The sequence below is a fragment of the Cyrtonyx montezumae genome, unplaced genomic scaffold (genome assembly GCF_038088225.1).
Source record: "Cyrtonyx montezumae isolate F1298 unplaced genomic scaffold, pur_monq_1.0 scaffold_72, whole genome shotgun sequence".
Classification (NCBI taxonomy): Eukaryota; Metazoa; Chordata; class Aves; order Galliformes; family Odontophoridae; genus Cyrtonyx; species Cyrtonyx montezumae.
In genome coordinates this window covers 1-66,949 of record NW_027072081.1, presented here as the reverse complement: position 1 = coordinate 66,949, position 66,949 = coordinate 1, and the positions used below count along the sequence as shown (strand labels likewise).

The window sequence follows — 66,949 nt, the reverse complement described above, 5'->3', positions numbered from 1 at the left end:
TTTTTGGTGGGTGTCTATGGAGGGTAATAGAAAGCTCTGAGCAGCATTTGCACAATAAAGATGGAGCATGGGGATATCATCTCTGTCTCGAGGTCCTTACTGATGGACATGGTTCTGCAAGTTAAAACGAGGGGGTCTCCGTCTCCCAAAGATAATCATAGCATCATAGACTCACCAAGGTTGGTGTCCGTCTCCCAAAGATAATCATAGCATCATAGAATCACCAAGACCCACAGGATCACCCAGCCCAACCATCCACCCATCACCAATAGTTGTCACTAAACCATGTCCCTGAAAGCAACGTCCAAGCATTCCTTGAACACCTCCGGGGTCGGTGACTCCACCACCTCCCTGGGCAGCCTATTCCAGTGCCTGACCACTCTTTCAGAGAAGCAGTATTTCCTAACGTCCAGCCTGAACCTCCCCTGGCGCAGCTTGAAGCCATTCCCTCAAGTCCTATCCCTGGTTACACGAGAGAAGCGTCCGATGCCCAGCTCACTACAACCTCCCTTCATGTAGTTAGAGAGTGCAATCAAGGTCTCCCCTGAGCCTCCTCTTCTCCAGACTGAACAATCCCAGCTCCTTCAGCCGCTCCTCGTAAGGCCTGTGCTCCAGACCCCTCGCTATCTTTGTTGCCCTTCTCTGAACACGCTCCAGGGCCTCAATGTCGTTCTTGCAGTGAGGGGCCCAAAAGTGGACACAGTACTCGAGGTGCGGCCTGGCCTCACCGGTGCTGAGTACAGGGGGGACAATGACTTCCCTGTTCCTGCTGGCAAGACTGTTTCTGATGCAAGCCAGGATGCCATTGGCCTTCTTGGCCACCTGGGCGCGCTGCTGGCTCGCGTTCAGCCGAGCGTCAATCAATACCCCCGGGTCCGTTTCCTCGACACGGTCTTCCAGCCGCTCTGCCCCAAGCCTGTAGCGTTGCCTGGGGTTGCTGTGGCCAAAGTGCAGGACTCAGCATTTGGTCTTGTTGAACCTCATCCCGTTGGCTTCAGCCCAGCTATCCGGCCTGTCCAGATCCCTCTGTAGGGCCTCGCTACCCCCAGGCAGATCGACACTTCCAGCCAACTTGGTGTCATCTGCAAACTTACTGAGGGTGCACTCAATGCCCTCGTCCGGGTCATCAGTAAAGATATGGAAGAGGACAGGTCCCAGCACCGACCCCTGGGGACCACCGCTTGTGACCGGTTGCCAGCCGGATTTAAGTCCATTCGCCACCACTCTCTGGGCCCAGCCACCCAGCCAGTTCCTTACCCAGCCAAGATTGTACCCGTCCAAGCCACGGGCTGCCAGCTTCTGCAGGAGAATACCGTGGGAGACAGTGTCAAAGGCTTTGCTGAAGTCTAGGTAGACTACATCAACAGCCTTTCCCTCATCCGCCAGACGGGTCACTAGATGATAGAAGGAGATCGGGTTGGTCAAGCAGGACCCGCCCTTCGTCAGGCTAGGCCTGACCCCCCGGTTGTCCCGCACATGCCACGTGATCTCCCTCAAGACAGTCTGCTCCATAGCCTTCCCTGGCACCGAGGTCAGGCTAGCAGTCCCGTAGTTCCCCGCATCCTCCTTAAAAACCCTTCTTGTAGATGGGAGTCACATTGGCAAGCCTCCAGTCTTCTGGGACCTCACCAGTCAACAAGGAGCGCTGATAGATGATGGAAAGCGGCTCGGCTATCACCTCCGCCAGTTCCCTCAGCACTCTCGGGTGAATCTCATCCGGCCCCATGGACTTGTGGCAGTCCGGTTGGAGTAGTAGGTCTCTGACTGTGTCCTCCTCAATCGTGGGGGGGGGTTTGTCTGCTCCGCAGCCGAGACTACCAGGTCAGAGAGTGGAGTCCCCCGAGGGGGTCCTTCAGGGCGGGCTGCTGAGCCAGCAGGGGTGGAGCTGGCACTACCCACTCCTATCTCTTGAGCTTGACCTTGACCCTTGGCTGTGAGGCGAAAAGCAGCCCTCGGGTGAGAAAAGGGTGTTACTGTCCGCTGACAACAGGGAGGGAAGTCCGAGCGTGAGCACAGCCCACGCTGCCCATACATTACTGCAGCAGCAGGTGTGGGAGGTGGGTCTTGTGGCAGGACACCTGAGTGCTTTTGTCTTTGCTCAGGAGACCAGCTCTCCTGCTGACAGAGCCTGAGACCACAGGTTCAAACACGGTCTCTACCGGACAGCGGGCTTCCCCCAAGAAGGCTGTGGCGACCCAGACACAGAGGGCCTGCGCAGAGATGTGGCGCTTCAGGTCTCTGGCTGCAGGGAGTGCCTGAGTGCCGTGGATATCAGGGTCAGAGTCGATTGCTCTCGGGTGGGGAAGCACGACAGGACTCAATAAACGAGTGATCAGGCTTCAGTTTCTTACCCGGACAGCCTTATTCTTATAGTGTTTAAGACAGGGGCGTATATAAAATATCACACAACCATTGGCAGAGAGCCTTGAGAAAAACAACTTTAAAACAACTCCCAACAATTAACAGCAGTGAGAAACACATTCTGGAGGAGGCGACTTTTGATCTCATCCTAATCCTAAGAAACCAGGCAGGAATGCGTCGGCAGCGGATGTGAAAGGCAGCGCTAGCAGGGCGTCCCCTGTTTCAAAGTGCACTTTTCCTCTCCCACTCGCCGCAGACCATCTCCTGCTTGTACTTTTGTCAAGGTTCAAACAGTGTAGTTTCCTTTGAGCACCGTATCAGCGTGGCCAGTGCATAACACAGAGCCCAAAGGGAACACCTGCTAGCTAAACAGAATAGACTATCAAGGACAGCTTACTCTAAAAAATACCTATAGTTACAATTATCAGCAGTCCTGTGAGGCCCTCTTTGCTGAAGGCAGGCTGAACAACATAATCACAGAAGTTTCCCACAGACATCTTGGCAACTTGGGCTGCTCAGCTGAAGCAGTTCATGTCTACCTTGAGTTGTTTGTCGCTTGGTCCAGGGACATCATGACCTCCTATCGACATCTAATACTTTTCCATGAGTATATAGTCTGTGCTGCAGTGCAAACTATGCTCGTACATATCACCGTGACCTCCCTGCTCCTGCAGCCATTTCCCAACACCCGAGCCTGCTGCTGCCGGGGGAGGATGGGAAGGATGCCACCTGCGTGCGGTGCGGTGCGAGCAGGCGGACGAGCTGCTCAGCCTGGTGGTGGAGCTCAGGGAGGAGGTCGAGAGACTGAGGACCATCAGAGAGCGCGAGCGGGAGATCGACTGTTGGAGTGACTCTCTGCGAGAAAGACACAGAGATTGCACCCCCTAAACCGTAGTGGACCCTCTCCCTTGCCGTAGTCGAGCAGAGAGAGCCAACTTGAGAGGCAAGGAGGAACGGCAGCAGGTCCCAGCTCGGCAAGGCGGGCAACCCCCATCCCAACCTATCTCAGTTCCCCAGGTGCCTCTATGTAATAATATAGGATGTGCTGTGTGTTTGAGGCCTTGCCATCTTCCCCCAGCTTCCAAATCGAGGGTTGGCCAGGACTGCTGAGGGATAACTGAGGGAAAGCGGCTTGGCGATCACTTCGGCCAGCTCCCTCAGGACCCTCAGGCAGATCCCATGTGGCCCCACGGCCTTGTGACAGTCTCAGAGGAGTAGCAGGTCGCTAACCGCTTCCTCCTGAACTGTGCGGCGTTTATTCTGCTCCCCGGCCCCGTCTTGCCGCTCAGGGGGCTGCGTACCCTGAGGACAGCTGGTCTGACTGTCAAAGACAGAAGTAAAGGCAGCACTGTGAACTTCGGCCTATTCCTCCTCCTCCTCCTCGGTGGCGATGTTCCCCACCGCATCGAATAAGGAAAGGGGATTCTCCTTGGCCCTCCCCTTGCTGTTAGTATCTTTGTAAAATCGTTGTTTTAATCGTCTCAAACAGTGGCGGCCACATGAAGATCTTGCTGGGCTTTTGCCTTTCCAATTTTCTCTCTGCATATCCTAGCAACGTCCTCGTACTGTTCCCGAGTTGCCTGTCCCTTCTTCCAAAGATGGCAAACTCCTGGCCAGCCCCGCCAATAGGCGGTCGCTTGACTGGAGGGATCGGCAGCAAAAAACAGAAAGCGCCCAGCGCGTTTGCGGAGGAGCCGATAAGGGCGATCCGAAATACTTGGGGGGCCTTTTCTGCGGGCCTCGTTTCCCCGCCGCAGATTTCGGGGCGCAGCACTAGAGGGCCCAGATTCCGTTCGCGGAGACGCCCGCCCCTGCCCGCCCGCCCGCTCCCCTCAGGTCGCCCCCTGCGCGCCCGGAGGCGCGCGCGAATTCCCCGAGCCCCGAAAAGCACCGGGACGACGGGAGCGGAGCCGCCAACAGGGCGGGGACAAGCGTAAAGGGGAGGCGAAGGCACGGCAGGGCGCGGCAGAGCAGGCGAGACAGCCAACCGGGGCGCGGGAACGGTCGGCGGCGGCGCTCCGTCGGCCAATGAGCGCCGCCGAGGGCCGCGCCGAGTGGGGGAGGTTCGGGGCGGAGGGAGTGTTGTAGCGAGCGGGCGCCGTCATGGCCGGCAGGATGGTTAGGTCGCCGGCCGCCTGGCGCGGTGGCGCCGCTCTCTTCGGAAAAGTCGCCCGCCAGGAGTTCTCCGCCAACGTTATCCGTGACGAGGAGCCGTTGCGGACGAGGAGGTAGCCGCGGCTTTGCTCTGCGTTGTGCGATTCTTCCCCTTCCCTTCCTCCCTTCCCACCCCTCCCCCAGCCTAGCTCGCTCAGGCCCTCCGGAACGAGGGCCCGTTACGGCGCCGGCGAGTGCGGCGGGGCGAGCGACGGGGCGGGCCGGGGCGGAGCGGGACGAGTGGACGGACGGAAGTGCCTTTCTGGCTGGTGACGCTCGCTTACTGCAGCGCTTCTGCTAGAACCCCGCGCTCCTTCGGTGCCACGGGGCTGCCGCGGCGCATACTGGCTTGCCTGTGCCGTCTGGCTCGCCTGCCTTCCCAGCGCCACCGTGTGGTGTGTCCGCGTGTATCGAGGCGGGCCCAGAGCCACATCCAGCCTTGCCTTGCCTTGCCTTGCCTTGAATGCCTCCAGGGATGGGGCATCCACAACGTCTCTGGGCAACCTGTTCCAGTGCATCGTCACCCTCTGTGTGAAAAGCTTCCTCCTAATATCTCACCTAAATCTCCCCTGTCTTAGTTTAAAACCGTTCCCCCTTGTCCTATCACAGTCAGCCCGTGTAAGCCATCGTTCCCCCTCCCGTTTATACGTTCCCTTCAAGTACTGGAAGGCCACAATGAGGTCTCCCCGGAGCCTTCTCTTCCCCAAGCTAAACAAGCCCAGTTCCCTCCACCTTTCCTCGCAGCAGAGGTGCTCCAGCCCTCCGATCATTTTAGTGGCCCTCCTCTGGACCCGTTCCAACCCCAGGCTCTTTGAAAATGCCTCGGTCCAAAGTAGGATAGGAAGGTGATATTTGTCCGTAACTGAGGGATGGTGAGCAACTGTTTGCCGCTTGAGTATTTATGCAGGGTCTAAATAAGAGAGTGGCATAAGCACAAATGGAGGTGCTTTTGGTTTGGTTTAAAATCGCTCTGTGCTCGTAGCAGCAGGAGCCTGTGAAAAGGTGTTTTGTGTATACAAGGGAGAGGGATTGGCTAATTCAAAGATCGCTGAGGAAAACTCACCATCTTGTCTTGCGTTTGGGGTACCCGATAATCTGCTTCTGTACGAGTGAGGTGGGGCGTAGCGATCTGCTTAAGCTGTTGCCTTTCTCCGAAGCCAATCCCGTTGTAACCATGTACTCTTCCTCCACTGCCTTGCTTTCCACCAAGCTCCTACGCTTTTTCCTAGCCGCTCTCGAGAAGGCCGTTGTCAGGTCATCCGAAGCGGAAGACTCTGGTGGACCGGTAAGTACCGTGGAGGCTTTCCGTACACTAAACGGTACCTGTAAGCGGTAGGTAATTTAGTAGGCTCTGTCCTGTCGTCCTTTTTCCTCCTGATGCTGCAAAGAGGCACAGTGGGCTACTTGGGGTTTCCCGGCACCGTAATCTTTTGCCTCTAGCTTGTTAACGGAGCTGAGCGTTTTGATTGAGGGTAGCGGTAGAAAGCGATGGCTCGTTTCTGGGTACGTACTTGTAGTGCAAAATGCAGTGCTGTTCTGAAGTATGGCCCGATGCCTGTTTGCACGGTTTCTGGACGGCGGTGCATGCTGTAATACGGAGAAGAGGGCTTGGGGTTTTGAGCAGGTCGGAGGTGAGGAAAGGGAAAGCTGGCTGAGGGGTGCTGGTTGTTTCACTGTCAGCTATAGAAGTCAAGGTGGATGGCTTTTGCGCGGGCACACAAAGCGTACATCGAGTTTTTCTGTTCTGCCAGAAAGACTTAACGTCGCCCGAAGATGTAATGGGGGGGCTGGAACCCTGAGACAAATCTGGCTTCTGTGCCTGATTTGTAGTCTTCCGCTACTGTCTAGCTCAGAGTGGGGAGTGGGGGGCGTGGGAAGTGGGTGATAAAAAAAAAAAAAACAAAGAGAAAAAAGAAAAAGAAAAGAGATGGTAAGTCCCATAGCTGCCCCTCCCCCCATTATGCGTAATCGGCCTTTGCAGCTTGGCTTGGAACGTGTCCGTTGCAGACAGGCGGTAATTTGAAGAGCAGCGTTAGAACTGCAAAGAACTAGCTAACCGCATTCTGTGGACGGTTCTCTGCTCACCTTCCTTTGCGTCCTGCCCTCTCTGCTCTTCTTTGCGTTGCGGCATGCTACTTTCCGTAACGCTATTTCCTTCTCCAGCTTCTTGGGCGTTTGATGATTGCTGACGACAAGTGTGCTGCTAACTTGGGCCTGACCAATGGATTCCGGATGGCTGTGAGATACTCACCCTCAGGCCCTTCAGACTACCGCGCGCGTCTCTGTATTCTGGGCGACCGTCAGTTGGGCCATCCTCCCGGCTAAGATGTTTGCACCGCCGGAGTTGCTGCGAGCGTACGTTTGGCCACCGAATAGATTTCACAGGTTGCCCGTCAGTCTAGCCACCGTTGATGTATAATTGTTTTTGGTGGGTGTCTATGGAGGGTAATAGAAAGCTCTGAGCAGCATTTGCACAATAAAGATGGAGCATGGGGATATCATCTCTGTCTCGAGGTCCTTACTGATGGACATGGTTCTGCAAGTTAAAACGAGGGGGTCTCCGTCTCCCAAAGATAATCATAGCATCATAGACTCACCAAGGTTGGTGTCCGTCTCCCAAAGATAATCATAGCATCATAGAATCACCAAGACCCACAGGATCACCCAGCCCAACCATCCACCCATCACCAATAGTTGTCACTAAACCATGTCCCTGAAAGCAACGTCCAAGCATTCCTTGAACACCTCCGGGGTCGGTGACTCCACCACCTCCCTGGGCAGCCTATTCCAGTGCCTGACCACTCTTTCAGAGAAGCAGTATTTCCTAACGTCCAGCCTGAACCTCCCCTGGCGCAGCTTGAAGCCATTCCCTCAAGTCCTATCCCTGGTTACACGAGAGAAGCGTCCGACGCCCAGCTCACTACAACCTCCCTTCATGTAGTTAGAGAGTGCAATCAAGGTCTCCCCTGAGCCTCCTCTTCTCCAGACTGAACAATCCCAGCTCCTTCAGCCGCTCCTCGTAAGGCCTGTGCTCCAGACCCCTCGCTATCTTTGTTGCCCTTCTCTGAACACGCTCCAGGGCCTCAATGTCGTTCTTGCAGTGAGGGGCCCAAAAGTGGACACAGTACTCGAGGTGCGGCCTGGCCTCACCGGTGCTGAGTACAGGGGGGACAATGACTTCCCTGTTCCTGCTGGCAAGACTGTTTCTGATGCAAGCCAGGATGCCATTGGCCTTCTTGGCCACCTGGGCGCGCTGCTGGCTCGCGTTCAGCCGAGCGTCAATCAATACCCCCGGGTCCGTTTCCTCGACACGGTCTTCCAGCCGCTCTGCCCCAAGCCTGTAGCGTTGCCTGGGGTTGCTGTGGCCAAAGTGCAGGACTCAGCATTTGGTCTTGTTGAACCTCATCCCGTTGGCTTCAGCCCAGCTATCCGGCCTGTCCAGATCCCTCTGTAGGGCCTCGCTACCCCCAGGCAGATCGACACTTCCAGCCAACTTGGTGTCATCTGCAAACTTACTGAGGGTGCACTCAATGCCCTCGTCCGGGTCATCAGTAAAGATATGGAAGAGGACAGGTCCCAGCACCGACCCCTGGGGACCACCGCTTGTGACCGGTTGCCAGCCGGATTTAAGTCCATTCGCCACCACTCTCTGGGCCCAGCCACCCAGCCAGTTCCTTACCCAGCCAAGATTGTACCCGTCCAAGCCACGGGCTGCCAGCTTCTGCAGGAGAATACCGTGGGAGACAGTGTCAAAGGCTTTGCTGAAGTCTAGGTAGACTACATCAACAGCCTTTCCCTCATCCGCCAGACGGGTCACTAGATGATAGAAGGAGATCGGGTTGGTCAAGCAGGACCCGCCCTTCGTCAGGCTAGGCCTGACCCCCCGGTTGTCCCGCACATGCCACGTGATCTCCCTCAAGACAGTCTGCTCCATAGCCTTCCCTGGCACCGAGGTCAGGCTAGCAGTCCCGTAGTTCCCCGCATCCTCCTTAAAAACCCTTCTTGTAGATGGGAGTCACATTGGCAAGCCTCCAGTCTTCTGGGACCTCACCAGTCAACAAGGAGCGCTGATAGATGATGGAAAGCGGCTCGGCTATCACCTCCGCCAGTTCCCTCAGCACTCTCGGGTGAATCTCATCCGGCCCCATGGACTTGTGGCAGTCCGGTTGGAGTAGTAGGTCTCTGACTGTGTCCTCCTCAATCGTGGGGGGGGGTTTGTCTGCTCCGCAGCCGAGACTACCAGGTCAGAGAGTGGAGTCCCCCGAGGGGGTCCTTCAGGGCGGGCTGCTGAGCCAGCAGGGGTGGAGCTGGCACTACCCACTCCTATCTCTTGAGCTTGACCTTGACCCTTGGCTGTGAGGCGAAAAGCAGCCCTCGGGTGAGAAAAGGGTGTTACTGTCCGCTGACAACAGGGAGGGAAGTCCGAGCGTGAGCACAGCCCACGCTGCCCATACATTACTGCAGCAGCAGGTGTGGGAGGTGGGTCTTGTGGCAGGACACCTGAGTGCTTTTGTCTTTGCTCAGGAGACCAGCTCTCCTGCTGACAGAGCCTGAGACCACAGGTTCAAACACGGTCTCTACCGGACAGCGGGCTTCCCCCAAGAAGGCTGTGGCGACCCAGACACAGAGGGCCTGCGCAGAGATGTGGCGCTTCAGGTCTCTGGCTGCAGGGAGTGCCTGAGTGCCGTGGATATCAGGGTCAGAGTCGATTGCTCTCGGGTGGGGAAGCACGACAGGACTCAATAAACGAGTGATCAGGCTTCAGTTTATTACCCGGACAGCCTTATTCTTATAGTGTTTAAGACAGGGGCGTATATAAAATATCACACAACCATTGGCAGAGAGCCTTGAGAAAAACAACTTTAAAACAACTCCCAACAATTAACAGCAGTGAGAAACACATTCTGGAGGAGGCGACTTTTGATCTCATCCTAATCCTAAGAAACCAGGCAGGAATGCGTCGGCAGCGGATGTGAAAGGCAGCGCTAGCAGGGCGTCCCCTGTTTCAAAGTGCACTTTTCCTCTCCCACTCGCCGCAGACCATCTCCTGCTTGTACTTTTGTCAAGGTTCAAACAGTGTAGTTTCCTTTGAGCACCGTATCAGCGTGGCCAGTGCATAACACAGAGCCCAAAGGGAACACCTGCTAGCTAAACAGAATAGACTATCAAGGACAGCTTACTCTAAAAAATACCTATAGTTACAATTATCAGCAGTCCTGTGAGGCCCTCTTTGCTGAAGGCAGGCTGAACAACATAATCACAGAAGTTTCCCACAGACATCTTGGCAACTTGGGCTGCTCAGCTGAAGCAGTTCATGTCTACCTTGAGTTGTTTGTCGCTTGGTCCAGGGACATCATGACCTCCTATCGACATCTAATACTTTTCCATGAGTATATAGTCTGTGCTGCAGTGCAAACTATGCTCGTACATATCACCGTGACCTCCCTGCTCCTGCAGCCATTTCCCAACACCCGAGCCTGCTGCTGCCGGGGGAGGATGGGAAGGATGCCACCTGCGTGCGGTGCGGTGCGAGCAGGCGGACGAGCTGCTCAGCCTGGTGGTGGAGCTCAGGGAGGAGGTCGAGAGACTGAGGACCATCAGAGAGCGCGAGCGGGAGATCGACTGTTGGAGTGACTCTCTGCGAGAAAGACACAGAGATTGCACCCCCTAAACCGTAGTGGACCCTCTCCCTTGCCGTAGTCGAGCAGAGAGAGCCAACTTGAGAGGCAAGGAGGAACGGCAGCAGGTCCCAGCTCGGCAAGGCGGGCAACCCCCATCCCAACCTATCTCAGTTCCCCAGGTGCCTCTATGTAATAATATAGGATGTGCTGTGTGTTTGAGGCCTTGCCATCTTCCCCCAGCTTCCAAATCGAGGGTTGGCCAGGACTGCTGAGGGATAACTGAGGGAAAGCGGCTTGGCGATCACTTCGGCCAGCTCCCTCAGGACCCTCAGGCAGATCCCATGTGGCCCCACGGCCTTGTGACAGTCTCAGAGGAGTAGCAGGTCGCTAACCGCTTCCTCCTGAACTGTGCGGCGTTTATTCTGCTCCCCGGCCCCGTCTTGCCGCTCAGGGGGCTGCGTACCCTGAGGACAGCTGGTCTGACTGTCAAAGACAGAAGTAAAGGCAGCACTGTGAACTTCGGCCTATTCCTCCTCCTCCTCCTCGGTGGCGATGTTCCCCACCGCATCGAATAAGGAAAGGGGATTCTCCTTGGCCCTCCCCTTGCTGTTAGTATCTTTGTAAAATCGTTGTTTTAATCGTCTCAAACAGTGGCGGCCACATGAAGATCTTGATGGGCTTTTGCCTTTCTAATTTTCTCTCTGCATATCCTAGCAACGTCCTCGTACTGTTCCCGAGTTGCCTGTCCCTTCTTCCAAAGATGGCAAACTCCTGGCCAGCCCCGCCAATAGGCGGTCGCTTGACTGGAGGGATCGGCAGCAAAAAACAGAAAGCGCCCAGCGCGTTTGCGGAGGAGCCGATAAGGGCGATCCGAAATACTTGGGGGGCCTTTTCTGCGGGCCTCGTTTCCCCGCCGCAGATTTCGGGGCGCAGCACTAGAGGGCCCAGATTCCGTTCGCGGAGACGCCCGCCCCTGCCCGCCCGCCCGCTCCCCTCAGGTCGCCCCCTGCGCGCCCGGAGGCGCGCGCGAATTCCCCGAGCCCCGAAAAGCACCGGGACGACGGGAGCGGAGCCGCCAACAGGGCGGGGACAAGCGTAAAGGGGAGGCGAAGGCACGGCAGGGCGCGGCAGAGCAGGCGAGACAGCCAACCGGGGCGCGGGAACGGTCGGCGGCGGCGCTCCGTCGGCCAATGAGCGCCGCCGAGGGCCGCGCCGAGTGGGGGAGGTTCGGGGCGGAGGGAGTGTTGTAGCGAGCGGGCGCCGTCATGGCCGGCAGGATGGTTAGGTTGTTGGCCGCCTGGCGCGGTGGCGCCGCTCTCTTCGGAAAAGTCGCCCGCCAGGAGTTCTCCGCCAACGTTATCCGTGACGAGGAGCCGTTGCGGACGAGGAGGTAGCCGCGGCTTTGCTCTGCGTTGTGCGATTCTTCCCCTTCCCTTCCTCCCTTCCCACCCCTCCCCCAGCCTAGCTCACTCAGGCCCTCCGGAACGAGGGCCCGTTGCGGCGCCGGCGAGTGCGGCGGGGCGAGCGACGGGGCGGGCCGGGGCGGAGCGGGACGAGTGGACGGACGGAAGTGCCTTTCTGGCTGGTGACGCTCGCTTACTGCAGCGCTTCTGCTAGAACCCCGCGCTCCTTCGGTGCCACGGGGCTGCCGCGGCGCATACTGGCTTGCCTGTGCCGTCTGGCTCGCCTGCCTTCCCAGCGCCACCGTGTGGTGTGTCCGCGTGTATCGAGGCGGGCCCAGAGCCACATCCAGCCTTGCCTTGCCTTGCCTTGCCTTGAATGCCTCCAGGGATGGGGCATCCACAACGTCTCTGGGCAACCTGTTCCAGTGCATCGTCACCCTCTGTGTGAAAAGCTTCCTCCTGATATCTCACCTAAATCTCCCCTGTCTTAGTTTAAAACCGTTCCCCCTTGTCCTATCACAGTCAGCCCGTGTAAGCCATCGTTCCCCCTCCCGTTTATACGCTCCCTTCAAGTACTGGAAGGCCACAATGAGGTCTCCCCGGAGCCTTCTCTTCCCCAAGCTAAACAAGCCCAGTTCCCTCCACCTTTCCTCGCAGCAGAGGTGCTCCAGCCCTCCGATCATTTTAGTGGCCCTCCTCTGGACCCGTTCCAACCCCAGGCTCTTTGAAAATGCCTCGGTCCAAAGTAGGATAGGAAGGTGATATTTGTCCGTAACTGAGGGATGGTGAGCAACTGTTTGCCGCTTGAGTATTTATGCAGGGTCTAAATAAGAGAGTGGCATAAGCACAAATGGAGGTGCTTTTGGTTTGGTTTAAAATCGCTCTGTGCTCGTAGCAGCAGGAGCCTGTGAAAAGGTGTTTTGTGTATACAAGGGAGAGGGATTGGCTAATTCAAAGATCGCTGAGGAAAACTCACCATCTTGTCTTGCGTTTGGGGTACCCGATAATCTGCTTCTGTACGAGTGAGGTGGGGCGTAGCGATCTGCTTAAGCTGTTGCCTTTCTCCGAAGCCAATCCCGTTGTAACCATGTACTCTTCCTCCACTGCCTTGCTTTCCACCAAGCTCCTACGCTTTTTCCTAGCCGCTCTCGAGAAGGCCGTTGTCAGGTCATCCGAAGCGGAAGACTCTGGTGGACCGGTAAGTACCGTGGAGGCTTTCCGTACACTAAACGGTACCTGTAAGCGGTAGGTAATTTAGTAGGCTCTGTCCTGTCGTCCTTTTTCCTCCTGATGCTGCAAAGAGGCACAGTGGGCTACTTGGGGTTTCCCGGCACCGTAATCTTTTGCCTCTAGCTTGTTAACGGAGCTGAGCGTTTTGATTGAGGGTAGCGGTAGAAAGCGATGGCTCGTTTCTGGGTACGTACTTGTAGTGCAAAATGCAGTGCTGTTCTGAAGTATGGCCCGATGCCTGTTTGCACGGTTTCTGGACGGCGGTGCATGCTGTAATACGGAGAAGAGGGCTTGGGGTTTTGAGCAGGTCGGAGGTGAGGAAAGGGAAAGCTGGCTGAGGGGTGCTGGTTGTTTCACTGTCAGCTATAGAAGTCAAGGTGGATGGCTTTTGCGCGGGCACACAAAGCGTACATCGAGTTTTTCTGTTCTGCCAGAAAGACTTAACGTCGCCCGAAGATGTAATGGGGGGGCTGGAACCCTGAGACAAATCTGGCTTCTGTGCCTGATTTGTAGTCTTCCGCTACTGTCTAGCTCAGAGTGGGGAGTGGGGGGCGTGGGAAGTGGGTGATAAAAAAAAAAAAAACAAAGAGAAAAAAGAAAAAGAAAAGAGATGGTAAGTCCCATAGCTGCCCCTCCCCCCATTATGCGTAATCGGCCTTTGCAGCTTGGCTTGGAACGTGTCCGTTGCAGACAGGCGGTAATTTGAAGAGCAGCGTTAGAACTGCAAAGAACTAGCTAACCGCATTCTGTGGACGGTTCTCTGCTCACCTTCCTTTGCGTCCTGCCCTCTCTGCTCTTCTTTGCGTTGCGGCATGCTACTTTCCGTAACGCTATTTCCTTCTCCAGCTTCTTGGGCGTTTGATGATTGCTGACGACAAGTGTGCTGCTAACTTGGGCCTGACCAATGGATTCCGGATGGCTGTGAGATACTCACCCTCAGGCCCTTCAGACTACCGCGCGCGTCTCTGTATTCTGGGCGACCGTCAGTTGGGCCATCCTCCCGGCTAAGATGTTTGCACCGCCGGAGTTGCTGCGAGCGTACGTTTGGCCACCGAATAGATTTCACAGGTTGCCCGTCAGTCTAGCCACCGTTGATGTATAATTGTTTTTGGTGGGTGTCTATGGAGGGTAATAGAAAGCTCTGAGCAGCATTTGCACAATAAAGATGGAGCATGGGGATATCATCTCTGTCTCGAGGTCCTTACTGATGGACATGGTTCTGCAAGTTAAAACGAGGGGGTCTCCGTCTCCCAAAGATAATCATAGCATCATAGACTCACCAAGGTTGGTGTCCGTCTCCCAAAGATAATCATAGCATCATAGAATCACCAAGACCCACAGGATCACCCAGCCCAACCATCCACCCATCACCAATAGTTGTCACTAAACCATGTCCCTGAAAGCAACGTCCAAGCATTCCTTGAACACCTCCGGGGTCGGTGACTCCACCACCTCCCTGGGCAGCCTATTCCAGTGCCTGACCACTCTTTCAGAGAAGCAGTATTTCCTAACGTCCAGCCTGAACCTCCCCTGGCGCAGCTTGAAGCCATTCCCTCAAGTCCTATCCCTGGTTACACGAGAGAAGCGTCTGACGCCCAGCTCACTACAACCTCCCTTCATGTAGTTAGAGAGTGCAATCAAGGTCTCCCCTGAGCCTCCTCTTCTCCAGACTGAACAATCCCAGCTCCTTCAGCCGCTCCTCGTAAGGCCTGTGCTCCAGACCCCTCGCTATCTTTGTTGCCCTTCTCTGAACACGCTCCAGGGCCTCAATGTCGTTCTTGCAGTGAGGGGCCCAAAAGTGGACACAGTACTCGAGGTGCAGCCTGGCCTCACCGGTGCTGAGTACAGGGGGGACAATGACTTCCCTGTTCCTGCTGGCAAGACTGTTTCTGATGCAAGCCAGGATGCCATTGGCCTTCTTGGCCACCTGGGCGCGCTGCTGGCTCGCGTTCAGCCGAGCGTCAATCAATACCCCCGGGTCCGTTTCCTCGACACGGTCTTCCAGCCGCTCTGCCCCAAGCCTGTAGCGTTGCCTGGGGTTGCTGTGGCCAAAGTGCAGGACTCAGCATTTGGTCTTGTTGAACCTCATCCCGTTGGCTTCAGCCCAGCTATCCGGCCTGTCCAGATCCCTCTGTAGGGCCTCGCTACCCCCAGGCAGATCGACACTTCCAGCCAACTTGGTGTCATCTGCAAACTTACTGAGGGTGCACTCAATGCCCTCGTCCGGGTCATCAGTAAAGATATGGAAGAGGACAGGTCCCAGCACCGACCCCTGGGGACCACCGCTTGTGACCGGTTGCCAGCCGGATTTAAGTCCATTCGCCACCACTCTCTGGGCCCAGCCACCCAGCCAGTTCCTTACCCAGCCAAGATTGTACCCGTCCAAGCCACGGGCTGCCAGCTTCTGCAGGAGAATACCGTGGGAGACAGTGTCAAAGGCTTTGCTGAAGTCTAGGTAGACTACATCAACAGCCTTTCCCTCATCCGCCAGACGGGTCACTAGATGATAGAAGGAGATCGGGTTGGTCAAGCAGGACCCGCCCTTCGTCAGGCTAGGCCTGACCCCCCGGTTGTCCCGCACATGCCACGTGATCTCCCTCAAGACAGTCTGCTCCATAGCCTTCCCTGGCACCGAGGTCAGGCTAGCAGTCCCGTAGTTCCCCGCATCCTCCTTAAAAACCCTTCTTGTAGATGGGAGTCACATTGGCAAGCCTCCAGTCTTCTGGGACCTCACCAGTCAACAAGGAGCGCTGATAGATGATGGAAAGCGGCTCGGCTATCACCTCCGCCAGTTCCCTCAGCACTCTCGGGTGAATCTCATCCGGCCCCATGGACTTGTGGCAGTCCGGTTGGAGTAGTAGGTCTCTGACTGTGTCCTCCTCAATCGTGGGGGGGGGTTTGTCTGCTCCGCAGCCGAGACTACCAGGTCAGAGAGTGGAGTCCCCCGAGGGGGTCCTTCAGGGCGGGCTGCTGAGCCAGCAGGGGTGGAGCTGGCACTACCCACTCCTATCTCTTGAGCTTGACCTTGACCCTTGGCTGTGAGGCGAAAAGCAGCCCTCGGGTGAGAAAAGGGTGTTACTGTCCGCTGACAACAGGGAGGGAAGTCCGAGCGTGAGCACAGCCCACGCTGCACATACATTACTGCAGCAGCAGGTGTGGGAGGTGGGTCTTGTGGCAGGACACCTGAGTGCTTTTGTCTTTGCTCAGGAGACCAGCTCTCCTGCTGACAGAGCCTGAGACCACAGGTTCAAACACGGTCTCTACCGGACAGCGGGCTTCCCCCAAGAAGGCTGTGGCGACCCAGACACAGAGGGCCTGCGCAGAGATGTGGCGCTTCAGGTCTCTGGCTGCAGGGAGTGCCTGAGTGCCGTGGATATCAGGGTCAGAGTCGATTGCTCTCGGGTGGGGAAGCACGACAGGACTCAATAAACGAGTGATCAGGCTTCAGTTTATTACCCGGACAGCCTTATTCTTATAGTGTTTAAGACAGGGGCGTATATAAAATATCACACAACCATTGGCAGAGAGCCTTGAGAAAAACAACTTTAAAACAACTCCCAACAATTAACAGCAGTGAGAAACACATTCTGGAGGAGGCGACTTTTGATCTCATCCTAATCCTAAGAAACCAGGCAGGAATGCGTCGGCAGCGGATGTGAAAGGCAGCGCTAGCAGGGCGTCCCCTGTTTCAAAGTGCACTTTTCCTCTCCCACTCGCCGCAGACCATCTCCTGCTTGTACTTTTGTCAAGGTTCAAACAGTGTAGTTTCCTTTGAGCACCGTATCAGCGTGGCCAGTGCATAACACAGAGCCCAAAGGGAACACCTGCTAGCTAAACAGAATAGACTATCAAGGACAGCTTACTCTAAAAAATACCTATAGTTACAATTATCAGCAGTCCTGTGAGGCCCTCTTTGCTGAAGGCAGGCTGAACAACATAATCACAGAAGTTTCCCACAGACATCTTGGCAACTTGGGCTGCTCAGCTGAAGCAGTTCATGTCTACCTTGAGTTGTTTGTCGCTTGGTCCAGGGACATCATGACCTCCTATCGACATCTAATACTTTTCCATGAGTATATAGTCTGTGCTGCAGTGCAAACTATGCTCGTACATATCACCGTGACCTCCCTGCTCCTGCAGCCATTTCCCAACACCCGAGCCTGCTGCTGCCGGGGGAGGATGGGAAGGATGCCACCTGCATGCGGTGCGGTGCGAGCAGGCGGACGAGCTGCTCAGCCTGGTGGTGGAGCTCAGGGAGGAGGTCGAGAGACTGAGGACCATCAGAGAGCGCGAGCGGGAGATCGACTGTTGGAGTGACTCTCTGCGAGAAAGACACAGAGATTGCACCCCCTAAACCGTAGTGGACCCTCTCCCTTGCCGTAGTCGAGCAGAGAGAGCCAACTTGAGAGGCAAGGAGGAACGGCAGCAGGTCCCAGCTCGGCAAGGCGGGCAACCCCCATCCCAACCTATCTCAGTTCCCCAGGTGCCTCTATGTAATAATATAGGATGTGCTGTGTGTTTGAGGCCTTGCCATCTTCCCCCAGCTTCCAAATCGAGGGTTGGCCAGGACTGCTGAGGGATAACTGAGGGAAAGCGGCTTGGCGATCACTTCGGCCAGCTCCCTCAGGACCCTCAGGCAGATCCCATGTGGCCCCACGGCCTTGTGACAGTCTCAGAGGAGTAGCAGGTCGCTAACCGCTTCCTCCTGAACTGTGCGGCGTTTATTCTGCTCCCCGGCCCCGTCTTGCCGCTCAGGGGGCTGCGTACCCTGAGGACAGCTGGTCTGACTGTCAAAGACAGAAGTAAAGGCAGCACTGTGAACTTCGGCCTATTCCTCCTCCTCCTCCTCGGTGGCGATGTTCCCCACCGCATCGAATAAGGAAAGGGGATTCTCCTTGGCCCTCCCCTTGCTGTTAGTATCTTTGTAAAATCGTTGTTTTAATCGTCTCAAACAGTGGCGGCCACATGAAGATCTTGATGGGCTTTTGCCTTTCTAATTTTCTCTCTGCATATCCTAGCAACGTCCTCGTACTGTTCCCGAGTTGCCTGTCCCTTCTTCCAAAGATGGCAAACTCCTGGCCAGCCCCGCCAATAGGCGGTCGCTTGACTGGAGGGATCGGCAGCAAAAAACAGAAAGCGCCCAGCGCGTTTGCGGAGGAGCCGATAAGGGCGATCCGAAATACTTGGGGGGCCTTTTCTGCGGGCCTCGTTTCCCCGCCGCAGATTTCGGGGCGCAGCACTAGAGGGCCCAGATTCCGTTCGCGGAGACGCCCGCCCCTGCCCGCCCGCCCGCTCCCCTCAGGTCGCCCCCTGCGCGCCCGGAGGCGCGCGCGAATTCCCCGAGCCCCGAAAAGCACCGGGACGACGGGAGCGGAGCCGCCAACAGGGCGGGGACAAGCGTAAAGGGGAGGCGAAGGCACGGCAGGGCGCGGCAGAGCAGGCGAGACAGCCAACCGGGGCGCGGGAACGGTCGGCGGCGGCGCTCCGTCGGCCAATGAGCGCCGCCGAGGGCCGCGCCGAGTGGGGGAGGTTCGGGGCGGAGGGAGTGTTGTAGCGAGCGGGCGCCGTCATGGCCGGCAGGATGGTTAGGTTGTTGGCCGCCTGGCGCGGTGGCGCCGCTCTCTTCGGAAAAGTCGCCCGCCAGGAGTTCTCCGCCAACGTTATCCGTGACGAGGAGCCGTTGCGGACGAGGAGGTAGCCGCGGCTTTGCTCTGCGTTGTGCGATTCTTCCCCTTCCCTTCCTCCCTTCCCACCCCTCCCCCAGCCTAGCTCACTCAGGCCCTCCGGAACGAGGGCCCGTTGCGGCGCCGGCGAGTGCGGCGGGGCGAGCGACGGGGCGGGCCGGGGCGGAGCGGGACGAGTGGACGGACGGAAGTGCCTTTCTGGCTGGTGACGCTCGCTTACTGCAGCGCTTCTGCTAGAACCCCGCGCTCCTTCGGTGCCACGGGGCTGCCGCGGCGCATACTGGCTTGCCTGTGCCGTCTGGCTCGCCTGCCTTCCCAGCGCCACCGTGTGGTGTGTCCGCGTGTATCGAGGCGGGCCCAGAGCCACATCCAGCCTTGCCTTGCCTTGCCTTGCCTTGAATGCCTCCAGGGATGGGGCATCCACAACGTCTCTGGGCAACCTGTTCCAGTGCATCGTCACCCTCTGTGTGAAAAGCTTCCTCCTGATATCTCACCTAAATCTCCCCTGTCTTAGTTTAAAACCGTTCCCCCTTGTCCTATCACAGTCAGCCCGTGTAAGCCATCGTTCCCCCTCCCGTTTATACGCTCCCTTCAAGTACTGGAAGGCCACAATGAGGTCTCCCCGGAGCCTTCTCTTCCCCAAGCTAAACAAGCCCAGTTCCCTCCACCTTTCCTCGCAGCAGAGGTGCTCCAGCCCTCCGATCATTTTAGTGGCCCTCCTCCGGACCCGTTCCAACCCCAGGCTCTTTGAAAATGCCTCGGTCCAAAGTAGGATAGGAAGGTGATATTTGTCCGTAACTGAGGGATGGTGAGCAACTGTTTGCCGCTTGAGTATTTATGCAGGGTCTAAATAAGAGAGTGGCATAAGCACAAATGGAGGTGCTTTTGGTTTGGTTTAAAATCGCTCTGTGCTCGTAGCAGCAGGAGCCTGTGAAAAGGTGTTTTGTGTATACAAGGGAGAGGGATTGGCTAATTCAAAGATCGCTGAGGAAAACTCACCATCTTGTCTTGCGTTTGGGGTACCCGATAATCTGCTTCTGTACGAGTGAGGTGGGGCGTAGCGATCTGCTTAAGCTGTTGCCTTTCTCCGAAGCCAATCCCGTTGTAACCATGTACTCTTCCTCCACTGCCTTGCTTTCCACCAAGCTCCTACGCTTTTTCCTAGCCGCTCTCGAGAAGGCCGTTGTCAGGTCATCCAAAGCGGAAGACTCTGGTGGACCGGTAAGTACCGTGGAGGCTTTCCGTACACTAAACGGTACCTGTAAGCGGTAGGTAATTTAGTAGGCTCTGTCCTGTCGTCCTTTTTCCTCCTGATGCTGCAAAGAGGCACAGTAGGCTACTTGGGGTTTCCCGGCACCGTAATCTTTTGCCTCTAGCTTGTTAACGGAGCTGAGCGTTTTGATTGAGGGTAGCGGTAGAAAGCGATGGCTCGTTTCTGGGTACGTACTTGTAGTGCAAAATGCAGTGCTGTTCTGAAGTACGGCCCGATGCCTGTTTGCACGGTTTCTGGACGGCGGTGCATGCTGTAATACGGAGAAGAGGCCTTGGGGTTTTGAGCAGGTCGGAGGTGAGGAAAGGGAAAGCTGGCTGAGGGGTGCTGGTTGTTTCACTGTCAGCTATAGAAGTCAAGGTGGATGGCTTTTGCGCGGGCTCACAAAGCGTACATCGAGTTTTTCTGTTCTGCCAGAAAGACTTAACGTCGCCCGAAGATGTAATGGGGGGGCTGGAACCCTGAGACAAATCTGGCTTCTGTGCCTGATTTGTAGTCTTCCGCTACTGTCTAGCTCAGAGTGGGGAGTGGGGGGCGTGGGAAGTGGGTGATAAAAAAAAAAAAAAACAAAGAGAAAAAAGAAAAAGAAAAGAGATGGTAAGTCCCATAGCTGCCCCTCCCCCCATTATGCGTAATCGGCCTTTGCAGCTTGGCTTGGAACGTGTCCATTGCAGACAGGCGGTAATTTGAAGAGCAGCGTTAGAACTGCAAAGAACTAGCTAACCGCATTCTGTGGACGGTTCTCTGCTCACCTTCCTTTGCGTCCTGCCCTCTCTGCTCTTCTTTGCGTTGCGGCATGCTACTTTCCGTAACGCTATTTCCTTCTCCAGCTTCTTGGGCGTTTGATGATTGCTGACGACAAGTGTGCTGCTAACTTGGGCCTGACCAATGGATTCCGGATGGCTGTGAGATACTCACCCTCAGGCCCTTCAGACTACCGCGCGCGTCTCTGTATTCTGGGCGACCGTCAGTTGGGCCATCCTCCCGGCTAAGATGTTTGCACCGCCGGAGTTGCTGCGAGCGTACGTTTGGCCACCGAATAGATTTCACAGGTTGCCCGTCAGTCTAGCCACCGTTGATGTATAATTGTTTTTGGTGGGTGTCTATGGAGGGTAATAGAAAGCTCTGAGCAGCATTTGCACAATAAAGATGGAGCATGGGGATATCATCTCTGTCTCGAGGTCCTTACTGATGGACATGGTTCTGCAAGTTAAAACGAGGGGGTCTCCGTCTCCCAAAGATAATCATAGCATCATAGACTCACCAAGGTTGGTGTCCGTCTCCCAAAGATAATCATAGCATCATAGAATCACCAAGACCCACAGGATCACCCAGCCCAACCATCCACCCATCACCAATAGTTGTCACTAAACCATGTCCCTGAAAGCAACGTCCAAGCATTCCTTGAACACCTCCGGGGTCGGTGACTCCACCACCTCCCTGGGCAGCCTATTCCAGTGCCTGACCACTCTTTCAGAGAAGCAGTATTTCCTAACGTCCAGCCTGAACCTCCCCTGGCGCAGCTTGAAGCCATTCCCTCAAGTCCTATCCCTGGTTACACGAGAGAAGCGTCTGACGCCCAGCTCACTACAACCTCCCTTCATGTAGTTAGAGAGTGCAATCAAGGTCTCCCCTGAGCCTCCTCTTCTCCAGACTGAACAATCCCAGCTCCTTCAGCCGCTCCTCGTAAGGCCTGTGCTCCAGACCCCTCGCTATCTTTGTTGCCCTTCTCTGAACACGCTCCAGGGCCTCAATGTCGTTCTTGCAGTGAGGGGCCCAAAAGTGGACACAGTACTCGAGGTGCAGCCTGGCCTCACCGGTGCTGAGTACAGGGGGGACAATGACTTCCCTGTTCCTGCTGGCAAGACTGTTTCTGATGCAAGCCAGGATGCCATTGGCCTTCTTGGCCACCTGGGCGCGCTGCTGGCTCGCGTTCAGCCGAGCGTCAATCAATACCCCCGGCTCCGTTTCCTCGACACGGTCTTCCAGCCGCTCTGCCCCAAGCCTGTAGCGTTGCCTGGGGTTGCTGTGGCCAAAGTGCAGGACTCAGCATTTGGTCTTGTTGAACCTCATCCCGTTGGCTTCAGCCCAGCTATCCGGCCTGTCCAGATCCCTCTGTAGGGCCTCGCTACCCCCAGGCAGATCGACACTTCCAGCCAACTTGGTGTCATCTGCAAACTTACTGAGGGTGCACTCAATGCCCTCGTCCGGGTCATCAGTAAAGATATGGAAGAGGACAGGTCCCAGCACCGACCCCTGGGGACCACCGCTTGTGACCGGTTGCCAGCCGGATTTAAGTCCATTCGCCACCACTCTCTGGGCCCAGCCACCCAGCCAGTTCCTTACCCAGCCAAGATTGTACCCGTCCAAGCCACGGGCTGCCAGCTTCTGCAGGAGAATACCGTGGGAGACAGTGTCAAAGGCTTTGCTGAAGTCTAGGTAGACTACATCAACAGCCTTTCCCTCATCCGCCAGACGGGTCACTAGATGATAGAAGGAGATCGGGTTGGTCAAGCAGGACCCGCCCTTCGTCAGGCTAGGCCTGACCCCCCGGTTGTCCCGCACATGCCACGTGATCTCCCTCAAGACAGTCTGCTCCATAGCCTTCCCTGGCACCGAGGTCAGGCTAGCAGTCCCGTAGTTCCCCGCATCCTCCTTAAAAACCCTTCTTGTAGATGGGAGTCACATTGGCAAGCCTCCAGTCTTCTGGGACCTCACCAGTCAACAAGGAGCGCTGATAGATGATGGAAAGCGGCTCGGCTATCACCTCCGCCAGTTCCCTCAGCACTCTCGGGTGAATCTCATCCGGCCCCATGGACTTGTGGCAGTCCGGTTGGAGTAGTAGGTCTCTGACTGTGTCCTCCTCAATCGTGGGGGGGGGTTTGTCTGCTCCGCAGCCGAGACTACCAGGTCAGAGAGTGGAGTCCCCCGAGGGGGTCCTTCAGGGCGGGCTGCTGAGCCAGCAGGGGTGGAGCTGGCACTACCCACTCCTATCTCTTGAGCTTGACCTTGACCCTTGGCTGTGAGGCGAAAAGCAGCCCTCGGGTGAGAAAAGGGTGTTACTGTCCGCTGACAACAGGGAGGGAAGTCCGAGCGTGAGCACAGCCCACGCTGCCCATACATTACTGCAGCAGCAGGTGTGGGAGGTGGGTCTTGTGGCAGGACACCTGAGTGCTTTTGTCTTTGCTCAGGAGACCAGCTCTCCTGCTGACAGAGCCTGAGACCACAGGTTCAAACACGGTCTCTACCGGACAGCGGGCTTCCCCCAAGAAGGCTGTGGCGACCCAGACACAGAGGGCCTGCGCAGAGATGTGGCGCTTCAGGTCTCTGGCTGCAGGGAGTGCCTGAGTGCCGTGGATATCAGGGTCAGAGTCGATTGCTCTCGGGTGGGGAAGCACGACAGGACTCAATAAACGAGTGATCAGGCTTCAGTTTCTTACCCGGACAGCCTTATTCTTATAGTGTTTAAGACAGGGGCGTATATAAAATATCACACAACCATTGGCAGAGAGCCTTGAGAAAAACAACTTTAAAACAACTCCCAACAATTAACAGCAGTGAGAAACACATTCTGGAGGAGGCGACTTTTGATCTCATCCTAATCCTAAGAAACCAGGCAGGAATGCGTCGGCAGCGGATGTGAAAGGCAGCGCTAGCAGGGCGTCCCCTGTTTCAAAGTGCACTTTTCCTCTCCCACTCGCCGCAGACCATCTCCTGCTTGTACTTTTGTCAAGGTTCAAACAGTGTAGTTTCCTTTGAGCACCGTATCAGCGTGGCCAGTGCATAACACAGAGCCCAAAGGGAACACCTGCTAGCTAAACAGAATAGACTATCAAGGACAGCTTACTCTAAAAAATACCTATAGTTACAATTATCAGCAGTCCTGTGAGGCCCTCTTTGCTGAAGGCAGGCTGAACAACATAATCACAGAAGTTTCCCACAGACATCTTGGCAACTTGGGCTGCTCAGCTGAAGCAGTTCATGTCTACCTTGAGTTGTTTGTCGCTTGGTCCAGGGACATCATGACCTCCTATCGACATCTAATACTTTTCCATGAGTATATAGTCTGTGCTGCAGTGCAAACTATGCTCGTACATATCACCGTGACCTCCCTGCTCCTGCAGCCATTTCCCAACACCCGAGCCTGCTGCTGCCGGGGGAGGATGGGAAGGATGCCACCTGCGTGCGGTGCGGTGCGAGCAGGCGGACGAGCTGCTCAGCCTGGTGGTGGAGCTCAGGGAGGAGGTCGAGAGACTGAGGACCATCAGAGAGCGCGAGCGGGAGATCGACTGTTGGAGTGACTCTCTGCGAGAAAGACACAGAGATTGCACCCCCTAAACCGTAGTGGACCCTCTCCCTTGCCGTAGTCGAGCAGAGAGAGCCAACTTGAGAGGCAAGGAGGAACGGCAGCAGGTCCCAGCTCGGCAAGGCGGGCAACCCCCATCCCAACCTATCTCAGTTCCCCAGGTGCCTCTATGTAATAATATAGGATGTGCTGTGTGTTTGAGGCCTTGCCATCTTCCCCCAGCTTCCAAATCGAGGGTTGGCCAGGACTGCTGAGGGATAACTGAGGGAAAGCGGCTTGGCGATCACTTCGGCCAGCTCCCTCAGGACCCTCAGGCAGATCCCATGTGGCCCCACGGCCTTGTGACAGTCTCAGAGGAGTAGCAGGTCGCTAACCGCTTCCTCCTGAACTGTGCGGCGTTTATTCTGCTCCCCGGCCCCGTCTTGCCGCTCAGGGGGCTGCGTACCCTGAGGACAGCTGGTCTGACTGTCAAAGACAGAAGTAAAGGCAGCACTGTGAACTTCGGCCTATTCCTCCTCCTCCTCCTCGGTGGCGATGTTCCCCACCGCATCGAATAAGGAAAGGGGATTCTCCTTGGCCCTCCCCTTGCTGTTAGTATCTTTGTAAAATCGTTGTTTTAATCGTCTCAAACAGTGGCGGCCACATGAAGATCTTGCTGGGCTTTTGCCTTTCCAATTTTCTCTCTGCATATCCTAGCAACGTCCTCGTACTGTTCCCGAGTTGCCTGTCCCTTCTTCCAAAGATGGCAAACTCCTGGCCAGCCCCGCCAATAGGCGGTCGCTTGACTGGAGGGATCGGCAGCAAAAAACAGAAAGCGCCCAGCGCGTTTGCGGAGGAGCCGATAAGGGCGATCCGAAATACTTGGGGGGCCTTTTCTGCGGGCCTCGTTTCCCCGCCGCAGATTTCGGGGCGCAGCACTAGAGGGCCCAGATTCCGTTCGCGGAGACGCCCGCCCCTGCCCGCCCGCCCGCTCCCCTCAGGTCGCCCCCTGCGCGCCCGGAGGCGCGCGCGAATTCCCCGAGCCCCGAAAAGCACCGGGACGACGGGAGCGGAGCCGCCAACAGGGCGGGGACAAGCGTAAAGGGGAGGCGAAGGCACGGCAGGGCGCGGCAGAGCAGGCGAGACAGCCAACCGGGGCGCGGGAACGGTCGGCGGCGGCGCTCCGTCGGCCAATGAGCGCCGCCGAGGGCCGCGCCGAGTGGGGGAGGTTCGGGGCGGAGGGAGTGTTGTAGCGAGCGGGCGCCGTCATGGCCGGCAGGATGGTTAGGTCGCCGGCCGCCTGGCGCGGTGGCGCCGCTCTCTTCGGAAAAGTCGCCCGCCAGGAGTTCTCCGCCAACGTTATCCGTGACGAGGAGCCGTTGCGGACGAGGAGGTAGCCGCGGCTTTGCTCTGCGTTGTGCGATTCTTCCCCTTCCCTTCCTCCCTTCCCACCCCTCCCCCAGCCTAGCTCGCTCAGGCCCTCCGGAACGAGGGCCCGTTACGGCGCCGGCGAGTGCGGCGGGGCGAGCGACGGGGCGGGCCGGGGCGGAGCGGGACGAGTGGACGGACGGAAGTGCCTTTCTGGCTGGTGACGCTCGCTTACTGCAGCGCTTCTGCTAGAACCCCGCGCTCCTTCGGTGCCACGGGGCTGCCGCGGCGCATACTGGCTTGCCTGTGCCGTCTGGCTCGCCTGCCTTCCCAGCGCCACCGTGTGGTGTGTCCGCGTGTATCGAGGCGGGCCCAGAGCCACATCCAGCCTTGCCTTGCCTTGCCTTGCCTTGAATGCCTCCAGGGATGGGGCATCCACAACGTCTCTGGGCAACCTGTTCCAGTGCATCGTCACCCTCTGTGTGAAAAGCTTCCTCCTAATATCTCACCTAAATCTCCCCTGTCTTAGTTTAAAACCGTTCCCCCTTGTCCTATCACAGTCAGCCCGTGTAAGCCATCGTTCCCCCTCCCGTTTATACGTTCCCTTCAAGTACTGGAAGGCCACAATGAGGTCTCCCCGGAGCCTTCTCTTCCCCAAGCTAAACAAGCCCAGTTCCCTCCACCTTTCCTCGCAGCAGAGGTGCTCCAGCCCTCCGATCATTTTAGTGGCCCTCCTCTGGACCCGTTCCAACCCCAGGCTCTTTGAAAATGCCTCGGTCCAAAGTAGGATAGGAAGGTGATATTTGTCCGTAACTGAGGGATGGTGAGCAACTGTTTGCCGCTTGAGTATTTATGCAGGGTCTAAATAAGAGAGTGGCATAAGCACAAATGGAGGTGCTTTTGGTTTGGTTTAAAATCGCTCTGTGCTCGTAGCAGCAGGAGCCTGTGAAAAGGTGTTTTGTGTATACAAGGGAGAGGGATTGGCTAATTCAAAGATCGCTGAGGAAAACTCACCATCTTGTCTTGCGTTTGGGGTACCCGATAATCTGCTTCTGTACGAGTGAGGTGGGGCGTAGCGATCTGCTTAAGCTGTTGCCTTTCTCCGAAGCCAATCCCGTTGTAACCATGTACTCTTCCTCCACTGCCTTGCTTTCCACCAAGCTCCTACGCTTTTTCCTAGCCGCTCTCGAGAAGGCCGTTGTCAGGTCATCCGAAGCGGAAGACTCTGGTGGACCGGTAAGTACCGTGGAGGCTTTCCGTACACTAAACGGTACCTGTAAGCGGTAGGTAATTTAGTAGGCTCTGTCCTGTCGTCCTTTTTCCTCCTGATGCTGCAAAGAGGCACAGTGGGCTACTTGGGGTTTCCCGGCACCGTAATCTTTTGCCTCTAGCTTGTTAACGGAGCTGAGCGTTTTGATTGAGGGTAGCGGTAGAAAGCGATGGCTCGTTTCTGGGTACGTACTTGTAGTGCAAAATGCAGTGCTGTTCTGAAGTATGGCCCGATGCCTGTTTGCACGGTTTCTGGACGGCGGTGCATGCTGTAATACGGAGAAGAGGGCTTGGGGTTTTGAGCAGGTCGGAGGTGAGGAAAGGGAAAGCTGGCTGAGGGGTGCTGGTTGTTTCACTGTCAGCTATAGAAGTCAAGGTGGATGGCTTTTGCGCGGGCTCACAAAGCGTACATCGAGTTTTTCTGTTCTGCCAGAAAGACTTAACGTCGCCCGAAGATGTAATGGGGGGGCTGGAACCCTGAGACAAATCTGGCTTCTGTGCCTGATTTGTAGTCTTCCGCTACTGTCTAGCTCAGAGTGGGGAGTGGGGGGCGTGGGAAGTGGGTGATAAAAAAAAAAAAAACAAAGAGAAAAAAGAAAAAGAAAAGAGATGGTAAGTCCCATAGCTGCCCCTCCCCCCATTATGCGTAATCGGCCTTTGCAGCTTGGCTTGGAACGTGTCCGTTGCAGACAGGCGGTAATTTGAAGAGCAGCGTTAGAACTGCAAAGAACTAGCTAACCGCATTCTGTGGACGGTTCTCTGCTCACCTTCCTTTGCGTCCTGCCCTCTCTGCTCTTCTTTGCGTTGCGGCATGCTACTTTCCGTAACGCTATTTCCTTCTCCAGCTTCTTGGGCGTTTGATGATTGCTGACGACAAGTGTGCTGCTAACTTGGGCCTGACCAATGGATTCCGGATGGCTGTGAGATACTCACCCTCAGGCCCTTCAGACTACCGCGCGCGTCTCTGTATTCTGGGCGACCGTCAGTTGGGCCATCCTCCCGGCTAAGATGTTTGCACCGCCGGAGTTGCTGCGAGCGTACGTTTGGCCACCGAATAGATTTCACAGGTTGCCCGTCAGTCTAGCCACCGTTGATGTATAATTGTTTTTGGTGGGTGTCTATGGAGGGTAATAGAAAGCTCTGAGCAGCATTTGCACAATAAAGATGGAGCATGGGGATATCATCTCTGTCTCGAGGTCCTTACTGATGGACATGGTTCTGCAAGTTAAAACGAGGGGGTCTCCGTCTCCCAAAGATAATCATAGCATCATAGACTCACCAAGGTTGGTGTCCGTCTCCCAAAGATAATCATAGCATCATAGAATCACCAAGACCCACAGGATCACCCAGCCCAACCATCCACCCATCACCAATAGTTGTCACTAAACCATGTCCCTGAAAGCAACGTCCAAGCATTCCTTGAACACCTCCGGGGTCGGTGACTCCACCACCTCCCTGGGCAGCCTATTCCAGTGCCTGACCACTCTTTCAGAGAAGCAGTATTTCCTAACGTCCAGCCTGAACCTCCCCTGGCGCAGCTTGAAGCCATTCCCTCAAGTCCTATCCCTGGTTACACGAGAGAAGCGTCCGACGCCCAGCTCACTACAACCTCCCTTCATGTAGTTAGAGAGTGCAATCAAGGTCTCCCCTGAGCCTCCTCTTCTCCAGACTGAACAATCCCAGCTCCTTCAGCCGCTCCTCGTAAGGCCTGTGCTCCAGACCCCTCGCTATCTTTGTTGCCCTTCTCTGAACACGCTCCAGGGCCTCAATGTCGTTCTTGCAGTGAGGGGCCCAAAAGTGGACACAGTACTCGAGGTGCGGCCTGGCCTCACCGGTGCTGAGTACAGGGGGGACAATGACTTCCCTGTTCCTGCTGGCAAGACTGTTTCTGATGCAAGCCAGGATGCCATTGGCCTTCTTGGCCACCTGGGCGCGCTGCTGGCTCGCGTTCAGCCGAGCGTCAATCAATACCCCCGGGTCCGTTTCCTCGACACGGTCTTCCAGCCGCTCTGCCCCAAGCCTGTAGCGTTGCCTGGGGTTGCTGTGGCCAAAGTGCAGGACTCAGCATTTGGTCTTGTTGAACCTCATCCCGTTGGCTTCAGCCCAGCTATCCGGCCTGTCCAGATCCCTCTGTAGGGCCTCGCTACCCCCAGGCAGATCGACACTTCCAGCCAACTTGGTGTCATCTGCAAACTTACTGAGGGTGCACTCAATGCCCTCGTCCGGGTCATCAGTAAAGATATGGAAGAGGACAGGTCCCAGCACCGACCCCTGGGGACCACCGCTTGTGACCGGTTGCCAGCCGGATTTAAGTCCATTCGCCACCACTCTCTGGGCCCAGCCACCCAGCCAGTTCCTTACCCAGCCAAGATTGTACCCGTCCAAGCCACGGGCTGCCAGCTTCTGCAGGAGAATACCGTGGGAGACAGTGTCAAAGGCTTTGCTGAAGTCTAGGTAGACTACATCAACAGCCTTTCCCTCATCCGCCAGACGGGTCACTAGATGATAGAAGGAGATCGGGTTGGTCAAGCAGGACCCGCCCTTCGTCAGGCTAGGCCTGACCCCCCGGTTGTCCCGCACATGCCACGTGATCTCCCTCAAGACAGTCTGCTCCATAGCCTTCCCTGGCACCGAGGTCAGGCTAGCAGTCCCGTAGTTCCCCGCATCCTCCTTAAAAACCCTTCTTGTAGATGGGAGTCACATTGGCAAGCCTCCAGTCTTCTGGGACCTCACCAGTCAACAAGGAGCGCTGATAGATGATGGAAAGCGGCTCGGCTATCACCTCCGCCAGTTCCCTCAGCACTCTCGGGTGAATCTCATCCGGCCCCATGGACTTGTGGCAGTCCGGTTGGAGTAGTAGGTCTCTGACTGTGTCCTCCTCAATCGTGGGGGGGGGTTTGTCTGCTCCGCAGCCGAGACTACCAGGTCAGAGAGTGGAGTCCCCCGAGGGGGTCCTTCAGGGCGGGCTGCTGAGCCAGCAGGGGTGGAGCTGGCACTACCCACTCCTATCTCTTGAGCTTGACCTTGACCCTTGGCTGTGAGGCGAAAAGCAGCCCTCGGGTGAGAAAAGGGTGTTACTGTCCGCTGACAACAGGGAGGGAAGTCCGAGCGTGAGCACAGCCCACGCTGCCCATACATTACTGCAGCAGCAGGTGTGGGAGGTGGGTCTTGTGGCAGGACACCTGAGTGCTTTTGTCTTTGCTCAGGAGACCAGCTCTCCTGCTGACAGAGCCTGAGACCACAGGTTCAAACACGGTCTCTACCGGACAGCGGGCTTCCCCCAAGAAGGCTGTGGCGACCCAGACACAGAGGGCCTGCGCAGAGATGTGGCGCTTCAGGTCTCTGGCTGCAGGGAGTGCCTGAGTGCCGTGGATATCAGGGTCAGAGTCGATTGCTCTCGGGTGGGGAAGCACGACAGGACTCAATAAACGAGTGATCAGGCTTCAGTTTATTACCCGGACAGCCTTATTCTTATAGTGTTTAAGACAGGGGCGTATATAAAATATCACACAACCATTGGCAGAGAGCCTTGAGAAAAACAACTTTAAAACAACTCCCAACAATTAACAGCAGTGAGAAACACATTCTGGAGGAGGCGACTTTTGATCTCATCCTAATCCTAAGAAACCAGGCAGGAATGCGTCGGCAGCGGATGTGAAAGGCAGCGCTAGCAGGGCGTCCCCTGTTTCAAAGTGCACTTTTCCTCTCCCACTCGCCGCAGACCATCTCCTGCTTGTACTTTTGTCAAGGTTCAAACAGTGTAGTTTCCTTTGAGCACCGTATCAGCGTGGCCAGTGCATAACACAGAGCCCAAAGGGAACACCTGCTAGCTAAACAGAATAGACTATCAAGGACAGCTTACTCTAAAAAATACCTATAGTTACAATTATCAGCAGTCCTGTGAGGCCCTCTTTGCTGAAGGCAGGCTGAACAACATAATCACAGAAGTTTCCCACAGACATCTTGGCAACTTGGGCTGCTCAGCTGAAGCAGTTCATGTCTACCTTGAGTTGTTTGTCGCTTGGTCCAGGGACATCATGACCTCCTATCGACATCTAATACTTTTCCATGAGTATATAGTCTGTGCTGCAGTGCAAACTATGCTCGTACATATCACCGTGACCTCCCTGCTCCTGCAGCCATTTCCCAACACCCGAGCCTGCTGCTGCCGGGGGAGGATGGGAAGGATGCCACCTGCGTGCGGTGCGGTGCGAGCAGGCGGACGAGCTGCTCAGCCTGGTGGTGGAGCTCAGGGAGGAGGTCGAGAGACTGAGGACCATCAGAGAGCGCGAGCGGGAGATCGACTGTTGGAGTGACTCTCTGCGAGAAAGACACAGAGATTGCACCCCCTAAACCGTAGTGGACCCTCTCCCTTGCCGTAGTCGAGCAGAGAGAGCCAACTTGAGAGGCAAGGAGGAACGGCAGCAGGTCCCAGCTCGGCAAGGCGGGCAACCCCCATCCCAACCTATCTCAGTTCCCCAGGTGCCTCTATGTAATAATATAGGATGTGCTGTGTGTTTGAGGCCTTGCCATCTTCCCCCAGCTTCCAAATCGAGGGTTGGCCAGGACTGCTGAGGGATAACTGAGGGAAAGCGGCTTGGCGATCACTTCGGCCAGCTCCCTCAGGACCCTCAGGCAGATCCCATGTGGCCCCACGGCCTTGTGACAGTCTCAGAGGAGTAGCAGGTCGCTAACCGCTTCCTCCTGAACTGTGCGGCGTTTATTCTGCTCCCCGGCCCCGTCTTGCCGCTCAGGGGGCTGCGTACCCTGAGGACAGCTGGTCTGACTGTCAAAGACAGAAGTAAAGGCAGCACTGTGAACTTCGGCCTATTCCTCCTCCTCCTCCTCGGTGGCGATGTTCCCCACCGCATCGAATAAGGAAAGGGGATTCTCCTTGGCCCTCCCCTTGCTGTTAGTATCTTTGTAAAATCGTTGTTTTAATCGTCTCAAACAGTGGCGGCCACATGAAGATCTTGATGGGCTTTTGCCTTTCTAATTTTCTCTCTGCATATCCTAGCAACGTCCTCGTACTGTTCCCGAGTTGCCTGTCCCTTCTTCCAAAGATGGCAAACTCCTGGCCAGCCCCGCCAATAGGCGGTCGCTTGACTGGAGGGATCGGCAGCAAAAAACAGAAAGCGCCCAGCGCGTTTGCGGAGGAGCCGATAAGGGCGATCCGAAATACTTGGGGGGCCTTTTCTGCGGGCCTCGTTTCCCCGCCGCAGATTTCGGGGCGCAGCACTAGAGGGCCCAGATTCCGTTCGCGGAGACGCCCGCCCCTGCCCGCCCGCCCGCTCCCCTCAGGTCGCCCCCTGCGCGCCCGGAGGCGCGCGCGAATTCCCCGAGCCCCGAAAAGCACCGGGACGACGGGAGCGGAGCCGCCAACAGGGCGGGGACAAGCGTAAAGGGGAGGCGAAGGCACGGCAGGGCGCGGCAGAGCAGGCGAGACAGCCAACCGGGGCGCGGGAACGGTCGGCGGCGGCGCTCCGTCGGCCAATGAGCGCCGCCGAGGGCCGCGCCGAGTGGGGGAGGTTCGGGGCGGAGGGAGTGTTGTAGCGAGCGGGCGCCGTCATGGCCGGCAGGATGGTTAGGTTGTTGGCCGCCTGGCGCGGTGGCGCCGCTCTCTTCGGAAAAGTCGCCCGCCAGGAGTTCTCCGCCAACGTTATCCGTGACGAGGAGCCGTTGCGGACGAGGAGGTAGCCGCGGCTTTGCTCTGCGTTGTGCGATTCTTCCCCTTCCCTTCCTCCCTTCCCACCCCTCCCCCAGCCTAGCTCACTCAGGCCCTCCGGAACGAGGGCCCGTTGCGGCGCCGGCGAGTGCGGCGGGGCGAGCGACGGGGCGGGCCGGGGCGGAGCGGGACGAGTGGACGGACGGAAGTGCCTTTCTGGCTGGTGACGCTCGCTTACTGCAGCGCTTCTGCTAGAACCCCGCGCTCCTTCGGTGCCACGGGGCTGCCGCGGCGCATACTGGCTTGCCTGTGCCGTCTGGCTCGCCTGCCTTCCCAGCGCCACCGTGTGGTGTGTCCGCGTGTATCGAGGCGGGCCCAGAGCCACATCCAGCCTTGCCTTGCCTTGCCTTGCCTTGAATGCCTCCAGGGATGGGGCATCCACAACGTCTCTGGGCAACCTGTTCCAGTGCATCGTCACCCTCTGTGTGAAAAGCTTCCTCCTGATATCTCACCTAAATCTCCCCTGTCTTAGTTTAAAACCGTTCCCCCTTGTCCTATCACAGTCAGCCCGTGTAAGCCATCGTTCCCCCTCCCGTTTATACGCTCCCTTCAAGTACTGGAAGGCCACAATGAGGTCTCCCCGGAGCCTTCTCTTCCCCAAGCTAAACAAGCCCAGTTCCCTCCACCTTTCCTCGCAGCAGAGGTGCTCCAGCCCTCCGATCATTTTAGTGGCCCTCCTCTGGACCCGTTCCAACCCCAGGCTCTTTGAAAATGCCTCGGTCCAAAGTAGGATAGGAAGGTGATATTTGTCCGTAACTGAGGGATGGTGAGCAACTGTTTGCCGCTTGAGTATTTATGCAGGGTCTAAATAAGAGAGTGGCATAAGCACAAATGGAGGTGCTTTTGGTTTGGTTTAAAATCGCTCTGTGCTCGTAGCAGCAGGAGCCTGTGAAAAGGTGTTTTGTGTATACAAGGGAGAGGGATTGGCTAATTCAAAGATCGCTGAGGAAAACTCACCATCTTGTCTTGCGTTTGGGGTACCCGATAATCTGCTTCTGTACGAGTGAGGTGGGGCGTAGCGATCTGCTTAAGCTGTTGCCTTTCTCCGAAGCCAATCCCGTTGTAACCATGTACTCTTCCTCCACTGCCTTGCTTTCCACCAAGCTCCTACGCTTTTTCCTAGCCGCTCTCGAGAAGGCCGTTGTCAGGTCATCCGAAGCGGAAGACTCTGGTGGACCGGTAAGTACCGTGGAGGCTTTCCGTACACTAAACGGTACCTGTAAGCGGTAGGTAATTTAGTAGGCTCTGTCCTGTCGTCCTTTTTCCTCCTGATGCTGCAAAGAGGCACAGTGGGCTACTTGGGGTTTCCCGGCACCGTAATCTTTTGCCTCTAGCTTGTTAACGGAGCTGAGCGTTTTGATTGAGGGTAGCGGTAGAAAGCGATGGCTCGTTTCTGGGTACGTACTTGTAGTGCAAAATGCAGTGCTGTTCTGAAGTATGGCCCGATGCCTGTTTGCACGGTTTCTGGACGGCGGTGCATGCTGTAATACGGAGAAGAGGGCTTGGGGTTTTGAGCAGGTCGGAGGTGAGGAAAGGGAAAGCTGGCTGAGGGGTGCTGGTTGTTTCACTGTCAGCTATAGAAGTCAAGGTGGATGGCTTTTGCGCGGGCACACAAAGCGTACATCGAGTTTTTCTGTTCTGCCAGAAAGACTTAACGTCGCCCGAAGATGTAATGGGGGGGCTGGAACCCTGAGACAAATCTGGCTTCTGTGCCTGATTTGTAGTCTTCCGCTACTGTCTAGCTCAGAGTGGGGAGTGGGGGGCGTGGGAAGTGGGTGATAAAAAAAAAAAAAACAAAGAGAAAAAAGAAAAAGAAAAGAGATGGTAAGTCCCATAGCTGCCCCTCCCCCCATTATGCGTAATCGGCCTTTGCAGCTTGGCTTGGAACGTGTCCGTTGCAGACAGGCGGTAATTTGAAGAGCAGCGTTAGAACTGCAAAGAACTAGCTAACCGCATTCTGTGGACGGTTCTCTGCTCACCTTCCTTTGCGTCCTGCCCTCTCTGCTCTTCTTTGCGTTGCGGCATGCTACTTTCCGTAACGCTATTTCCTTCTCCAGCTTCTTGGGCGTTTGATGATTGCTGACGACAAGTGTGCTGCTAACTTGGGCCTGACCAATGGATTCCGGATGGCTGTGAGATACTCACCCTCAGGCCCTTCAGACTACCGCGCGCGTCTCTGTATTCTGGGCGACCGTCAGTTGGGCCATCCTCCCGGCTAAGATGTTTGCACCGCCGGAGTTGCTGCGAGCGTACGTTTGGCCACCGAATAGATTTCACAGGTTGCCCGTCAGTCTAGCCACCGTTGATGTATAATTGTTTTTGGTGGGTGTCTATGGAGGGTAATAGAAAGCTCTGAGCAGCATTTGCACAATAAAGATGGAGCATGGGGATATCATCTCTGTCTCGAGGTCCTTACTGATGGACATGGTTCTGCAAGTTAAAACGAGGGGGTCTCCGTCTCCCAAAGATAATCATAGCATCATAGACTCACCAAGGTTGGTGTCCGTCTCCCAAAGATAATCATAGCATCATAGAATCACCAAGACCCACAGGATCACCCAGCCCAACCATCCACCCATCACCAATAGTTGTCACTAAACCATGTCCCTGAAAGCAACGTCCAAGCATTCCTTGAACACCTCCGGGGTCGGTGACTCCACCACCTCCCTGGGCAGCCTATTCCAGTGCCTGACCACTCTTTCAGAGAAGCAGTATTTCCTAACGTCCAGCCTGAACCTCCCCTGGCGCAGCTTGAAGCCATTCCCTCAAGTCCTATCCCTGGTTACACGAGAGAAGCGTCTGACGCCCAGCTCACTACAACCTCCCTTCATGTAGTTAGAGAGTGCAATCAAGGTCTCCCCTGAGCCTCCTCTTCTCCAGACTGAACAATCCCAGCTCCTTCAGCCGCTCCTCGTAAGGCCTGTGCTCCAGACCCCTCGCTATCTTTGTTGCCCTTCTCTGAACACGCTCCAGGGCCTCAATGTCGTTCTTGCAGTGAGGGGCCCAAAAGTGGACACAGTACTCGAGGTGCAGCCTGGCCTCACCGGTGCTGAGTACAGGGGGGACAATGACTTCCCTGTTCCTGCTGGCAAGACTGTTTCTGATGCAAGCCAGGATGCCATTGGCCTTCTTGGCCACCTGGGCGCGCTGCTGGCTCGCGTTCAGCCGAGCGTCAATCAATACCCCCGGCTCCGTTTCCTCGACACGGTCTTCCAGCCGCTCTGCCCCAAGCCTGTAGCGTTGCCTGGGGTTGCTGTGGCCAAAGTGCAGGACTCAGCATTTGGTCTTGTTGAACCTCATCCCGTTGGCTTCAGCCCAGCTATCCGGCCTGTCCAGATCCCTCTGTAGGGCCTCGCTACCCCCAGGCAGATCGACACTTCCAGCCAACTTGGTGTCATCTGCAAACTTACTGAGGGTGCACTCAATGCCCTCGTCCGGGTCATCAGTAAAGATATGGAAGAGGACAGGTCCCAGCACCGACCCCTGGGGACCACCGCTTGTGACCGGTTGCCAGCCGGATTTAAGTCCATTCGCCACCACTCTCTGGGCCCAGCCACCCAGCCAGTTCCTTACCCAGCCAAGATTGTACCCGTCCAAGCCACGGGCTGCCAGCTTCTGCAGGAGAATACCGTGGGAGACAGTGTCAAAGGCTTTGCTGAAGTCTAGGTAGACTACATCAACAGCCTTTCCCTCATCCGCCAGACGGGTCACTAGATGATAGAAGGAGATCGGGTTGGTCAAGCAGGACCCGCCCTTCGTCAGGCTAGGCCTGACCCCCCGGTTGTCCCGCACATGCCACGTGATCTCCCTCAAGACAGTCTGCTCCATAGCCTTCCCTGGCACCGAGGTCAGGCTAGCAGTCCCGTAGTTCCCCGCATCCTCCTTAAAAACCCTTCTTGTAGATGGGAGTCACATTGGCAAGCCTCCAGTCTTCTGGGACCTCACCAGTCAACAAGGAGCGCTGATAGATGATGGAAAGCGGCTCGGCTATCACCTCCGCCAGTTCCCTCAGCACTCTCGGGTGAATCTCATCCGGCCCCATGGACTTGTGGCAGTCCGGTTGGAGTAGTAGGTCTCTGACTGTGTCCTCCTCAATCGTGGGGGGGGGTTTGTCTGCTCCGCAGCCGAGACTACCAGGTCAGAGAGTGGAGTCCCCCGAGGGGGTCCTTCAGGGCGGGCTGCTGAGCCAGCAGGGGTGGAGCTGGCACTACCCACTCCTATCTCTTGAGCTTGACCTTGACCCTTGGCTGTGAGGCGAAAAGCAGCCCTCGGGTGAGAAAAGGGTGTTACTGTCCGCTGACAACAGGGAGGGAAGTCCGAGCGTGAGCACAGCCCACGCTGCACATACATTACTGCAGCAGCAGGTGTGGGAGGTGGGTCTTGTGGCAGGACACCTGAGTGCTTTTGTCTTTGCTCAGGAGACCAGCTCTCCTGCTGACAGAGCCTGAGACCACAGGTTCAAACACGGTCTCTACCGGACAGCGGGCTTCCCCCAAGAAGGCTGTGGCGACCCAGACACAGAGGGCCTGCGCAGAGATGTGGCGCTTCAGGTCTCTGGCTGCAGGGAGTGCCTGAGTGCCGTGGATATCAGGGTCAGAGTCGATTGCTCTCGGGTGGGGAAGCACGACAGGACTCAATAAACGAGTGATCAGGCTTCAGTTTATTACCCGGACAGCCTTATTCTTATAGTGTTTAAGACAGGGGCGTATATAAAATATCACACAACCATTGGCAGAGAGCCTTGAGAAAAACAACTTTAAAACAACTCCCAACAATTAACAGCAGTGAGAAACACATTCTGGAGGAGGCGACTTTTGATCTCATCCTAATCCTAAGAAACCAGGCAGGAATGCGTCGGCAGCGGATGTGAAAGGCAGCGCTAGCAGGGCGTCCCCTGTTTCAAAGTGCACTTTTCCTCTCCCACTCGCCGCAGACCATCTCCTGCTTGTACTTTTGTCAAGGTTCAAACAGTGTAGTTTCCTTTGAGCACCGTATCAGCGTGGCCAGTGCATAACACAGAGCCCAAAGGGAACACCTGCTAGCTAAACAGAATAGACTATCAAGGACAGCTTACTCTAAAAAATACCTATAGTTACAATTATCAGCAGTCCTGTGAGGCCCTCTTTGCTGAAGGCAGGCTGAACAACATAATCACAGAAGTTTCCCACAGACATCTTGGCAACTTGGGCTGCTCAGCTGAAGCAGTTCATGTCTACCTTGAGTTGTTTGTCGCTTGGTCCAGGGACATCATGACCTCCTATCGACATCTAATACTTTTCCATGAGTATATAGTCTGTGCTGCAGTGCAAACTATGCTCGTACATATCACCGTGACCTCCCTGCTCCTGCAGCCATTTCCCAACACCCGAGCCTGCTGCTGCCGGGGGAGGATGGGAAGGATGCCACCTGCATGCGGTGCGGTGCGAGCAGGCGGACGAGCTGCTCAGCCTGGTGGTGGAGCTCAGGGAGGAGGTCGAGAGACTGAGGACCATCAGAGAGCGCGAGCGGGAGATCGACTGTTGGAGTGACTCTCTGCGAGAAAGACACAGAGATTGCACCCCCTAAACCGTAGTGGACCCTCTCCCTTGCCGTAGTCGAGCAGAGAGAGCCAACTTGAGAGGCAAGGAGGAACGGCAGCAGGTCCCAGCTCGGCAAGGCGGGCAACCCCCATCCCAACCTATCTCAGTTCCCCAGGTGCCTCTATGTAATAATATAGGATGTGCTGTGTGTTTGAGGCCTTGCCATCTTCCCCCAGCTTCCAAATCGAGGGTTGGCCAGGACTGCTGAGGGATAACTGAGGGAAAGCGGCTTGGCGATCACTTCGGCCAGCTCCCTCAGGACCCTCAGGCAGATCCCATGTGGCCCCACGGCCTTGTGACAGTCTCAGAGGAGTAGCAGGTCGCTAACCGCTTCCTCCTGAACTGTGCGGCGTTTATTCTGCTCCCCGGCCCCGTCTTGCCGCTCAGGGGGCTGCGTACCCTGAGGACAGCTGGTCTGACTGTCAAAGACAGAAGTAAAGGCAGCACTGTGAACTTCGGCCTATTCCTCCTCCTCCTCCTCGGTGGCGATGTTCCCCACCGCATCGAATAAGGAAAGGGGATTCTCCTTGGCCCTCCCCTTGCTGTTAGTATCTTTGTAAAATCGTTGTTTTAATCGTCTCAAACAGTGGCGGCCACATGAAGATCTTGATGGGCTTTTGCCTTTCTAATTTTCTCTCTGCATATCCTAGCAACGTCCTCGTACTGTTCCCGAGTTGCCTGTCCCTTCTTCCAAAGATGGCAAACTCCTGGCCAGCCCCGCCAATAGGCGGTCGCTTGACTGGAGGGATCGGCAGCAAAAAACAGAAAGCGCCCAGCGCGTTTGCGGAGGAGCCGATAAGGGCGATCCGAAATACTTGGGGGGCCTTTTCTGCGGGCCTCGTTTCCCCGCCGCAGATTTCGGGGCGCAGCACTAGAGGGCCCAGATTCCGTTCGCGGAGACGCCCGCCCCTGCCCGCCCGCCCGCTCCCCTCAGGTCGCCCCCTGCGCGCCCGGAGGCGCGCGCGAATTCCCCGAGCCCCGAAAAGCACCGGGACGACGGGAGCGGAGCCGCCAACAGGGCGGGGACAAGCGTAAAGGGGAGGCGAAGGCACGGCAGGGCGCGGCAGAGCAGGCGAGACAGCCAACCGGGGCGCGGGAACGGTCGGCGGCGGCGCTCCGTCGGCCAATGAGCGCCGCCGAGGGCCGCGCCGAGTGGGGGAGGTTCGGGGCGGAGGGAGTGTTGTAGCGAGCGGGCGCCGTCATGGCCGGCAGGATGGTTAGGTTGTTGGCCGCCTGGCGCGGTGGCGCCGCTCTCTTCGGAAAAGTCGCCCGCCAGGAGTTCTCCGCCAACGTTATCCGTGACGAGGAGCCGTTGCGGACGAGGAGGTAGCCGCGGCTTTGCTCTGCGTTGTGCGATTCTTCCCCTTCCCTTCCTCCCTTCCCACCCCTCCCCCAGCCTAGCTCACTCAGGCCCTCCGGAACGAGGGCCCGTTGCGGCGCCGGCGAGTGCGGCGGGGCGAGCGACGGGGCGGGCCGGGGCGGAGCGGGACGAGTGGACGGACGGAAGTGCCTTTCTGGCTGGTGACGCTCGCTTACTGCAGCGCTTCTGCTAGAACCCCGCGCTCCTTCGGTGCCACGGGGCTGCCGCGGCGCATACTGGCTTGCCTGTGCCGTCTGGCTCGCCTGCCTTCCCAGCGCCACCGTGTGGTGTGTCCGCGTGTATCGAGGCGGGCCCAGAGCCACATCCAGCCTTGCCTTGCCTTGCCTTGCCTTGAATGCCTCCAGGGATGGGGCATCCACAACGTCTCTGGGCAACCTGTTCCAGTGCATCGTCACCCTCTGTGTGAAAAGCTTCCTCCTGATATCTCACCTAAATCTCCCCTGTCTTAGTTTAAAACCGTTCCCCCTTGTCCTATCACAGTCAGCCCGTGTAAGCCATCGTTCCCCCTCCCGTTTATACGCTCCCTTCAAGTACTGGAAGGCCACAATGAGGTCTCCCCGGAGCCTTCTCTTCCCCAAGCTAAACAAGCCCAGTTCCCTCCACCTTTCCTCGCAGCAGAGGTGCTCCAGCCCTCCGATCATTTTAGTGGCCCTCCTCCGGACCCGTTCCAACCCCAGGCTCTTTGAAAATGCCTCGGTCCAAAGTAGGATAGGAAGGTGATATTTGTCCGTAACTGAGGGATGGTGAGCAACTGTTTGCCGCTTGAGTATTTATGCAGGGTCTAAATAAGAGAGTGGCATAAGCACAAATGGAGGTGCTTTTGGTTTGGTTTAAAATCGCTCTGTGCTCGTAGCAGCAGGAGCCTGTGAAAAGGTGTTTTGTGTATACAAGGGAGAGGGATTGGCTAATTCAAAGATCGCTGAGGAAAACTCACCATCTTGTCTTGCGTTTGGGGTACCCGATAATCTGCTTCTGTACGAGTGAGGTGGGGCGTAGCGATCTGCTTAAGCTGTTGCCTTTCTCCGAAGCCAATCCCGTTGTAACCATGTACTCTTCCTCCACTGCCTTGCTTTCCACCAAGCTCCTACGCTTTTTCCTAGCCGCTCTCGAGAAGGCCGTTGTCAGGTCATCCAAAGCGGAAGACTCTGGTGGACCGGTAAGTACCGTGGAGGCTTTCCGTACACTAAACGGTACCTGTAAGCGGTAGGTAATTTAGTAGGCTCTGTCCTGTCGTCCTTTTTCCTCCTGATGCTGCAAAGAGGCACAGTAGGCTACTTGGGGTTTCCCGGCACCGTAATCTTTTGCCTCTAGCTTGTTAACGGAGCTGAGCGTTTTGATTGAGGGTAGCGGTAGAAAGCGATGGCTCGTTTCTGGGTACGTACTTGTAGTGCAAAATGCAGTGCTGTTCTGAAGTACGGCCCGATGCCTGTTTGCACGGTTTCTGGACGGCGGTGCATGCTGTAATACGGAGAAGAGGGCTTGGGGTTTTGAGCAGGTCGGAGGTGAGGAAAGGGAAAGCTGGCTGAGGGGTGCTGGTTGTTTCACTGTCAGCTATAGAAGTCAAGGTGGATGGCTTTTGCGCGGGCACACAAAGCGTACATCGAGTTTTTCTGTTCTGCCAGAAAGACTTAACGTCGCCCGAAGATGTAATGGGGGGGCTGGAACCCTGAGACAAATCTGGCTTCTGTGCCTGATTTGTAGTCTTCCGCTACTGTCTAGCTCAGAGTGGGGAGTGGGGGGCGTGGGAAGTGGGTGATAAAAAAAAAAAAAAACAAAGAGAAAAAAGAAAAAGAAAAGAGATGGTAAGTCCCATAGCTGCCCCTCCCCCCTTTATGCGTAATCGGACTTTGCAGCTTGGCTTGGAACGTGTCCGTTGCAGACAGGCGGTAATTTGAAGAGCAGCGTTAGAACTGCAAAGAACTAGCTAACCGCATTCTGTGGACGGTTCTCTGCTCACCTTCCTTTGCGTCCTGCCCTCTCTGCTCTTCTTTGCGTTGCGGCATGCTACTTTCCGTAACGCTATTTCCTTCTCCAGCTTCTTGGGCGTTTGATGATTGCTGACGACAAGTGTGCTGCTAACTTGGGCCTGACCAATGGATTCCGGATGGCTGTGAGATACTCACCCTCAGGCCCTTCAGACTACCGCGCGCGTCTCTGTATTCTGGGCGACCGTCAGTTGGGCCATCCTCCCGGCTAAGATGTTTGCACCGCCGGAGTTGCTGCGAGCGTACGTTTGGCCACCGAATAGATTTCACAGGTTGCCCATCAGTCTAGCCACCGTTGATGTATAATTGTTTTTGGTGGGTGTCTATGGAGGGTAATAGAAAGCTCTGAGCAGCATTTGCACAATAAAGATGGAGCATGGGGATATCATCTCTGTCTCGAGGTCCTTACTGATGGACATGGTTCTGCAAGTTAAAACGAGGGGGTCTCCGTCTCCCAAAGATAATCATAGCATCATAGACTCACCAAGGTTGGTGTCCGTCTCCCAAAGATAATCATAGCATCATAGAATCACCAAGACCCACAGGATCACCCAGCCCAACCATCCACCCATCACCAATAGTTGTCACTAAACCATGTCCCTGAAAGCAACGTCCAAGCATTCCTTGAACACCTCCGGGGTCGGTGACTCCACCACCTCCCTGGGCAGCCTATTCCAGTGCCTGACCACTCTTTCAGAGAAGCAGTATTTCCTAACGTCCAGCCTGAACCTCCCCTGGCGCAGCTTGAAGCCATTCCCTCAAGTCCTATCCCTGGTTACACGAGAGAAGCGTCCGACGCCCAGCTCACTACAACCTCCCTTCATGTAGTTAGAGAGTGCAATCAAGGTCTCCCCTGAGCCTCCTCTTCTCCAGACTGAACAATCCCAGCTCCTTCAGCCGCTCCTCGTAAGGCCTGTGCTCCAGACCCCTCGCTATCTTTGTTGCCCTTCTCTGAACACGCTCCAGGGCCTCAATGTCGTTCTTGCAGTGAGGGGCCCAAAAGTGGACACAGTACTCGAGGTGCGGCCTCACCGGTGCTGAGTACAGGGGGGACAATGACTTCCCTGTTCCTGCTGGCAAGACTGTTTCTGATGCAAGCCAGGATGCCATTGGCCTTCTTGGCCACCTGGGCGCGCTGCTGGCTCGCGTTCAGCCGAGCGTCAATCAATACCCCCGGGTCCGTTTCCTCGACACGGTCTTCCAGCCGCTCTGCCCCAAGCCTGTAGCGTTGCCTGGGGTTGCTGTGGCCAAAGTGCAGGACTCAGCATTTGGTCTTGTTGAACCTCATCCCGTTGGCTTCAGCCCAGCTATCCGGCCTGTCCAGATCCCTTTGTAGGGCCTCGCTACCCCCAGGCAGATCGACACTTCCAGCCAACTTGGTGTCATCTGCAAACTTACTGAGGGTGCACTCAATGCCCTCGTCCGGGTCATCAGTAAAGATATGGAAGAGGACAGGTCCCAGCACCGACCCCTGGGGACCACCGCTTGTGACCGGTTGCCAGCCGGATTTAAGTCCATTCGCCACCACTCTCTGGGCCCAGCCACCCAGCCAGTTCCTTACCCAGCCAAGATTGTACCCGTCCAAGCCACGGGCTGCCAGCTTCTGCAGGAGAATACCGTGGGAGACAGTGTCAAAGGCTTTGCTGAAGTCTAGGTAGACTACATCAACAGCCTTTCCCTCATCCGCCAGACGGGTCACTAGATGATAGAAGGAGATCGGGTTGGTCAAGCAGGACCCGCCCTTCGTCAGGCTAGGCCTGACCCCCCGGTTGTCCCGCACATGCCACGTGATCTCCCTCAAGACAGTCTGCTCCATAGCCTTCCCTGGCACCGAGGTCAGGCTAGCAGTCCCGTAGTTCCCCGCATCCTCCTTAAAAACCCTTCTTGTAGATGGGAGTCACATTGGCAAGCCTCCAGTCTTCTGGGACCTCACCAGTCAACAAGGAGCGCTGATAGATGATGGAAAGCGGCTCGGCTATCACCTCCGCCAGTTCCCTCAGCACTCTCGGGTGAATCTCATCCGGCCCCATGGACTTGTGGCAGTCCGGTTGGAGTAGTAGGTCTCTGACTGTGTCCTCCTCAATCGTGGGGGGGGGTTTGTCTGCTCCGCAGCCGAGACTACCAGGTCAGAGAGTGGAGTCCCCCGAGGGGGTCCTTCAGGGCGGGCTGCTGAGCCAGCAGGGGTGGAGCTGGCACTACCCACTCCTATCTCTTGAGCTTGACCTTGACCCTTGGCTGTGAGGCGAAAAGCAGCCCTCGGGTGAGAAAAGGGTGTTACTGTCCGCTGACAACAGGGAGGGAAGTCCGAGCGTGAGCACAGCCCACGCTGCACATACATTACTGCAGCAGCAGGTGTGGGAGGTGGGTCTTGTGGCAGGACACCTGAGTGCTTTTGTCTTTGCTCAGGAGACCAGCTCTCCTGCTGACAGAGCCTGAGACCACAGGTTCAAACACGGTCTCTACCGGACAGCGGGCTTCCCCCAAGAAGGCTGTGGCGACCCAGACACAGAGGGCCTGCGCAGAGATGTGGCGCTTCAGGTCTCTGGCTGCAGGGAGTGCCTGAGTGCCGTGGATATCAGGGTCAGAGTCGATTGCTCTCGGGTGGGGAAGCACGACAGGACTCAATAAACGAGTGATCAGGCTTCAGTTTATTACCCGGACAGCCTTATTCTTATAGTGTTTAAGACAGGGGCGTATATAAAATATCACACAACCATTGGCAGAGAGCCTTGAGAAAAACAACTTTAAAACAACTCCCAACAATTAACAGCAGTGAGAAACACATTCTGGAGGAGGCGACTTTTGATCTCATCCTAATCCTAAGAAACCAGGCAGGAATGCGTCGGCAGCGGATGTGAAAGGCAGCGCTAGCAGGGCGTCCCCTGTTTCAAAGTGCACTTTTCCTCTCCCACTCGCCGCAGACCATCTCCTGCTTGTACTTTTGTCAAGGTTCAAACAGTGTAGTTTCCTTTGAGCACCGTATCAGCGTGGCCAGTGCATAACACAGAGCCCAAAGGGAACACCTGCTAGCTAAACAGAATAGACTATCAAGGACAGCTTACTCTAAAAAATACCTATAGTTACAATTATCAGCAGTCCTGTGAGGCCCTCTTTGCTGAAGGCAGGCTGAACAACATAATCACAGAAGTTTCCCACAGACATCTTGGCAACTTGGGCTGCTCAGCTGAAGCAGTTCATGTCTACCTTGAGTTGTTTGTCGCTTGGTCCAGGGACATCATGACCTCCTATCGACATCTAATACTTTTCCATGAGTATATAGTCTGTGCTGCAGTGCAAACTATGCTCGTACATATCACCGTGACCTCCCTGCTCCTGCAGCCATTTCCCAACACCCGAGCCTGCTGCTGCCGGGGGAGGATGGGAAGGATGCCACCTGCGTGCGGTGCGGTGCGAGCAGGCGGACGAGCTGCTCAGCCTGGTGGTGGAGCTCAGGGAGGAGGTCGAGAGACTGAGGACCATCAGAGAGCGCGAGCGGGAGATCGACTGTTGGAGTGACTCTCTGCGAGAAAGACACAGAGATTGCACCCCCTAAACCGTAGTGGACCCTCTCCCTTGCCGTAGTCGAGCAGAGAGAGCCAACTTGAGAGGCAAGGAGGAACGGCAGCAGGTCCCAGCTCGGCAAGGCGGGCAACCCCCATCCCAACCTATCTCAGTTCCCCAGGTGCCTCTATGTAATAATATAGGATGTGCTGTGTGTTTGAGGCCTTGCCATCTTCCCCCAGCTTCCAAATCGAGGGTTGGCCAGGACTGCTGAGGGATAACTGAGGGAAAGCGGCTTGGCGATCACTTCGGCCAGCTCCCTCAGGACCCTCAGGCAGATCCCATGTGGCCCCACGGCCTTGTGACAGTCTCAGAGGAGTAGCAGGTCGCTAACCGCTTCCTCCTGAACTGTGCGGCGTTTATTCTGCTCCCCGGCCCCGTCTTGCCGCTCAGGGGGCTGCGTACCCTGAGGACAGCTGGTCTGACTGTCAAAGACAGAAGTAAAGGCAGCACTGTGAACTTCGGCCTATTCCTCCTCCTCCTCCTCGGTGGCGATGTTCCCCACCGCATCGAATAAGGAAAGGGGATTCTCCTTGGCCCTCCCCTTGCTGTTAGTATCTTTGTAAAATCGTTGTTTTAATCGTCTCAAACAGTGGCGGCCACATGAAGATCTTGATGGGCTTTTGCCTTTCTAATTTTCTCTCTGCATATCCTAGCAACGTCCTCGTACTGTTCCCGAGTTGCCTGTCCCTTCTTCCAAAGATGGCAAACTCCTGGCCAGCCCCGCCAATAGGCGGTCGCTTGACTGGAGGGATCGGCAGCAAAAAACAGAAAGCGCCCAGCGCGTTTGCGGAGGAGCCGATAAGGGCGATCCGAAATACTTGGGGGGCCTTTTCTGCGGGCCTCGTTTCCCCGCCGCAGATTTCGGGGCGCAGCACTAGAGGGCCCAGATTCCGTTCGCGGAGACGCCCGCCCCTGCCCGCCCGCCCGCTCCCCTCAGGTCGCCCCCTGCGCGCCCGGAGGCGCGCGCGAATTCCCCGAGCCCCGAAAAGCACCGGGACGACGGGAGCGGAGCCGCCAACAGGGCGGGGACAAGCGTAAAGGGGAGGCGAAGGCACGGCAGGGCGCGGCAGAGCAGGCGAGACAGCCAACCGGGGCGCGGGAACGGTCGGCGGCGGCGCTCCGTCGGCCAATGAGCGCCGCCGAGGGCCGCGCCGAGTGGGGGAGGTTCGGGGCGGAGGGAGTGTTGTAGCGAGCGGGCGCTGTCATGGCCGGCAGGATGGTTAGGTTGCTGGCCGCCTGGCGCGGTGGCGCCGCTCTCTTCGGAAAAGTCGCCCGCCAGGAGTTCTCCGCCAACGTTATCCGTGACGAGGAGCCGTTGCGGACGAGGAGGTAGCCGCGGCTTTGCTCTGCGTTGTGCGATTCTTCCCCTTCCCTTCCTCCCTTCCCACCCCTCCCCCAGCCTAGCTCACTCAGGCCCTCCGGAACGAGGGCCCGTTGCGGCGCCGGCGAGTGCGGCGGGGCGAGCGACGGGGCGGGCCGGGGCGGAGCGGGACGAGTGGACGGACGGAAGTGCCTTTCTGGCTGGTGACGCTCGCTTACTGCAGCGCTTCTGCTAGAACCCCGCGCTCCTTCGGTGCCACGGGGCTGCCGCGGCGCATACTGGCTTGCCTGTGCCGTCTGGCTCGCCTGCCTTCCCAGCGCCACCGTGTGGTGTGTCCGCGTGTATCGAGGCGGGCCCAGAGCCACATCCAGCCTTGCCTTGCCTTGCCTTGCCTTGAATGCCTCCAGGGATGGGGCATCCACAACGTCTCTGGGCAACCTGTTCCAGTGCATCGTCACCCTCTGTGTGAAAAGCTTCCTCCTGATATCTCACCTAAATCTCCCCTGTCTTAGTTTAAAACCGTTCCCCCTTGTCCTATCACAGTCAGCCCGTGTAAGCCATCGTTCCCCCTCCCGTTTATACGCTCCCTTCAAGTACTGGAAGGCCACAATGAGGTCTCCCCGGAGCCTTCTCTTCCCCAAGCTAAACAAGCCCAGTTCCCTCCACCTTTCCTCGCAGCAGAGGTGCTCCAGCCCTCCGATCATTTTAGTGGCCCTCCTCCGGACCCGTTCCAACCCCAGGCTCTTTGAAAATGCCTCGGTCCAAAGTAGGATAGGAAGGTGATATTTGTCCGTAACTGAGGGATGGTGAGCAACTGTTTGCCGCTTGAGTATTTATGCAGGGTCTAAATAAGAGAGTGGCATAAGCACAAATGGAGGTGCTTTTGGTTTGGTTTAAAATCGCTCTGTGCTCGTAGCAGCAGGAGCCTGTGAAAAGGTGTTTTGTGTATACAAGGGAGAGGGATTGGCTAATTCAAAGATCGCTGAGGAAAACTCACCATCTTGTCTTGCGTTTGGGGTACCCGATAATCTGCTTCTGTACGAGTGAGGTGGGGCGTAGCGATCTGCTTAAGCTGTTGCCTTTCTCCGAAGCCAATCCCGTTGTAACCATGTACTCTTCCTCCACTGCCTTGCTTTCCACCAAGCTCCTACGCTTTTTCCTAGCCGCTCTCGAGAAGGCCGTTGTCAGGTCATCCAAAGCGGAAGACTCTGGTGGACCGGTAAGTACCGTGGAGGCTTTCCGTACACTAAACGGTACCTGTAAGCGGTAGGTAATTTAGTAGGCTCTGTCCTGTCGTCCTTTTTCCTCCTGATGCTGCAAAGAGGCACAGTAGGCTACTTGGGGTTTCCCGGCACCGTAATCTTTTGCCTCTAGCTTGTTAACGGAGCTGAGCGTTTTGATTGAGGGTAGCGGTAGAAAGCGATGGCTCGTTTCTGGGTACGTACTTGTAGTGCAAAATGCAGTGCTGTTCTGAAGTACGGCCCGATGCCTGTTTGCACGGTTTCTGGACGGCGGTGCATGCTGTAATACGGAGAAGAGGGCTTGGGGTTTTGAGCAGGTCGGAGGTGAGGAAAGGGAAAGCTGGCTGAGGGGTGCTGGTTGTTTCACTGTCAGCTATAGAAGTCAAGGTGGATGGCTTTTGCGCGGGCACACAAAGCGTACATCGAGTTTTTCTGTTCTGCCAGAAAGACTTAACGTCGCCCGAAGATGTAATGGGGGGGCTGGAACCCTGAGACAAATCTGGCTTCTGTGCCTGATTTGTAGTCTTCCGCTACTGTCTAGCTCAGAGTGGGGAGTGGGGGGCGTGGGAAGTGGGTGATAAAAAAAAAAAAAAACAAAGAGAAAAAAGAAAAAGAAAAGAGATGGTAAGTCCCATAGCTGCCCCTCCCCCCTTTATGCGTAATCGGACTTTGCAGCTTGGCTTGGAACGTGTCCGTTGCAGACAGGCGGTAATTTGAAGAGCAGCGTTAGAACTGCAAAGAACTAGCTAACCGCATTCTGTGGACGGTTCTCTGCTCACCTTCCTTTGCGTCCTGCCCTCTCTGCTCTTCTTTGCGTTGCGGCATGCTACTTTCCGTAACGCTATTTCCTTCTCCAGCTTCTTGGGCGTTTGATGATTGCTGACGACAAGTGTGCTGCTAACTTGGGCCTGACCAATGGATTCCGGATGGCTGTGAGATACTCACCCTCAGGCCCTTCAGACTACCGCGCGCGTCTCTGTATTCTGGGCGACCGTCAGTTGGGCCATCCTCCCGGCTAAGATGTTTGCACCGCCGGAGTTGCTGCGAGCGTACGTTTGGCCACCGAATAGATTTCACAGGTTGCCCATCAGTCTAGCCACCGTTGATGTATAATTGTTTTTGGTGGGTGTCTATGGAGGGTAATAGAAAGCTCTGAGCAGCATTTGCACAATAAAGATGGAGCATGGGGATATCATCTCTGTCTCGAGGTCCTTACTGATGGACATGGTTCTGCAAGTTAAAACGAGGGGGTCTCCGTCTCCCAAAGATAATCATAGCATCATAGACTCACCAAGGTTGGTGTCCGTCTCCCAAAGATAATCATAGCATCATAGAATCACCAAGACCCACAGGATCACCCAGCCCAACCATCCACCCATCACCAATAGTTGTCACTAAACCATGTCCCTGAAAGCAACGTCCAAGCATTCCTTGAACACCTCCGGGGTCGGTGACTCCACCACCTCCCTGGGCAGCCTATTCCAGTGCCTGACCACTCTTTCAGAGAAGCAGTATTTCCTAACGTCCAGCCTGAACCTCCCCTGGCGCAGCTTGAAGCCATTCCCTCAAGTCCTATCCCTGGTTACACGAGAGAAGCGTCCGACGCCCAGCTCACTACAACCTCCCTTCATGTAGTTAGAGAGTGCAATCAAGGTCTCCCCTGAGCCTCCTCTTCTCCAGACTGAACAATCCCAGCTCCTTCAGCCGCTCCTCGTAAGGCCTGTGCTCCAGACCCCTCGCTATCTTTGTTGCCCTTCTCTGAACACGCTCCAGGGCCTCAATGTCGTTCTTGCAGTGAGGGGCCCAAAAGTGGACACAGTACTCGAGGTGCGGCCTCACCGGTGCTGAGTACAGGGGGGACAATGACTTCCCTGTTCCTGCTGGCAAGACTGTTTCTGATGCAAGCCAGGATGCCATTGGCCTTCTTGGCCACCTGGGCGCGCTGCTGGCTCGCGTTCAGCCGAGCGTCAATCAATACCCCCGGGTCCGTTTCCTCGACACGGTCTTCCAGCCGCTCTGCCCCAAGCCTGTAGCGTTGCCTGGGGTTGCTGTGGCCAAAGTGCAGGACTCAGCATTTGGTCTTGTTGAACCTCATCCCGTTGGCTTCAGCCCAGCTATCCGGCCTGTCCAGATCCCTTTGTAGGGCCTCGCTACCCCCAGGCAGATCGACACTTCCAGCCAACTTGGTGTCATCTGCAAACTTACTGAGGGTGCACTCAATGCCCTCGTCCGGGTCATCAGTAAAGATATGGAAGAGGACAGGTCCCAGCACCGACCCCTGGGGACCACCGCTTGTGACCGGTTGCCAGCCGGATTTAAGTCCATTCGCCACCACTCTCTGGGCCCAGCCACCCAGCCAGTTCCTTACCCAGCCAAGATTGTACCCGTCCAAGCCACGGGCTGCCAGCTTCTGCAGGAGAATACCGTGGGAGACAGTGTCAAAGGCTTTGCTGAAGTCTAGGTAGACTACATCAACAGCCTTTCCCTCATCCGCCAGACGGGTCACTAGATGATAGAAGGAGATCGGGTTGGTCAAGCAGGACCCGCCCTTCGTCAGGCTAGGCCTGACCCCCCGGTTGTCCCGCACATGCCACGTGATCTCCCTCAAGACAGTCTGCTCCATAGCCTTCCCTGGCACCGAGGTCAGGCTAGCAGTCCCGTAGTTCCCCGCATCCTCCTTAAAAACCCTTCTTGTAGATGGGAGTCACATTGGCAAGCCTCCAGTCTTCTGGGACCTCACCAGTCAACAAGGAGCGCTGATAGATGATGGAAAGCGGCTCGGCTATCACCTCCGCCAGTTCCCTCAGCACTCTCGGGTGAATCTCATCCGGCCCCATGGACTTGTGGCAGTCCGGTTGGAGTAGTAGGTCTCTGACTGTGTCCTCCTCAATCGTGGGGGGGGGTTTGTCTGCTCCGCAGCCGAGACTACCAGGTCAGAGAGTGGAGTCCCCCGAGGGGGTCCTTCAGGGCGGGCTGCTGAGCCAGCAGGGGTGGAGCTGGCACTACCCACTCCTATCTCTTGAGCTTGACCTTGACCCTTGGCTGTGAGGCGAAAAGCAGCCCTCGGGTGAGAAAAGGGTGTTACTGTCCGCTGACAACAGGGAGGGAAGTCCGAGCGTGAGCACAGCCCACGCTGCCCATACATTACTGCAGCAGCAGGTGTGGGAGGTGGGTCTTGTGGCAGGACACCTGAGTGCTTTTGTCTTTGCTCAGGAGACCAGCTCTCCTGCTGACAGAGCCTGAGACCACAGGTTCAAACACGGTCTCTACCGGACAGCGGGCTTCCCCCAAGAAGGCTGTGGCGACCCAGACACAGAGGGCCTGCGCAGAGATGTGGCGCTTCAGGTCTCTGGCTGCAGGGAGTGCCTGAGTGCCGTGGATATCAGGGTCAGAGTCGATTGCTCTCGGGTGGGGAAGCACGACAGGACTCAATAAACGAGTGATCAGGCTTCAGTTTATTACCCGGACAGCCTTATTCTTATAGTGTTTAAGACAGGGGCGTATATAAAATATCACACAACCATTGGCAGAGAGCCTTGAGAAAAACAACTTTAAAACAACTCCCAACAATTAACAGCAGTGAGAAACACATTCTGGAGGAGGCGACTTTTGATCTCATCCTAATCCTAAGAAACCAGGCAGGAATGCGTCGGCAGCGGATGTGAAAGGCAGCGCTAGCAGGGCGTCCCCTGTTTCAAAGTGCACTTTTCCTCTCCCACTCGCCGCAGACCATCTCCTGCTTGTACTTTTGTCAAGGTTCAAACAGTGTAGTTTCCTTTGAGCACCGTATCAGCGTGGCCAGTGCATAACACAGAGCCCAAAGGGAACACCTGCTAGCTAAACAGAATAGACTATCAAGGACAGCTTACTCTAAAAAATACCTATAGTTACAATTATCAGCAGTCCTGTGAGGCCCTCTTTGCTGAAGGCAGGCTGAACAACATAATCACAGAAGTTTCCCATAGACATCTTGGCAACTTGGGCTGCTCAGCTGAAGCAGTTCATGTCTACCTTGAGTTGTTTGTCGCTTGGTCCAGGGACATCATGACCTCCTATCGACATCTAATACTTTTCCATGAGTATATAGTCTGTGCTGCAGTGCAAACTATGCTCGTACATATCACCGTGACCTCCCTGCTCCTGCAGCCATTTCCCAACACCCGAGCCTGCTGCTGCCGGGGGAGGATGGGAAGGATGCCACCTGCATGCGGTGCGGTGCGAGCAGGCGGACGAGCTGCTCAGCCTGGTGGTGGAGCTCAGGGAGGAGGTCGAGAGACTGAGGACCATCAGAGAGCGCGAGCGGGAGATCGACTGTTGGAGTGACTCTCTGCGAGAAAGACACAGAGATTGCACCCCCTAAACCGTAGTGGACCCTCTCCCTTGCCGTAGTCGAGCAGAGAGAGCCAACTTGAGAGGCAAGGAGGAACGGCAGCAGGTCCCAGCTCGGCAAGGCGGGCAACCCCCATCCCAACCTATCTCAGTTCCCCAGGTGCCTCTATGTAATAATATAGGATGTGCTGTGTGTTTGAGGCCTTGCCATCTTCCCCCAGCTTCCAAATCGAGGGTTGGCCAGGACTGCTGAGGGATAACTGAGGGAAAGCGGCTTGGCGATCACTTCGGCCAGCTCCCTCAGGACCCTCAGGCAGATCCCATGTGGCCCCACGGCCTTGTGACAGTCTCAGAGGAGTAGCAGGTCGCTAACCGCTTCCTCCTGAACTGTGCGGCGTTTATTCTGCTCCCCGGCCCCGTCTTGCCGCTCAGGGGGCTGCGTACCCTGAGGACAGCTGGTCTGACTGTCAAAGACAGAAGTAAAGGCAGCACTGTGAACTTCGGCCTATTCCTCCTCCTCCTCCTCGGTGGCGATGTTCCCCACCGCATCGAATAAGGAAAGGGGATTCTCCTTGGCCCTCCCCTTGCTGTTAGTATCTTTGTAAAATCGTTGTTTTAATCGACTCAAACAGTGGCGGCCACATGAAGATCTTGCTGGGCTTTTGCCTTTCCAATTTTCTCTCTGCATATCCTAGCAACGTCCTCGTACTGTTCCCGAGTTGCCTGTCCCTTCTTCCAAAGATGGCAAACTCCTGGCCAGCCCCGCCAATAGGCGGTCGCTTGACTGGAGGGATCGGCAGCAAAAAACAGAAAGCGCCCAGCGCGTTTGCGGAGGAGCCGATAAGGGCGATCCGAAATACTTGGGGGGCCTTTTCTGCGGGCCTCGTTTCCCCGCCGCAGATTTCGGGGCGCAGCACTAGAGGGCCCAGATTCCGTTCGCGGAGACGCCCGCCCCTGCCCGCCCGCCCGCTCCCCTCAGGTCGCCCCCTGCGCGCCCGGAGGCGCGCGCGAATTCCCCGAGCCCCGAAAAGCACCGGGACGACGGGAGCGGAGCCGCCAACAGGGCGGGGACAAGCGTAAAGGGGAGGCGAAGGCACGGCAGGGCGCGGCAGAGCAGGCGAGACAGCCAACCGGGGCGCGGGAACGGTCGGCGGCGGCGCTCCGTCGGCCAATGAGCGCCGCCGAGGGCCGCGCCGAGTGGGGGAGGTTCGGGGCGGAGGGAGTGTTGTAGCGAGCGGGCGCCGTCATGGCCGGCAGGATGGTTAGGTCGCCGGCCGCCTGGCGCGGTGGCGCCGCTCTCTTCGGAAAAGTCGCCCGCCAGGAGTTCTCCGCCAACGTTATCCGTGACGAGGAGCCGTTGCGGACGAGGAGGTAGCCGCGGCTTTGCTCTGCGTTGTGCGATTCTTCCCCTTCCCTTCCTCCCTTCCCACCCCTCCCCCAGCCTAGCTCGCTCAGGCCCTCCGGAACGAGGGCCCGTTACGGCGCCGGCGAGTGCGGCGGGGCGAGCGACGGGGCGGGCCGGGGCGGAGCGGGACGAGTGGACGGACGGAAGTGCCTTTCTGGCTGGTGACGCTCGCTTACTGCAGCGCTTCTGCTAGAACCCCACGCTCCTTCGGTGCCACGGGGCTGCCGCGGCGCATACTGGCTTGCCTGTGCCGTCTGGCTCGCCTGCCTTCCCAGCGCCACCGTGTGGTGTGTCCGCGTGTATCGAGGCGGGCCCAGAGCCACATCCAGCCTTGCCTTGCCTTGCCTTGCCTTGAATGCCTCCAGGGATGGGGCATCCACAACGTCTCTGGGCAACCTGTTCCAGTGCATCGTCACCCTCTGTGTGAAAAGCTTCCTCCTGATATCTCACCTAAATCTCCCCTGTCTTAGTTTAAAACCGTTCCCCCTTGTCCTATCACAGTCAGCCCGTGTAAGCCATCGTTCCCCCTCCCGTTTATACGTTCCCTTCAAGTACTGGAAGGCCACAATGAGGTCTCCCCGGAGCCTTCTCTTCCCCAAGCTAAACAAGCCCAGTTCCCTCCACCTTTCCTCGCAGCAGAGGTGCTCCAGCCCTCCGATCATTTTAGTGGCCCTCCTCTGGACCCGTTCCAACCCCAGGCTCTTTGAAAATGCCTCGGTCCAAAGTAGGATAGGAAGGTGATATTTGTCCGTAACTGAGGGATGGTGAGCAACTGTTTGCCGCTTGAGTATTTATGCAGGGTCTAAATAAGAGAGTGGCATAAGCACAAATGGAGGTGCTTTTGGTTTGGTTTAAAATCGCTCTGTGCTCGTAGCAGCAGGAGCCTGTGAAAAGGTGTTTTGTGTATACAAGGGAGAGGGATTGGCTAATTCAAAGATCGCTGAGGAAAACTCACCATCTTGTCTTGCGTTTGGGGTACCCGATAATCTGCTTCTGTACGAGTGAGGTGGGGCGTAGCGATCTGCTTAAGCTGTTGCCTTTCTCCGAAGCCAATCCCGTTGTAACCATGTACTCTTCCTCCACTGCCTTGCTTTCCACCAAGCTCCTACGCTTTTTCCTAGCCGCTCTCGAGAAGGCCGTTGTCAGGTCATCCAAAGCGGAAGACTCTGGTGGACCGGTAAGTACCGTGGAGGCTTTCCGTACACTAAACGGTACCTGTAAGCGGTAGGTAATTTAGTAGGCTCTGTCCTGTCGTCCTTTTTCCTCCTGATGCTGCAAAGAGGCACAGTAGGCTACTTGGGGTTTCCCGGCACCGTAATCTTTTGCCTCTAGCTTGTTAACGGAGCTGAGCGTTTTGATTGAGGGTAGCGGTAGAAAGCGATGGCTCGTTTCTGGGTACGTACTTGTAGTGCAAAATGCAGTGCTGTTCTGAAGTACGGCCCGATGCCTGTTTGCACGGTTTCTGGACGGCGGTGCATGCTGTAATACGGAGAAGAGGGCTTGGGGTTTTGAGCAGGTCGGAGGTGAGGAAAGGGAAAGCTGGCTGAGGGGTGCTGGTTGTTTCACTGTCAGCTATAGAAGTCAAGGTGGATGGCTTTTGCGCGGGCACACAAAGCGTACATCGAGTTTTTCTGTTCTGCCAGAAAGACTTAACGTCGCCCGAAGATGTAATGGGGGGGCTGGAACCCTGAGACAAATCTGGCTTCTGTGCCTGATTTGTAGTCTTCCGCTACTGTCTAGCTCAGAGTGGGGAGTGGGGGGCGTGGGAAGTGGGTGATAAAAAAAAAAAAAAACAAAGAGAAAAAAGAAAAAGAAAAGAGATGGTAAGTCCCATAGCTGCCCCTCCCCCCTTTATGCGTAATCGGACTTTGCAGCTTGGCTTGGAACGTGTCCGTTGCAGACAGGCGGTAATTTGAAGAGCAGCGTTAGAACTGCAAAGAACTAGCTAACCGCATTCTGTGGACGGTTCTCTGCTCACCTTCCTTTGCGTCCTGCCCTCTCTGCTCTTCTTTGCGTTGCGGCATGCTACTTTCCGTAACGCTATTTCCTTCTCCAGCTTCTTGGGCGTTTGATGATTGCTGACGACAAGTGTGCTGCTAACTTGGGCCTGACCAATGGATTCCGGATGGCTGTGAGATACTCACCCTCAGGCCCTTCAGACTACCGCGCGCGTCTCTGTATTCTGGGCGACCGTCAGTTGGGCCATCCTCCCAGCTAAGATGTTTGCACCGCCGGAGTTGCTGCGAGCGTACGTTTGGCCACCGAATAGATTTCACAGGTTGCCCGTCAGTCTAGCCACCGTTGATGTATAATTGTTTTTGGTGGGTGTCTATGGAGGGTAATAGAAAGCTCTGAGCAGCATTTGCACAATAAAGATGGAGCATGGGGATATCATCTCTGTCTCGAGGTCCTTACTGATGGACATGGTTCTGCAAGTTAAAACGAGGGGGTCTCCGTCTCCCAAAGATAATCATAGCATCATAGACTCACCAAGGTTGGTGTCCGTCTCCCAAAGATAATCATAGCATCATAGAATCACCAAGACCCACAGGATCACCCAGCCCAACCATCCACCCATCACCAATAGTTGTCACTAAACCATGTCCCTGAAAGCAACGTCCAAGCATTCCTTGAACACCTCCGGGGTCGGTGACTCCACCACCTCCCTGGGCAGCCTATTCCAGTGCCTGACCACTCTTTCAGAGAAGCAGTATTTCCTAACGTCCAGCCTGAACCTCCCCTGGCGCAGCTTGAAGCCATTCCCTCAAGTCCTATCCCTGGTTACACGAGAGAAGCGTCCGACGCCCAGCTCACTACAACCTCCCTTCATGTAGTTAGAGAGTGCAATCAAGGTCTCCCCTGAGCCTCCTCTTCTCCAGACTGAACAGTCCCAGCTCCTTCAGCCGCTCCTCGTAAGGCCTGTGCTCCAGACCCCTCGCTATCTTTGTTGCCCTTCTCTGAACACGCTCCAGGGCCTCAATGTCGTTCTTGCAGTGAGGGGCCCAAAAGTGGACACAGTACTCGAGGTGCGGCCTGGCCTCACCGGTGCTGAGTACAGGGGGGACAATGACTTCCCTGTTCCTGCTGGCAAGACTGTTTCTGATGCAAGCCAGGATGCCATTGGCCTTCTTGGCCACCTGGGCGCGCTGCTGGCTCGCGTTCAGCCGAGCGTCAATCAATACCCCCGGGTCCGTTTCCTCGACACGGTCTTCCAGCCGCTCTGCCCCAAGCCTGTAGCGTTGCCTGGGGTTGCTGTGGCCAAAGTGCAGGACTCAGCATTTGGTCTTGTTGAACCTCATCCCGTTGGCTTCAGCCCAGCTATCCGGCCTGTCCAGATCCCTTTGTAGGGCCTCGCTACCCCCAGGCAGATCGACACTTCCAGCCAACTTGGTGTCATCTGCAAACTTACTGAGGGTGCACTCAATGCCCTCGTCCGGGTCATCAGTAAAGATATGGAAGAGGACAGGTCCCAGCACCGACCCCTGGGGACCACCGCTTGTGACCGGTTGCCAGCCGGATTTAAGTCCATTCGCCACCACTCTCTGGGCCCAGCCACCCAGCCAGTTCCTTACCCAGCCAAGATTGTACCCGTCCAAGCCACGGGCTGCCAGCTTCTGCAGGAGAATACCGTGGGAGACAGTGTCAAAGGCTTTGCTGAAGTCTAGGTAGACTACATCAACAGCCTTTCCCTCATCCGCCAGACGGGTCACTAGATGATAGAAGGAGATCGGGTTGGTCAAGCAGGACCCGCCCTTCGTCAGGCTAGGCCTGACCCCCCGGTTGTCCCGCACATGCCACGTGATCTCCCTCAAGACAGTCTGCTCCATAGCCTTCCCTGGCACCGAGGTCAGGCTAGCAGTCCCGTAGTTCCCCGCATCCTCCTTAAAAACCCTTCTTGTAGATGGGAGTCACATTGGCAAGCCTCCAGTCTTCTGGGACCTCACCAGTCAACAAGGAGCGCTGATAGATGATGGAAAGCGGCTCGGCTATCACCTCCGCCAGTTCCCTCAGCACTCTCGGGTGAATCTCATCCGGCCCCATGGACTTGTGGCAGTCCGGTTGGAGTAGTAGGTCTCTGACTGTGTCCTCCTCAATCGTGGGGGGGGGTTTGTCTGCTCCGCAGCCGAGACTACCAGGTCAGAGAGTGGAGTCCCCCGAGGGGGTCCTTCAGGGCGGGCTGCTGAGCCAGCAGGGGTGGAGCTGGCACTACCCACTCCTATCTCTTGAGCTTGACCTTGACCCTTGGCTGTGAGGCGAAAAGCAGCCCTCGGGTGAGAAAAGGGTGTTACTGTCCGCTGACAACAGGGAGGGAAGTCCGAGCGTGAGCACAGCCCACGCTGCCCATACATTACTGCAGCAGCAGGTGTGGGAGGTGGGTCTTGTGGCAGGACACCTGAGTGCTTTTGTCTTTGCTCAGGAGACCAGCTCTCCTGCTGACAGAGCCTGAGACCACAGGTTCAAACACGGTCTCTACCGGACAGCGGGCTTCCCCCAAGAAGGCTGTGGCGACCCAGACACAGAGGGCCTGCGCAGAGATGTGGCGCTTCAGGTCTCTGGCTGCAGGGAGTGCCTGAGTGCCGTGGATATCAGGGTCAGAGTCGATTGCTCTCGGGTGGGGAAGCACGACAGGACTCAATAAACGAGTGATCAGGCTTCAGTTTATTACCCGGACAGCCTTATTCTTATAGTGTTTAAGACAGGGGCGTATATAAAATATCACACAACCATTGGCAGAGAGCCTTGAGAAAAACAACTTTAAAACAACTCCCAACAATTAACAGCAGTGAGAAACACATTCTGGAGGAGGCGACTTTTGATCTCATCCTAATCCTAAGAAACCAGGCAGGAATGCGTCGGCAGCGGATGTGAAAGGCAGCGCTAGCAGGGCGTCCCCTGTTTCAAAGTGCACTTTTCCTCTCCCACTCGCCGCAGACCATCTCCTGCTTGTACTTTTGTCAAGGTTCAAACAGTGTAGTTTCCTTTGAGCACCGTATCAGCGTGGCCAGTGCATAACACAGAGCCCAAAGGGAACACCTGCTAGCTAAACAGAATAGACTATCAAGGACAGCTTACTCTAAAAAATACCTATAGTTACAATTATCAGCAGTCCTGTGAGGCCCTCTTTGCTGAAGGCAGGCTGAACAACATAATCACAGAAGTTTCCCATAGACATCTTGGCAACTTGGGCTGCTCAGCTGAAGCAGTTCATGTCTACCTTGAGTTGTTTGTCGCTTGGTCCAGGGACATCATGACCTCCTATCGACATCTAATACTTTTCCATGAGTATATAGTCTGTGCTGCAGTGCAAACTATGCTCGTACATATCACCGTGACCTCCCTGCTCCTGCAGCCATTTCCCAACACCCGAGCCTGCTGCTGCCGGGGGAGGATGGGAAGGATGCCACCTGCATGCGGTGCGGTGCGAGCAGGCGGACGAGCTGCTCAGCCTGGTGGTGGAGCTCAGGGAGGAGGTCGAGAGACTGAGGACCATCAGAGAGCGCGAGCGGGAGATCGACTGTTGGAGTGACTCTCTGCGAGAAAGACACAGAGATTGCACCCCCTAAACCGTAGTGGACCCTCTCCCTTGCCGTAGTCGAGCAGAGAGAGCCAACTTGAGAGGCAAGGAGGAACGGCAGCAGGTCCCAGCTCGGCAAGGCGGGCAACCCCCATCCCAACCTATCTCAGTTCCCCAGGTGCCTCTATGTAATAATATAGGATGTGCTGTGTGTTTGAGGCCTTGCCATCTTCCCCCAGCTTCCAAATCGAGGGTTGGCCAGGACTGCTGAGGGATAACTGAGGGAAAGCGGCTTGGCGATCACTTCGGCCAGCTCCCTCAGGACCCTCAGGCAGATCCCATGTGGCCCCACGGCCTTGTGACAGTCTCAGAGGAGTAGCAGGTCGCTAACCGCTTCCTCCTGAACTGTGCGGCGTTTATTCTGCTCCCCGGCCCCGTCTTGCCGCTCAGGGGGCTGCGTACCCTGAGGACAGCTGGTCTGACTGTCAAAGACAGAAGTAAAGGCAGCACTGTGAACTTCGGCCTATTCCTCCTCCTCCTCCTCGGTGGCGATGTTCCCCACCGCATCGAATAAGGAAAGGGGATTCTCCTTGGCCCTCCCCTTGCTGTTAGTATCTTTGTAAAATCGTTGTTTTAATCGACTCAAACAGTGGCGGCCACATGAAGATCTTGCTGGGCTTTTGCCTTTCCAATTTTCTCTCTGCATATCCTAGCAACGTCCTCGTACTGTTCCCGAGTTGCCTGTCCCTTCTTCCAAAGATGGCAAACTCCTGGCCAGCCCCGCCAATAGGCGGTCGCTTGACTGGAGGGATCGGCAGCAAAAAACAGAAAGCGCCCAGCGCGTTTGCGGAGGAGCCGATAAGGGCGATCCGAAATACTTGGGGGGCCTTTTCTGCGGGCCTCGTTTCCCCGCCGCAGATTTCGGGGCGCAGCACTAGAGGGCCCAGATTCCGTTCGCGGAGACGCCCGCCCCTGCCCGCCCGCCCGCTCCCCTCAGGTCGCCCCCTGCGCGCCCGGAGGCGCGCGCGAATTCCCCGAGCCCCGAAAAGCACCGGGACGACGGGAGCGGAGCCGCCAACAGGGCGGGGACAAGCGTAAAGGGGAGGCGAAGGCACGGCAGGGCGCGGCAGAGCAGGCGAGACAGCCAACCGGGGCGCGGGAACGGTCGGCGGCGGCGCTCCGTCGGCCAATGAGCGCCGCCGAGGGCCGCGCCGAGTGGGGGAGGTTCGGGGCGGAGGGAGTGTTGTAGCGAGCGGGCGCCGTCATGGCCGGCAGGATGGTTAGGTCGCCGGCCGCCTGGCGCGGTGGCGCCGCTCTCTTCGGAAAAGTCGCCCGCCAGGAGTTCTCCGCCAACGTTATCCGTGACGAGGAGCCGTTGCGGACGAGGAGGTAGCCGCGGCTTTGCTCTGCGTTGTGCGATTCTTCCCCTTCCCTTCCTCCCTTCCCACCCCTCCCCCAGCCTAGCTCGCTCAGGCCCTCCGGAACGAGGGCCCGTTACGGCGCCGGCGAGTGCGGCGGGGCGAGCGACGGGGCGGGCCGGGGCGGAGCGGGACGAGTGGACGGACGGAAGTGCCTTTCTGGCTGGTGACGCTCGCTTACTGCAGCGCTTCTGCTAGAACCCCACGCTCCTTCGGTGCCACGGGGCTGCCGCGGCGCATACTGGCTTGCCTGTGCCGTCTGGCTCGCCTGCCTTCCCAGCGCCACCGTGTGGTGTGTCCGCGTGTATCGAGGCGGGCCCAGAGCCACATCCAGCCTTGCCTTGCCTTGCCTTGCCTTGAATGCCTCCAGGGATGGGGCATCCACAACGTCTCTGGGCAACCTGTTCCAGTGCATCGTCACCCTCTGTGTGAAAAGCTTCCTCCTGATATCTCACCTAAATCTCCCCTGTCTTAGTTTAAAACCGTTCCCCCTTGTCCTATCACAGTCAGCCCGTGTAAGCCATCGTTCCCCCTCCCGTTTATACGTTCCCTTCAAGTACTGGAAGGCCACAATGAGGTCTCCCCGGAGCCTTCTCTTCCCCAAGCTAAACAAGCCCAGTTCCCTCCACCTTTCCTCGCAGCAGAGGTGCTCCAGCCCTCCGATCATTTTAGTGGCCCTCCTCCGGACCCGTTCCAACCCCAGGCTCTTTGAAAATGCCTCGGTCCAAAGTAGGATAGGAAGGTGATATTTGTCCGTAACTGAGGGATGGTGAGCAACTGTTTGCCGCTTGAGTATTTATGCAGGGTCTAAATAAGAGAGTGGCATAAGCACAAATGGAGGTGCTTTTGGTTTGGTTTAAAATCGCTCTGTGCTCGTAGCAGCAGGAGCCTGTGAAAAGGTGTTTTGTGTATACAAGGGAGAGGGATTGGCTAATTCAAAGATCGCTGAGGAAAACTCACCATCTTGTCTTGCGTTTGGGGTACCCGATAATCTGCTTCTGTACGAGTGAGGTGGGGCGTAGCGATCTGCTTAAGCTGTTGCCTTTCTCCGAAGCCAATCCCGTTGTAACCATGTACTCTTCCTCCACTGCCTTGCTTTCCACCAAGCTCCTACGCTTTTTCCTAGCCGCTCTCGAGAAGGCCGTTGTCAGGTCATCCAAAGCGGAAGACTCTGGTGGACCGGTAAGTACCGTGGAGGCTTTCCGTACACTAAACGGTACCTGTAAGCGGTAGGTAATTTAGTAGGCTCTGTCCTGTCGTCCTTTTTCCTCCTGATGCTGCAAAGAGGCACAGTAGGCTACTTGGGGTTTCCCGGCACCGTAATCTTTTGCCTCTAGCTTGTTAACGGAGCTGAGCGTTTTGATTGAGGGTAGCGGTAGAAAGCGATGGCTCGTTTCTGGGTACGTACTTGTAGTGCAAAATGCAGTGCTGTTCTGAAGTACGGCCCGATGCCTGTTTGCACGGTTTCTGGACGGCGGTGCATGCTGTAATACGGAGAAGAGGGCTTGGGGTTTTGAGCAGGTCGGAGGTGAGGAAAGGGAAAGCTGGCTGAGGGGTGCTGGTTGTTTCACTGTCAGCTATAGAAGTCAAGGTGGATGGCTTTTGCGCGGGCACACAAAGCGTACATCGAGTTTTTCTGTTCTGCCAGAAAGACTTAACGTCGCCCGAAGATGTAATGGGGGGGCTGGAACCCTGAGACAAATCTGGCTTCTGTGCCTGATTTGTAGTCTTCCGCTACTGTCTAGCTCAGAGTGGGGAGTGGGGGGCGTGGGAAGTGGGTGATAAAAAAAAAAAAAAACAAAGAGAAAAAAGAAAAAGAAAAGAGATGGTAAGTCCCATAGCTGCCCCTCCCCCCTTTATGCGTAATCGGACTTTGCAGCTTGGCTTGGAACGTGTCCGTTGCAGACAGGCGGTAATTTGAAGAGCAGCGTTAGAACTGCAAAGAACTAGCTAACCGCATTCTGTGGACGGTTCTCTGCTCACCTTCCTTTGCGTCCTGCCCTCTCTGCTCTTCTTTGCGTTGCGGCATGCTACTTTCCGTAACGCTATTTCCTTCTCCAGCTTCTTGGGCGTTTGATGATTGCTGACGACAAGTGTGCTGCTAACTTGGGCCTGACCAATGGATTCCGGATGGCTGTGAGATACTCACCCTCAGGCCCTTCAGACTACCGCGCGCGTCTCTGTATTCTGGGCGACCGTCAGTTGGGCCATCCTCCCGGCTAAGATGTTTGCACCGCCGGAGTTGCTGCGAGCGTACGTTTGGCCACCGAATAGATTTCACAGGTTGCCCATCAGTCTAGCCACCGTTGATGTATAATTGTTTTTGGTGGGTGTCTATGGAGGGTAATAGAAAGCTCTGAGCAGCATTTGCACAATAAAGATGGAGCATGGGGATATCATCTCTGTCTCGAGGTCCTTACTGATGGACATGGTTCTGCAAGTTAAAACGAGGGGGTCTCCGTCTCCCAAAGATAATCATAGCATCATAGACTCACCAAGGTTGGTGTCCGTCTCCCAAAGATAATCATAGCATCATAGAATCACCAAGACCCACAGGATCACCCAGCCCAACCATCCACCCATCACCAATAGTTGTCACTAAACCATGTCCCTGAAAGCAACGTCCAAGCATTCCTTGAACACCTCCGGGGTCGGTGACTCCACCACCTCCCTGGGCAGCCTATTCCAGTGCCTGACCACTCTTTCAGAGAAGCAGTATTTCCTAACGTCCAGCCTGAACCTCCCCTGGCGCAGCTTGAAGCCATTCCCTCAAGTCCTATCCCTGGTTACACGAGAGAAGCGTCCGACGCCCAGCTCACTACAACCTCCCTTCATGTAGTTAGAGAGTGCAATCAAGGTCTCCCCTGAGCCTCCTCTTCTCCAGACTGAACAATCCCAGCTCCTTCAGCCGCTCCTCGTAAGGCCTGTGCTCCAGACCCCTCGCTATCTTTGTTGCCCTTCTCTGAACACGCTCCAGGGCCTCAATGTCGTTCTTGCAGTGAGGGGCCCAAAAGTGGACACAGTACTCGAGGTGCGGCCTCACCGGTGCTGAGTACAGGGGGGACAATGACTTCCCTGTTCCTGCTGGCAAGACTGTTTCTGATGCAAGCCAGGATGCCATTGGCCTTCTTGGCCACCTGGGCGCGCTGCTGGCTCGCGTTCAGCCGAGCGTCAATCAATACCCCCGGGTCCGTTTCCTCGACACGGTCTTCCAGCCGCTCTGCCCCAAGCCTGTAGCGTTGCCTGGGGTTGCTGTGGCCAAAGTGCAGGACTCAGCATTTGGTCTTGTTGAACCTCATCCCGTTGGCTTCAGCCCAGCTATCCGGCCTGTCCAGATCCCTTTGTAGGGCCTCGCTACCCCCAGGCAGATCGACACTTCCAGCCAACTTGGTGTCATCTGCAAACTTACTGAGGGTGCACTCAATGCCCTCGTCCGGGTCATCAGTAAAGATATGGAAGAGGACAGGTCCCAGCACCGACCCCTGGGGACCACCGCTTGTGACCGGTTGCCAGCCGGATTTAAGTCCATTCGCCACCACTCTCTGGGCCCAGCCACCCAGCCAGTTCCTTACCCAGCCAAGATTGTACCCGTCCAAGCCACGGGCTGCCAGCTTCTGCAGGAGAATACCGTGGGAGACAGTGTCAAAGGCTTTGCTGAAGTCTAGGTAGACTACATCAACAGCCTTTCCCTCATCCGCCAGACGGGTCACTAGATGATAGAAGGAGATCGGGTTGGTCAAGCAGGACCCGCCCTTCGTCAGGCTAGGCCTGACCCCCCGGTTGTCCCGCACATGCCACGTGATCTCCCTCAAGACAGTCTGCTCCATAGCCTTCCCTGGCACCGAGGTCAGGCTAGCAGTCCCGTAGTTCCCCGCATCCTCCTTAAAAACCCTTCTTGTAGATGGGAGTCACATTGGCAAGCCTCCAGTCTTCTGGGACCTCACCAGTCAACAAGGAGCGCTGATAGATGATGGAAAGCGGCTCGGCTATCACCTCCGCCAGTTCCCTCAGCACTCTCGGGTGAATCTCATCCGGCCCCATGGACTTGTGGCAGTCCGGTTGGAGTAGTAGGTCTCTGACTGTGTCCTCCTCAATCGTGGGGGGGGGTTTGTCTGCTCCGCAGCCGAGACTACCAGGTCAGAGAGTGGAGTCCCCCGAGGGGGTCCTTCAGGGCGGGCTGCTGAGCCAGCAGGGGTGGAGCTGGCACTACCCACTCCTATCTCTTGAGCTTGACCTTGACCCTTGGCTGTGAGGCGAAAAGCAGCCCTCGGGTGAGAAAAGGGTGTTACTGTCCGCTGACAACAGGGAGGGAAGTCCGAGCGTGAGCACAGCCCACGCTGCCCATACATTACTGCAGCAGCAGGTGTGGGAGGTGGGTCTTGTGGCAGGACACCTGAGTGCTTTTGTCTTTGCTCAGGAGACCAGCTCTCCTGCTGACAGAGCCTGAGACCACAGGTTCAAACACGGTCTCTACCGGACAGCGGGCTTCCCCCAAGAAGGCTGTGGCGACCCAGACACAGAGGGCCTGCGCAGAGATGTGGCGCTTCAGGTCTCTGGCTGCAGGGAGTGCCTGAGTGCCGTGGATATCAGGGTCAGAGTCGATTGCTCTCGGGTGGGGAAGCACGACAGGACTCAATAAACGAGTGATCAGGCTTCAGTTTCTTACCCGGACAGCCTTATTCTTATAGTGTTTAAGACAGGGGCGTATATAAAATATCACACAACCATTGGCAGAGAGCCTTGAGAAAAACAACTTTAAAACAACTCCCAACAATTAACAGCAGTGAGAAACACATTCTGGAGGAGGCGACTTTTGATCTCATCCTAATCCTAAGAAACCAGGCAGGAATGCGTCGGCAGCGGATGTGAAAGGCAGCGCTAGCAGGGCGTCCCCTGTTTCAAAGTGCACTTTTCCTCTCCCACTCGCCGCAGACCATCTCCTGCTTGTACTTTTGTCAAGGTTCAAACAGTGTAGTTTCCTTTGAGCACCGTATCAGCGTGGCCAGTGCATAACACAGAGCCCAAAGGGAACACCTGCTAGCTAAACAGAATAGACTATCAAGGACAGCTTACTCTAAAAAATACCTATAGTTACAATTATCAGCAGTCCTGTGAGGCCCTCTTTGCTGAAGGCAGGCTGAACAACATAATCACAGAAGTTTCCCATAGACATCTTGGCAACTTGGGCTGCTCAGCTGAAGCAGTTCATGTCTACCTTGAGTTGTTTGTCGCTTGGTCCAGGGACATCATGACCTCCTATCGACATCTAATACTTTTCCATGAGTATATAGTCTGTGCTGCAGTGCAAACTATGCTCGTACATATCACCGTGACCTCCCTGCTCCTGCAGCCATTTCCCAACACCCGAGCCTGCTGCTGCCGGGGGAGGATGGGAAGGATGCCACCTGCATGCGGTGCGGTGCGAGCAGGCGGACGAGCTGCTCAGCTGGTGGTGGAGCTCAGGGAGGAGGTCGAGAGACTGAGGACCATCAGAGAGCGCGAGCGGGAGATCGACTGTTGGAGTGACTCTCTGCGAGAAAGACACAGAGATTGCACCCCCTAAACCGTAGTGGACCCTCTCCCTTGCCGTAGTCGAGCAGAGAGAGCCAACTTGAGAGGCAAGGAGGAACGGCAGCAGGTCCCAGCTCGGCAAGGCGGGCAACCCCCATCCCAACCTATCTCAGTTCCCCAGGTGCCTCTATGTAATAATATAGGATGTGCTGTGTGTTTGAGGCCTTGCCATCTTCCCCCAGCTTCCAAATCGAGGGTTGGCCAGGACTGCTGAGGGATAACTGAGGGAAAGCGGCTTGGCGATCACTTCGGCCAGCTCCCTCAGGACCCTCAGGCAGATCCCATGTGGCCCCACGGCCTTGTGACAGTCTCAGAGGAGTAGCAGGTCGCTAACCGCTTCCTCCTGAACTGTGCGGCGTTTATTCTGCTCCCCGGCCCCGTCTTGCCGCTCAGGGGGCTGCGTACCCTGAGGACAGCTGGTCTGACTGTCAAAGACAGAAGTAAAGGCAGCACTGTGAACTTCGGCCTATTCCTCCTCCTCCTCCTCGGTGGCGATGTTCCCCACCGCATCGAATAAGGAAAGGGGATTCTCCTTGGCCCTCCCCTTGCTGTTAGTATCTTTGTAAAATCGTTGTTTTAATCGACTCAAACAGTGGCGGCCACATGAAGATCTTGCTGGGCTTTTGCCTTTCCAATTTTCTCTCTGCATATCCTAGCAACGTCCTCGTACTGTTCCCGAGTTGCCTGTCCCTTCTTCCAAAGATGGCAAACTCCTGGCCAGCCCCGCCAATAGGCGGTCGCTTGACTGGAGGGATCGGCAGCAAAAAACAGAAAGCGCCCAGCGCGTTTGCGGAGGAGCCGATAAGGGCGATCCGAAATACTTGGGGGGCCTTTTCTGCGGGCCTCGTTTCCCCGCCGCAGATTTCGGGGCGCAGCACTAGAGGGCCCAGATTCCGTTCGCGGAGACGCCCGCCCCTGCCCGCCCGCCCGCTCCCCTCAGGTCGCCCCCTGCGCGCCCGGAGGCGCGCGCGAATTCCCCGAGCCCCGAAAAGCACCGGGACGACGGGAGCGGAGCCGCCAACAGGGCGGGGACAAGCGTAAAGGGGAGGCGAAGGCACGGCAGGGCGCGGCAGAGCAGGCGAGACAGCCAACCGGGGCGCGGGAACGGTCGGCGGCGGCGCTCCGTCGGCCAATGAGCGCCGCCGAGGGCCGCGCCGAGTGGGGGAGGTTCGGGGCGGAGGGAGTGTTGTAGCGAGCGGGCGCCGTCATGGCCGGCAGGATGGTTAGGTCGCCGGCCGCCTGGCGCGGTGGCGCCGCTCTCTTCGGAAAA

The 66,949-nt window shown here is 56.4% G+C and overlaps 6 protein-coding genes across 6 annotated transcripts; all 6 read left to right on the top strand.

Annotated features, from left to right (window-relative positions):
* The first annotated feature begins 11,401 nt into the window (after window positions 1-11,401).
* On the top strand, window positions 11,402-13,777 carry LOC136058200 (histidine triad nucleotide-binding protein 1-like). The gene is made up of 3 exons (XM_065751491.1): window positions 11,402-11,526; window positions 12,632-12,737; window positions 13,616-13,777. The coding sequence occupies exons 1-3, from the start codon at window positions 11,402-11,404 to the stop codon at window positions 13,775-13,777; spliced, it is 393 nt and encodes a 130-aa protein (XP_065607563.1).
* Window positions 13,778-18,315: 4,538 nt separating this feature from the next.
* LOC136058197 (histidine triad nucleotide-binding protein 1-like) lies at window positions 18,316-20,715 on the top strand. The gene is made up of 3 exons (XM_065751488.1): window positions 18,316-18,463; window positions 19,569-19,674; window positions 20,554-20,715. The coding sequence occupies exons 1-3, from the start codon at window positions 18,339-18,341 to the stop codon at window positions 20,713-20,715; spliced, it is 393 nt and encodes a 130-aa protein (XP_065607560.1). The 5' UTR covers window positions 18,316-18,338.
* Window positions 20,716-32,213: 11,498 nt separating this feature from the next.
* On the top strand, window positions 32,214-34,589 carry LOC136058199 (histidine triad nucleotide-binding protein 1-like). The gene is made up of 3 exons (XM_065751490.1): window positions 32,214-32,338; window positions 33,444-33,549; window positions 34,428-34,589. The coding sequence occupies exons 1-3, from the start codon at window positions 32,214-32,216 to the stop codon at window positions 34,587-34,589; spliced, it is 393 nt and encodes a 130-aa protein (XP_065607562.1).
* A 4,538-nt stretch (window positions 34,590-39,127) lies between these two features.
* Window positions 39,128-41,527, top strand: LOC136058198 (histidine triad nucleotide-binding protein 1-like). Its single transcript, XM_065751489.1, has 3 exons — window positions 39,128-39,275; window positions 40,381-40,486; window positions 41,366-41,527. The coding sequence occupies exons 1-3, from the start codon at window positions 39,151-39,153 to the stop codon at window positions 41,525-41,527; spliced, it is 393 nt and encodes a 130-aa protein (XP_065607561.1). The 5' UTR covers window positions 39,128-39,150.
* An 11,480-nt stretch (window positions 41,528-53,007) lies between these two features.
* Window positions 53,008-55,393, top strand: LOC136058203 (histidine triad nucleotide-binding protein 1-like). Its single transcript, XM_065751494.1, has 3 exons — window positions 53,008-53,141; window positions 54,247-54,352; window positions 55,232-55,393. The coding sequence occupies exons 1-3, from the start codon at window positions 53,017-53,019 to the stop codon at window positions 55,391-55,393; spliced, it is 393 nt and encodes a 130-aa protein (XP_065607566.1). The 5' UTR covers window positions 53,008-53,016.
* A 5,287-nt stretch (window positions 55,394-60,680) lies between these two features.
* LOC136058202 (histidine triad nucleotide-binding protein 1-like) lies at window positions 60,681-62,331 on the top strand. Its single transcript, XM_065751493.1, has 3 exons — window positions 60,681-60,837; window positions 61,163-61,290; window positions 62,170-62,331. The coding sequence occupies exons 1-3, from the start codon at window positions 60,681-60,683 to the stop codon at window positions 62,329-62,331; spliced, it is 447 nt and encodes a 148-aa protein (XP_065607565.1).
* Window positions 62,332-66,949: the final 4,618 nt, after the last annotated feature.

Coding starts and splice junctions, on each gene's coding strand:
- LOC136058200 (XM_065751491.1), top strand. CDS start 11,402: ATGGCCGGCAGGATGGTTAGGTTGTTGGCCGCCTGGCGCGGTGGCGCC. Junction 11,527..12,631: donor GAGCCGTTGCGGACGAGGAG/GTAGCCGCGGCT, acceptor TGTAACCATGTA/CTCTTCCTCCACTGCCTTGC. Junction 12,738..13,615: donor CGGAAGACTCTGGTGGACCG/GTAAGTACCGTG, acceptor TTCCTTCTCCAG/CTTCTTGGGCGTTTGATGAT.
- LOC136058197 (XM_065751488.1), top strand. CDS start 18,339: ATGGCCGGCAGGATGGTTAGGTTGTTGGCCGCCTGGCGCGGTGGCGCC. Junction 18,464..19,568: donor GAGCCGTTGCGGACGAGGAG/GTAGCCGCGGCT, acceptor TGTAACCATGTA/CTCTTCCTCCACTGCCTTGC. Junction 19,675..20,553: donor CGGAAGACTCTGGTGGACCG/GTAAGTACCGTG, acceptor TTCCTTCTCCAG/CTTCTTGGGCGTTTGATGAT.
- LOC136058199 (XM_065751490.1), top strand. CDS start 32,214: ATGGCCGGCAGGATGGTTAGGTTGTTGGCCGCCTGGCGCGGTGGCGCC. Junction 32,339..33,443: donor GAGCCGTTGCGGACGAGGAG/GTAGCCGCGGCT, acceptor TGTAACCATGTA/CTCTTCCTCCACTGCCTTGC. Junction 33,550..34,427: donor CGGAAGACTCTGGTGGACCG/GTAAGTACCGTG, acceptor TTCCTTCTCCAG/CTTCTTGGGCGTTTGATGAT.
- LOC136058198 (XM_065751489.1), top strand. CDS start 39,151: ATGGCCGGCAGGATGGTTAGGTTGTTGGCCGCCTGGCGCGGTGGCGCC. Junction 39,276..40,380: donor GAGCCGTTGCGGACGAGGAG/GTAGCCGCGGCT, acceptor TGTAACCATGTA/CTCTTCCTCCACTGCCTTGC. Junction 40,487..41,365: donor CGGAAGACTCTGGTGGACCG/GTAAGTACCGTG, acceptor TTCCTTCTCCAG/CTTCTTGGGCGTTTGATGAT.
- LOC136058203 (XM_065751494.1), top strand. CDS start 53,017: ATGGCCGGCAGGATGGTTAGGTCGCCGGCCGCCTGGCGCGGTGGCGCC. Junction 53,142..54,246: donor GAGCCGTTGCGGACGAGGAG/GTAGCCGCGGCT, acceptor TGTAACCATGTA/CTCTTCCTCCACTGCCTTGC. Junction 54,353..55,231: donor CGGAAGACTCTGGTGGACCG/GTAAGTACCGTG, acceptor TTCCTTCTCCAG/CTTCTTGGGCGTTTGATGAT.
- LOC136058202 (XM_065751493.1), top strand. CDS start 60,681: ATGAGGTCTCCCCGGAGCCTTCTCTTCCCCAAGCTAAACAAGCCCAGT. Junction 60,838..61,162: donor TGAAAATGCCTCGGTCCAAA/GTAGGATAGGAA, acceptor CTTTCTCCGAAG/CCAATCCCGTTGTAACCATG. Junction 61,291..62,169: donor CGGAAGACTCTGGTGGACCG/GTAAGTACCGTG, acceptor TTCCTTCTCCAG/CTTCTTGGGCGTTTGATGAT.